This window comes from Anabrus simplex, chromosome 2 (genome assembly GCF_040414725.1).
Source record: "Anabrus simplex isolate iqAnaSimp1 chromosome 2, ASM4041472v1, whole genome shotgun sequence".
NCBI lineage: Eukaryota > Metazoa > Arthropoda > Insecta > Orthoptera > Tettigoniidae > Anabrus > Anabrus simplex.
Window position 1 is genome coordinate 246872400 of NC_090266.1, and position 72089 is coordinate 246944488.

Below are 72089 nucleotides of genomic sequence, written 5' to 3' on the forward strand. Positions count from 1 at the left end.
TTCCGTTATTGTTACTGTACTGTCTGAAATCACCAGCCGTAAGACCTTTTTGGTTCAGTCATATTTTCGTTACTGTACTGCCTGAAATCACCAGCCGTAAGACCTTGCTGCAAAGATTCCTCTGGCTGCTTTGCCAAGGCGAATGACGGCGCGTAGACCGTACGAGTTGGGTAAGCCATGAGGGTCGCTTAGCTGCAAGTTTGCTTTGAGGAGATGGTTGTTTTTGTTTTCTTTAGGTCGCACCGACACAGAGAGGTCTTATGGCGACGATGGGAGAGGGAAGGCCTACGAATGGAAAGGAAGCGGTCGTGGCCTTAATAGGGATGCAGGCAGAGAAAGTTCGCGCCAGATAGCGCTCGTGTACTACTGGGTAAGCGCAAGGCGATCGTCTTATGTTCCTCCCAGTCAGCTGCGAGTGATGTATAGAATGTGACCGACTTTTCTGAGCTAAAGCCGATTGTATCTTCTCTAGTTTTACTACAAGACTATATTAATTAATTGTACAGGTATATCCCCTGGTATATTACGGACGATTTTTAGCGTTTAAGCCTTGAACAGCTGCAAAATGAGCTACGGACCAGAAACGGTAAAACTAGCGGGAGGAAGGAAGAATTAGTACCGGTACAGCGGTAATTAGATAGGAGTCAGCATTGCCTTTTCTTTAAGATAACAATTGCTTGAGTATTGTACATTGATAAATATATAAATATACCTCCACAAGACTTAAATCATAAATAGATATTTAAACATCCATTTGCTCCCCTTGCTTATAGACTTCGATTCGTATATTTTTTAAGGTTGATGGCTTAGATGAAACTGCAGATACAGCCTCTGTACACCACCAAAGGCATGTAAATATTCTTGAGTTTCCCAGTGCCGGTTCCTTTGAATATTTGACCATCAGCCTTAAGGTGAAGATCACTATCACAAATTTCCATCTGATGGATTATTTCGCATTTAGAAAATAGGAAATAGATGGAACACCTGTGTCCAACTACAAATCATTGTGTTATGTTGGATACAGACTTTTCAGTGGAATGTTTGTTTTGTTTATAAAAGGTTGAAATTCTAAAATGCAGTGCTGTGAAATCCGAGTACACAAAACATAAGACCTATGATGTGAAGTTTATTTTAGGATTAACTCGTGATATTATAGGGGGGGAATGTGAACGTTTTGCTGGAGCAGGCCCCAAGGCATGTTGTAAGCATATTGCTGCTGTAAGCTACGCATTAGAGCACTTGTCCAAGACTAGCATTATTCAGTGTTCAGAAACATGCAGCCAAAATGTATAAACTTTTCAGCATCCCCCTACCAAACGGTTGAGGCCAGTTAGCCCTATATAAGTGGAATGTTTGCCCTTGGAACAAGTGCCGGGCTGAGTGGCTCAGACGGTTAAGGCGCTGGCCTTCTAACCCCAACTTGGCAGGTTTGATCCTGGCTCAGTCCGGTGGTATTTCAAGGTGCTCAAATACGACAGCCTCGTGTCGGTAGATTTACTGGCACGTAAAAGAACTCCTGCGGGACTAAATTCCAGCACCTCGGCGTCTCCAAAGACCGTAAAAGTAGTTAGTGGGACGTAAAGCAAATATTATTATTATTATTATTATTACTTGGAACAAGTTTTGCTATGTATAATCTCAATTGCACCAGTTATAACTCTAGTCGAGGGGCATTTCTGTCTAAAAGCAAGGGGGCTGTTTACAAGGATATTTTCTCTATCAGGCCAAATGTTCAACTCTTTAAATTGGCAGTACATGAAATTAATCCATACATTAAAATTCTCCCAACAGTAGTTTTATCGATTCCGAATTTAAGGCCCAGTTCTTTGTCAGATTTGTTGTCCTTAAGCTTCATAACAGTCAAGAGGAAACACAGTCTGGGTTCAGGAGGGATTATCTGTAAATTATATCTGTTTTCTGCCAGAACAGCAAACACCAAATTACGATGTTGGACGTCTACAAACCCTGTATAAAGCAATATGGCATCACGATTACGCATTGCTTGCTCAACAACCAAATTACCTGTAGAAATTTTTGAGTGCTGGTGTCTTTGAAAATGGGAATCACAAATGTAACATTCACTTCTTCAGGTATATTCACGATTTCTTCCCGTACTTCAAGGGAGGTTATTTCTGCATATTCCGATATTGTAGGCTTAGCGTGGTAATCAGGCAAATGTTTGGTGCATGGCCTCTTCACTGTTTTCGTTGTGTTCGTGGTCGACGGAAAAAGCGATGGAACAGCGCCCGGTTTTAATCTTGCTCCCTCGCCTTAAAATTCAAACGCATAAATTCGGTAGTTGTTATCAAAATGCCTAATCAGTTTACCGGTAGAAAATAGGAATTATTCCCCTTCGTAAATCGGACTTGCCCAACAAAATTTTCGTGAAGTCACCGGGTTAAAAATAATGAGAACACCCTTTAATACTTTCGGTCAGATTCTTCTCACCGAAAATTTTCCTTCTAATAGCATGTAACCATTTCTTCCTCATTTCTTTGTTTTGTGGAAACTGGTGAAACGAAAATGGGCTTCCCGGATATTTTCAAAGAGGAACACTGCAACAGCTCGACATAGTCACGAAAATAACAATTTAAGCAACTTAAATTCGTGGATATTTAGTCCGACTCGTTGGCTGAATGGTCAGCGTACTGACCTTCGGTTCAGAGGGTCCCGGGTTCGATTCCCGGCCGGGTAGGGGATTTTAATCGCTTCTGATTAATTCTTCTGGCTCGGGGACTGGATGTTTGTGTCCGTCCCAACACTCTCCTCTTCATATTCACACAACACACTACACTACCAACCCCCACAGATACACGCAATAGTGATTACATCCCTCCATAGAGGGTTGGCGTCAGGAAGGGCATCCGGCCGTAAAACAGGGCCAAATCCACGTGTGCGACACAGATCGCACCCGCGACCCCACAGGTGTGGGAAAAGCGGTAGGAAAAGAAGAAAAGAAGAAGAAGAAATTCGTGGATATTTAGCGGCATGAGTACACAGGAGACAAATGAAGAGCGCACTACTCTCCAATGCCGTAGTTTTTTCGTGTTCCTGTATCGATAAACACCTACCAATGGTCGTGTGACGTTAAACCGCCAGCAAAGGAAGAGAAACGAACTGGCATACGAAAGGATGCTGGTACAATTCTCTGTCTGGAAATCGAGACATTTTGAAATAAGACTCCGACTAACATGAGATTCACCCACATCAGTCAACCCAAATGCAGCTAGTTGTTAAGACTTCTAATATCGTGATCAAGTCTGGTGACCTCCAATATTACATAGAATGCGAACCCCAGGATCGAAACCTTTTATTTCAAAATCCAGCATGTTTTGGCCGTGGCTGGGACCTTGGCAACCTCGACCAGAGACTGGTAGTCGGCTAACAGGCATATGTGTTTGCAATGAAAACGAGTCACCCTTTTCCATTCACTCCTGAGGTTGTGAGAGTGGTAGCAGCCTTCTCCTCTTGCTCCTCCGGGGACATTAACGGATTGTAACGAATGCACCATACGAGTGTGTTACAGCACTTGCTGTACGGCATTTTCTAACGTTGTTCAGGTAACAGATTGCGTACTTTAGAGCGAGTTGTCGAATTAAGAATAAATACTATATATATCGACAGTAGGATAATTAATCAAGCCTTGAATAATACATAAATCATTTCATAATAGTTTATATTTGAACGTAACATGAAATAGATAATGTTCATGTTACGTTTCTATAGTACAGATACTGCATCATATCATCGTAAAGATAAAGATGATGATGATGATGATGATGAGATTATGATTGCTTAAAACGGAATATATCTAGTTCCTCGGTCCTATATTATTATTATTATTATTATTATTATTATTATTATTATTATTATTATTATTATTATTATTATTATTATTATTATCATTAGGTTCTAATCCACTATCTCCCGAATGCAAGCTCACAGCTGCGCGAGCGACTCTAACCGCACGGCCAACTCACTCGGTCCTAAATTAGTTAATGGTAAGTGAAACCAATGGAATTATTGTCCGACACCTCGGCTGGGGGTCAGCGTAGCATCCTTCGGTTCTGAGGGTCCCGAGCTCGATTTCCGGTCTGGCCGAGGATTTTAGCTGCGTATGGTCAATTCCTCTGGTTAGGGGGCTGGGTGTTATTTTTTGTCACAACACTCTCTTGTTCATATTCAGATATTACCACCCACCACAGAAACAAGCAATAGTGATTACATCCGTCCACATGAGAATGACGTTAGGAAGGGCATCCGGCCAGATTCACACATACGGCACAGTTCGCACCAGCGAGCCCACAAGTGTGAGAAAAGCAATTATTTTATTATTATTATTATTATTATTATTATTATTATTATTATTATTATTATTAATATTATTATTATTATAGAGAAGGTACACCAACTCTGTACATTCAAACTTTTTTTTTTTTTTGCTAGTTGCTTTACGTCGCACCGACACAGATAGGTCTTATGGCGACGATGGGACAGGAAAGGGCTAGGAGTGGGAAGGAAGCGGCCGTGGCCGTAATTAAGGTACAGCCCCAGCATTTGCCTGTTGTGAAAATGTGAAACCACGGAAAACCATTTTCAGGGCTGCCGACAGTGGGATTCGAACCTACTATCTCCCGAATACTGGATACTGGCCGCACTTAAGCGACTGCAGCTATCGAGCTCGGTGTAGGCCTACATTCAAACCAAGCGCTTTTTAGAAGGCCATCTATAGTATGAACAGTAAAACTCATTTCGGAAGAAGTTTGAACATTTAACGTCAGATGTCTATACTGTCGACTTATGTACGCCCTCTGGTGCGAAGATAAACAATCAATTTTCAAAGTAATTTTTTTGTGTCAAGGTTTCCTAAATTGAATTGTTTGTAGATTGTTTTGGATATTCTAAGGTTTCTAGCACCTTTATCTCTTGCCGTCGGCTTTAAAAATTAACCAATGAGGAATTTTTGAAATGTATTTAATTTACCAATAAGATGTGTGGGTGTGTCCAGGGCTTCGTCCCAGAGATTTCTGGAATCTTCCTCTCCGCTATAAAAGCTGGGACCTTTGGGATCATATTGCCTTTCGATTGTTCCAGTCCAGCAGTGGAGTGTGTTCGTAGAAGAGGCAGGGGAGCGCTTGCCTCGTCAATCTCTGGGAGGTCCACCAGCTCAAGGTAATGGCAGACATCTTTTAACATTTAATAGTCTCAGAAAGCTAGTTTGAGGGGAATATTTCATAATCTATTCTTAATGTAGCTCTGTCCATGTAAAACTTAAAACACGGTGTAAAGATCTTAGTCTGACTTTGGGAACGGATAGTGGGAACCCTCTTTTATTCCCCTTCAACTTAGTATTGAGGTGAGTATGGTTTCATAAACTTTAAAATTTACCTCTTCCTTTGGTAGTATAGGCTTAGCCTCTGTAACGTCGGGCCATAAGCCCACATACAGTTTTTAATTATGTTCTGGTGAATTTCGAAGGAGTGCAAGTTTTCGCCTCTTAACATTTCGATTTTCGGCCAATAACGTTAACATTTTCTTTGTCTCTAAGGCCATTTAGAATAGGTACTTATTAAACCTGTTAAAATTAACTACTATTATTGTATTTCCTATGTAAATTCGACTGTTGAGCAGATACGTTTTGTAAAAGTTAGGTTATGCCTTGAAGAGGCTTGAAACTTGTAAATTTCGGAGAATAGTCTCCTACTTAAGTATGTGAAGCAAGGACACTCCGTGTAAATGTGGTAAATTGTGGAGCTCAGTCTCCTTGAAGATTTATTGAATGTAGCAGTGGTGCTCTTGTAAAATTTGTAACTTGGGAGCTTCCAGCTCATTTTGTAAATCGTTGTCGTTCTAGAATTTTCTACACACCTCGGCTGAGGGTCAGTGTCGCATCCTTCGGTTCTGACGGTCCCGAGCTCTATTTCCGGTCTGGCCGAGGATTTTAGCCGCGTATGGTCAATTCCTCTGATTAGGTGTCCGGGTGTTATTTTTTCTCACGAGCTAAACTTTGTCCTATTGTTATAGTTTAACAAAGACTCAAACCTGAAAAGGGAGAAAAAGGAAAAAAAACTAAATTCCGAATTTGAATGTGTTCAATTAAAATTTGATCTTTTCTCTATCCATCCATTCATTCTCGTACCTTCTTACACCTCTATGATCCACGGTATCCCTGTAACAATTGCAATTATTATTATTATTATTGGAGCCTCCGTGGCTCAGACGGCAGCGCGTCGGCCTCTCACCACTGGATACCGTGGTTCAAATCCCAGTCACTCCATGAGAGATTTGTGCTGGACAAAGCGGAGGCGGGACAGGTTTTTCTCCGGGGACTCCGGTTTTCCCTGTCAACTTTCATTCCAAGAACACTCTCCATTATCATTTCATAGCATTTATCAGTCATTAATAATCACCTTGGGAGTGGAGAACCCATTGTAATAATAGTCTGTATATGGTTCATTCATTACATACCTGACCCGGTCAAAGACTGGAAAACAGGTTGTAGGTTTTCATTTTTATTATTATTATTATTATTATTATTATTATTATTATTATTATTATTATTATTATTATTTTAAAGAATTTGGCCAATTAAGGACCGCTCAGACCTTGAAAGTATGGTACATTATTTTTCTTTTCTACCTAGAACTTCTTCATAAATTGGCTGATCTCCTGCTTCTGTTCCTTCGATAACAACCTCCGAGGTTTACATCGAATTTGCAAAGCCAAAAACTCACAGAAAGGATCTGTCGCCTGAAGGCCATCCTGTTGTTTATGATGTAATCTGTAATCTTCAGTCTTTGTAGATCCCATCGTATCTCTTCCAGCTAAACGGTGGTGTGTTTTAATTTGGAGATGTAATAAAATAATCTTCTATTATCATTTTACAAGTTGCTTTACGTCGCACCGACACAGATAGGTCTTATGGAGACGATGGGACAGGAAAGGGCTAGGAGTGGTGAAAATTGGAAACCACGGAAAACCATCTTCAGGGCTGCCGACAGTGGGATTTGAACCCAGTACCTCCCGAATACTGGATAATGGCCGCACTTAAGCAACTGCAGCTATCGAGCTCAGTGTATTATTATTATCAGTAGTAGTAGTAGTAGTAGTAGTAGTAGTAGTAGTAGTAGTAGTAGTAGAAAGAAGTATTAGGCTAAAGCCTCCGTGGCTCAGGAGGTAGCGCGCCTGCCCCTCACTGCTGGATACCGTGGTTCAAATTCCGGTCACTCGGTGTGAGGTTTGTGCTGGACAAAGCGGATTCGAGATAGGTTTATCTCCGGGTACTCCAGTTTTCCCTGTCATCTTTCATGCCAGCAACACTCTCCACTATCATTTCATTTCATTTCATTTGTCAGTCATTAGTCATTGCCCAGAGGATTGCGACAGGCATCGGCAGCCGGCACAATTCCTATCCTCGCCGCAAGTTGGGGACTTCGTTCATCCCATCCCTGACCCGGTCATTGACTGGAAAACAGGTTGTAGGTTTTCATTATTATTAAATAAATACAATTCTTATGAGGTAATGAGATGTAAACGTTCAACAAGGATGTTTGACGAAAATTATCAATAAATTAATAATGTTATTTGCTTTACGTCCCACTAACTACTTTTACGGTCGTCGGAAACGCCAAGGTGCCGGAATTTAGCCCGCACTAGTTCTTTTATGTGCCAGTAAATCTACCGACACGAGGCTGTCGTATTTGAGCACCTTCAAATACCACCGGACTGAGCCAGGATCGAACCTGCCAAGTTGGGGTTAGAAGGCCAGCGCCTTAACAGTCTGAGCCCCTCAGCCCGGCACGAAAACTATCAAATTCACCCTTCCGTATATGCAATTGTATCACGTTCCCACGTATAAGGTTCGATACGTTTCGAAATTGGTTAATACGTTATTCCGTTGCAGTCTGGTGTGAAATTCGAGGAATTGTCAAATCTGTGTTGTGTGGTAGTGTCCAAGGAGGGTGTGAGAGGAGAGTAACCAAGTCTGTGCAGTCGTCACGCCTAACGACGCAATTAATGACTTGGGCAAGCAGTGTACTGCTGTAAGGTTAGATTAACGTGGCAAGTCAATATGTCGCCACACTGGCCAGCAATATCCCGCACCAGCCAGTTTATTTCATTCTGCAAACAGCGGCAAGCGTGTCAGGGGCGCTGGGCAAACAGGTGGCGTGGGAACGGAAGTAAATGGTACGGAGTAGCGAACCCGAGGGGGAACAAGTGGCTGGTAGTAACTCGCAGTTAGGCCTAGAAAATGCTTCTAGTGGATAGACCGCGTTATATCCGACATGAAATACAATTCTAAATCAGTAATAATAATAATAATAATAATAATAATAATAATAATAATAATAATAATAATAATAATAATAATAATAATAATACTAATTGAACGTTTCCCTAATCTAACGGTTAGTGTGAATCCATGCTCCTCGTGAGTCTATGCTTGATTCCTGACTGCCACAGAGGTTTGCAAATTTGAAGATTATTTCTTAATCCTGTTTCGAACCTTGTTTATCAAACTGGCGTTTGTGATACTGAAATCGCTTGTATTGGTCCACGATGCTCAGTACAAATCCAAGAATGGTAGCCTAGGGCCTGTAGTACTAGGAGAACGTCTTCTTCTTCTTCTACTAATTCTTCTTATTTAGTGGGGGCATAATTTTCTTCTCCTCAACGGGCAGGTAGTTGCATATGTATGCAAAGGTACCGTAGACCCTTACGTATTTAACGTCTTCCTAATTGTTGAGGAAATTAATAGAAGCCGAAATTCCAGAATTTTAGAACAAAAGACGTCCATTGGCATACGTAATCTTATATTTATGCACGATGAGTGTGGTACTATATTCCCATTAAGGTGACTCTTCCTCGAATCCCAGCAAATATAAGAGTGATTTTCTATTACGGGAAGTCAGTGTTAGGGTCCGGCTGTTCAGCTGAAAGGTTGGTATGGTAGCCTTCGGTTGAGAGGGTCCAGGGTTCGATTCCAGGTCGGGGCGAGGATTTTAGCCATGCATGGTTAATTCCTACGGCTCAGAGACTGTTTTTTTTTTTGTGTTCGTCTTAATACATATTTCTTAGTATATACTCAACACACCACACTGCTAACTACAGCAGTGACACGCAATAGCGAATACTTCCCTCCACATAGGATTAGCGACAGGAAGGGGATCCAAACGTAAAACTGAGCCATATACACATCAATTGTCGACCCAAATAATTGAGGAATGTTAAGATGAAAAGTACGAAGTCAATGATTGCGATTCTGTGTAAAACTGACTGTCCTGTGGCTTTTGACTGATTGGTCACGTAAAACTTACTCTGTCTTTACTTTGTCTTACTGTTACTCTCAGCACTCATAAATGATGGCTGATCACGATTAGACTTCACAGTCATGAACAGAGGAGCAAAATTCCCAACAACTAGGCTAAACGACCGACTTAATAATTAATTTCGTTTGGCTATTTCTAGCCGAGTGCAGCCCTTGTAAGGCAGACCATCCGACGAGGGTGGGCGCCATCTGCCATGTGTAGGTAACTGCGTGTTATTGTGGCGGAGGATAGTGTTATGTGTGGTGTGTGACTTGTAGGGATATTGGGGACAGCACAAACACCCAGCCCCCATGCCACTGGAATTAACCAATGAAGGTTAAAATCCCCTACCTGGCCGGGAATCGAACCCCGCACCCTCTGGACCGAAGGCCAGTACACTATCCATTCAGCCAACGGGTCAGACAAACGACCGACAGAACTCTTGTGATTCCATCTCATGGTTTCCTGTTTCGCTTGTTAAGGTAAGCTTCTTCTATCATACTGGGTAGACTTTCTCATTTAACCCAATACGGTTGATTGCACTCTATGCATACTAGTGGCAGTTGAGGTGGCCAAAACTGCTCTAATCACCACCAAATACATGTAGCCGGTGAAAAGGTGTCCGCATACTGATTGTCGCAGGAGTATCCGTCTACCCACCGTAAACATCAGTCGGTAGTGTAAGGACAGCAAGGAATACCACGTTCCCGTATTTACCAGTATTTTTTTTTCCGAAAATGAGACCGTGGTAACATACAATAATCAAATGAAATGAAATGGCGTATGGCTTTTAGTGCCGGGAGTGTCCTAAGACATGTTCGGCTCGTCAGGTGCTGGTTTTTGGTTTTGACTCCCGTAGGCGACCTGCGCGTCATGATGAGGATGAAATGCTGATGAAGACGACACATACAGCCAGTCCCCGTGCCAGCTAAATCAACCAATGATGGTTAAATTTCTGTCCCTGCCGGGAATCGACCCCGGGACCTCTGCGACCAAAGGCCAGCACGCTAACCATTAAGCCATGGAGCCGGACTATAATCAAATTATAACAAATAAAGTTCAAATGTAGTGATTTTTGTAGCTGTCTGTATCTAAAAGTAGTGTAGCAAAAGTAATCGTCCACTTGCATTTCACAAACACTTCATTCACAAAAGAAATAACACTTTAAAACCCTTTGTCAGCAACGATAGCTTGGAGTTCCTTAGGCGTGGACTACCTTAGTTTTGTGGTAATTTCTAGGCAAATCTCTGCCATTCTTCAATAAATGCTTGTTTCCAACTTTCCTTACTTGTAGTTCTCTCTTGCTATAGATTCCGCTTTAGTTCCGCCTATAAACCCTCACCGGGCCAGTTGCCCAGACAGTTAGGGGCGCGCAGCTGTGAGCTTGCATCCGGGAGATAGTGGGTTCGAACTCGACTGTCGGCAGCCCTAAATATGGTTTTTTGTGGTTTCCCATTTGTCACACCAAGAAAATGGTTGGGTTGTACCTTAATTAATGCCACATCCGCTTCCTTCCCACTCCTAGGCCTTTCCTATCCCATCGTCGCCATAAGACCTATCTGTTTCGGTACGACGTAAAACAAATTGTAAAAAAACTTCTCTATGAAGTATAGGCCTATATCTGGTAATTGGGATGGTATGTGCAGCATACGAGGTGTACTGTAAAGTTACCAGTGCTTAACGACTTGGGCAGTGTGTTTGGGGTCGTTGTCGTGTTGGAAGTAGAATTCACCAGCAATGCCTGATTTTCCAACACTAGAATTCAGGTGAAAGAAAGTTCTCAGACTATTCCCAGTTATTTGACCGGGTCAGGAATGGAATGAATGAAACCCCCATTTAGCGGCGAGGATAGGAATTGTGCCTGCTGCCGAAGCCAGTCACACTTCTCTGGGGCAGTGATTAATGACTGACCGATGAAATGAAATGATACTGGAGAGTGTTGCTGGAATGAAAGATGACAGGGAAAACGGGAGTACGCTGATGAAACCTGTTCCGCCTCTACATTGTCCAGGACAAATCTCACACGGAGTGACCGGGATCTGAATCACGGAACGCAGCGGTGAGAGGCCGGTGCTCTGCCGACTGAGCCACAGAGGTTCCCCATTAATATTCAGATGCTGCTGTAAACTATTCTTTATACATCACCCTATTCATCGTTCTAGGTATGATAGTTTACACCAGCCTCAGATATGCACCCCATAACATGATGGATTCACTACCATGCTTGACTATGGACTGAAGACACTCCTCAACAAGTTCGGAATGCCAGTTAAGGGAAAGGATACATCGAATGAAGCCAAATTTTGTTTTTATACACAATAATTAATTTGTTATGTTAAATGTAGAGAGAGAGCTTGATCTTAACCCAGAGAGTACAAATAAAAGTCAGTTTATTTATGTCACCCGCAACATATTTACGACAATATTCCAAACTTTTGTTGAGATGTATATTTTGCTGTTGTGGTCCTCACATTCTTCATTCACCACACACGGCGGTTTGCAGACGAATCAAACAAGATGAACTTATATTCATCCTTAAATGATATTCGTTTCTGTAATGTAGGTGGCTTGCCAACATATTGTTTGGCAAACTCCAACCTGTTCCGTCTGTTTACCCTATTTATTCAGGTTTCCTTTCGGCTCATACGGCCCGCCATACCAGCTCTGTGTAAGAAATTTCTTACAGTATCAGTGCTGATGTTCGTCCCATTTGAGAGTTCTACATCAGCTGGAAGTACAGGACCACAAACATGAGGATATTGCCGCACGGTACGGAGTATGCGTCTCCCTTCAAATTGTGTTGCGAGCTTCCTTGGGTTTCCTGTTCATGGTTTATTTATCAAGGTCGAAGTGGTTTTCAACCTGTGAATAATGCCTTTTACTGCTGATCGTGAACCTCAGTGGCTCAGGCGGCAGCGCGCCGGCCTCTCACCGCTGCGTTCCATGGTTCAAATCCCGGTCACTCCATGTGAGATTTGTGCTGGACAAAGCGGAGGCGGGACAGGTTTTTCTCCGGGTACTCCGATTTTCCCTGTCATCATTCATTCCAGCAACACTCTTTAATATCGCTCATTTCATCTGCCATTCACTAATCATTGCCCCAGAAGAGTGCGACAGGTTTCGGCAGCCGGCACAATTCATATCCTCGCCGCTAGATGGGGCGTCATTCATTCCATTCCTGACTTGGTCGAATGACTCGAAACAGGCTGTGGATTTTCACTGTTGATCGTGGTATGACTGTCTTCTCGGCAATTTATCGTTGCGTAGGCCTATGCCCTTCTTCATAGAGTTCGACAATTCGCCGCCAGTCAGCAAGTCGTCTTTCTTAGAAGTGAAACTTTCATGATCCGTTAAATGATTTAGTTCGCCGACATTTGTGACACTAGTTGATACCTGTCAGAGTGACAGAAAACCTCGGATCGAGTAGGGGTATTTCAATCACCTTGACCAATAATACTGCAACGTATTCGAAATGTCAGGAAACTGTACGTACGTTAGGTAAATAAACAACACGGTTCAACCAGGAAGATGAACTAAATAACTACAGTATTATTTGATTTGTCTTACTTATTCCAGCTCTGAACGTGGTGTTTAAGTATTACACCGTCAGCATGTAGGCCTACTGTTCTCGCCTACTGACTCGCGTATTTCCCTATGTAATGGTGGCAAACATCACAGGGAAAACACTGGACGAATACTTTTAATAATAATAATGCTTTTTGCTTTACGTGCCACTAACTACTTTTTACGGTCTTCGGAGACGCAGAAGTGCCGGAATTTAGTCCCGCAGGAGTTCTTTTACGTGCCAGTAAATCTACCGACATGAGGCTGTCGTATTTGAGCACCTTCAAATACCACCGGACTGAGCCAGGATCGAACCTGCCAAGTTGGGGTTAAAATGCCAGCGCCTTAACCGTCTGAGCCACTCAGCCCGGCACGAATACTTTTGTGTTACCTTTTATTACAGTACGTTTGACCATTAGTCATTTATTAACAGAAACGGAGGCACACGTAGCAAATTACGTTACCAGTACGTACTGCGTTAATGTTGCTTTGCAAGGTACTTTCTTCGGGACATCGTGAAGACATTTCGATGCCCTATTATCACAATGCGTCTCATGCCTGCAGGTGGACGGTTACTTTTTTGACCATCTATATTTTACTTCGAGGGAGTTAAAATCTGGTCTGAACCTAGGCGATTAAAAGGCCCATCACTCAATAATTGACACTATGAGATAGCCTCGCTTACTGAGTCTTCATAAGAAAATAGGCTACTCTCAGAGGAGAACTTCGTCCATTACATGGCGAACCGTAGGCTAATCCGTACATCTACAGCTGTGACAAGAAGAAGGGCAAGCTGCTTACTACGTACAGCACCAGCATTTACCTGGTGTGCAAATGGGAAACCGTGGAAAAGCATCTTCGGTGCTGCCGACAGTGGGGTTCGAACTTACGATCTCCCGGATGCAAGCTCACAGTTGTGCGCTCCTAACCGTTCGACCAACTCGCCCGATATTATTATTATTATTATTATTATTATTATTATTATTATTATTATTATTATTATTATTATTATTATTATTATTTCTGTCACTTCAATGCTTGTTACATTCAAAGTGGACAAAGAACATATTTAATATTTTGGGTAAATATTGTATATATAAATATTAGGAGGATTTTTAGATCAAACTAAACTTGTAGGTCACTTTTCGGTATTTTTTAATCGAAATGCGGGCTCTGGTCTATTATCACTAAGCTCATGATGTCTGTATTGATCAACGTACCAAGTTCAATTGCAATAGGTCTGGTCCAAGACAGACAGTACCCTCGTGAGCTACACATTCCGTCACGATTTGTGTATTCACAAATGATTCAATCAGCATATAACAAGTTATATCCTCATGTGAATAAACAAAGCTTAAACCGGGTGCAGGCAGCTACTGTAGACGGTGAGAATGTGGGCGTGGCCGGTACTGCTTAAGCACCTTGGCTCGCTTTTCACTTGTCAGCCCGACCTGCCACCGTTTAACGGGAACACTACACTTGTCATCTGGGGCCATAACAACCTAAAGGGCTGCAACAAAGGAAAAGGATACAAATGAAAAATTACTAGTTGTAAAACTGTCACCCAATCATTCCGAGATAAACACCAGTACAAGTGATGAATCCTCCGCTTATGGTTTTTAAAATCACCTCGCCCCCGTTCACAACATTCCACTGGTCCATGTTTACAATGCTTTTGTGTGGGAGGACTTCACCACATGATTTATAGCGTGTGGTTAAACCAGTAGCTTGTGTGTTGGGGTGGCGTTTAGTGTAACCACATTACATTCGCACCAGTTCATATATCTTGTACGTTAAGATGTCGGTCATCCGAGTTGCAGCAACATGACGGAAAATATTACGGCTAGATTTCGCCTTCACCTTCATGTAAATTCTTTGCTTAATTAGCACTGAATGGAGAACAATATATCACCTTAGTGGACATTAATTGTTAATTTATTTGCCAAATGTTGCGAGGAACAATCATATTGCACACCTCCACAGCGTCGGCCAAAACATAAATACCGGCATTCAGAATGACAATTTTTTTCTATTCATTTTACGTCACATCGGCACATGCAGGTTTTATGTCAACGATAGGTTAGAAAACGGCTAGGGATGGGAAGAGAGCGACCGTGATCTTAATTACGGTAAAGCTCCAGCATTTTTCCAAGTGTTGAAACCGGAAACCATGGAAACCTATCTTCTGAGCTGCGACGTTCGAACCCATTATCTCCATAACACAAGCTGACAGAACAGAAATTCTGTTTATAAAATAGTTACCACCATAATTTTCCAACAACGTATGTCTATAAAAAATGAAATTAAAATAAATAGTGATTTCATTAAGGAATCACGACAGCAGTTCAGTCTTGACGCTGAGTTATTTCTTCCGGGCAACCTATGTATGTCTTGTCATGAATAGCGTTTTACTTGGTTACTGTGTTCCTGCCTAACATACGATTTATTCACACTTTACTATTGTGTTCTCTCTCCTTGAGGCTCTTCCACTTCCTGAAATCGGCAATAATTTGACGATTGTCACATACTCTTTTCCTCCAAAACGAACTTATGACATTTTCGCTGTCGTGCACTGTTGATGACAGATTCATATCCAGGCTAATTGCAGTGTTCCGGAAATGAGGTTTATTATACTATTTTCAGAGCCAAATTAGAACTAGCCTTGGGAAAGGAGATGACTCCGATAGTTCACTCAGTAGCCCCGTGGTTAATATAAGAAAGACGTGGGAAAGTAGACTATTTCAGCTTAATTTAAAAATGTGTATAAAAGCAAAAAGAAAATCCGGTAGGCTACGGTATAGCATTTTATTGTTGTAGTTAATAATAATAATAATAATAATAATAATAATAATAATAATAATAATAATAATAATAATAATAATAATAATAATAATGACGTCATTGCTTTAACGTCCCACTAACTACGTTTACGGTTTTCGAAGACGCCGAGGTGCCAGAATCTTAGTCACGCAAGTGTTTTCTTAGATGCCAGTAAATCTACCGACACGAGGCTGACATATTTGAGCAACTTCAAATACCGCCGGACTGTGCCACGATCGAACCTGCCAGGTTTGGTTCAGAAGGCTAGCGCCTCAACCGCCTGAGCCACTCAGCTCGGCAGCATTTTATTCTACATCTAACAAAAAAGATATTGGCGGCAATAACTTGTAAGTGGTTTTCTATTGTTAATAAATTCATAACAATCATCATACCTAGCCAAGTTCAATGAAATACCTCAGATATAGGCCTATGCAATTAGATGTAAGAGTTCAGATAAAATATTCATTCACTTTCTAGGGGAATGGTTTATGTTCTAGGTGACATTTCATTGCATATGAATAGTATTGTCCGATACCGTAATTAAATGACAGGTGTAAAATCACAAATAATGAAATTTAGAAGCCTACATCTCCAGGTTGTCATTCAGTTGTCCACAGACCTCTTAGGCCTTTAGGGTATCGAATACGTTGTAATCGTATTATCGTATTTCGAAGGAATGGCCAACATTAACAGATGTGAATTAATCGTATCATTGGTTTTCACACTATTGTTCTCTTGTTGGTAAACATATCATCATCATCATCATCTGTTTACCCTCCAGGTTCGGTTTTTCCCTCGGACTTAGCGAGGGATCCCACCCCTATCGCCTCAAGGGCAGTGTCCTGGAGCTTCAGACTCTTGGTCGGGGGATACAACTGGGGAGTATGACCAGTACCTCGCCCAGGCGGCCTCACCTGCTATGCTGAACAGGGGCCTTGTGGAGGGATGGGAAGATTGGAGGGGACAGGCAAGGAAGAGGGAAGGAAGCGGCCGTGGCCTTAAGTTAGGTACCATCCCGGCATTCGCCTGGAGGAGAAGTGGGAAACCACGGAAAACCACTTCCAGGATGGCTGAGGTGGGAATCGAACCCACCTCTACTCAGTTGACCTCCCGAGGCTGAGTGGACCATGTTCCAGCCCTCGTACCACTTTTCAAATTTCGTGGCAGAGCCGGGAATCGAACCAGGGCCTCCGGGGGTGGCAGCTAATCACGCTAACCACTACACCACAGGGGCGGACTGGTAAACATATGATGTTGTAAATATACCGTTACAAACTACGAGGTTCTGGCTATTTTGTTTGACCATATGGGCTATTTTCAAATTCATGGAATTAAACAAATTAATATTTTTTAGCATTCTCGACAGAAAAAATGTAAACAAGCAATGGCGTCAACTGGTAAGCTACGAGAGGGGGAAATACCGATTTATTTGTGAGAATCTAATTAAAATGTATGGATTTTTGTGCCGGGATGTGTCCGAGGACATCGGCTCGCCATGGGCAGGTCATTTCATTTGACTTCCGTAGGCGACCTGCACGTCGTGATGAGGATGAAATGGTGATGAAGACGGCACATACACCCAGTCCCAGTGCCAGGGGAATTAACCAGTTATGGATAAAATTCCCGACCCTGCCGGGAATCGAACCCTGGACCCTTGTGGCCAAAGGCCAGCACGCTAACCACTTAGCCATGGAGCGGACAGAATAAAATTAAAATATACATAATAGGTACTTATGGCCCTGAAATTTAAAAATAACTTACACATTTTGACCATTTATTCTCTTTAAAACGTTTGTTATTTCAAAAGTACTTCAATGCTTTTCATTTTTGTATAATAGACTAATTATACAGATGGAACATAAAAGGAGAACAGATACCAAAAGTATTTTTGAGGGATAGTACATGAAGTTGGTGATATGATAATTGAATACTTTTAATAATCGAATAACCTTCATCCGATTATTTAAATAATCGAATGCGTTTCAAATATCATTCAGTTGTAGTGATGAAATCGAATACTTTTAATATTCGAATAACCACCATCGGATTATTTAAATAATCGAATAAATAATCGAATGAGTTTCAAATATCATTCAGTTGTATCGCATAGAATAATCGGATGCGTCATGATACATGTTTCGGTCTAAATGTGTCGGATGGATAATCGATTGTAATGAACGAATACATGAACTCTTTTGAGAAATAGAAATATGCCTTTTCTCCAAACGTATCTCCGATTGTTGAAAGTAAATGAGTGCAATAGCTGTCTTAATAACATCTCCAAAGTACAGTTCATTTTTTAAGTAAATGCCGTCTTCGTCGTCCATGAACCCTCGTCTGGTGATCATCCTTTGAATGTCGTTCTGTAGTATTAGATACGATCGTTCATTGCTCATGATATGCTCATATTTCCTAGCCACCTTGGTCTCATGGTGTTAAGTAAGCTTTTCTTTATTACTTTGACTTAATACTTTTCGGTTAGTCACGTGATGAACCCATGATTCAAATGTTTCGACTTTTTCTTCAGATTCCTTGGTCACTGTCCAGGACTCAAGTTCAAAAGAATAATATAAGGCACACCTAGCATATAACACTTTAAAAATACACTGACTGACAGAGCAAATGCAACACCAAGAAGGAGTGGTTCGAAAGGGATGAAAGTTGGGGAAAAAAACAGAGACGGCACGGACGAATAATTGATGTTTATTTCAAACCGATATGCAGGTTACATAATGCGCACGGCACCGACTCAGTAGGATGTAGGACCACCGCAAGCGGCGATGTACGCAGAAACACGTCGAGGTACAGAGTCAATAAGAGTGCGGATGGTGTCCTGAGGGATGGTTCTCCATTCTCTGTCAACCATTTGCCACAGTTGGTCGTCCGTACGAGGCTGGGGAAGAGTTTGCAAATGGCGTCCAATGAGATCCCACACGTGTTCGATTGGTGAGAGATCCGGAGAGTACGCTGGCAACGGAAGCATCTGTACACCTCGTAGAGCCTGTTGGGAGATGCGAGCAGTGTGTGGTGCCTTGAATACGCACTAGAGGTGACGTGGAATCATACGCAATAGCGCCCCAAACCATGATGCCGCGTTGTCTAGCGGTAGGGCGCTCCACAGTTACTGCCGGATTTGACCTTTCTCCACGCCGACGCCACACTCGTCTGCGGTGACTATCACTGACAGAACAGAAGCGTGACTCATCGGAGAACACGACGTTCCGCCATTCCCTCATCCAAGTCGCTCTAGCCCGGCACCATGCCAGGCGTGCACGTCTATGCTGTGGAGTCAATGGTAGTCTTCTGAGCGGACGCCGGGAGTGCAGGCCTCCTTCAACCAATCGACGGGAAATTGTTCTGGTCGATATTGGAACAGCCAGGGTGTCATGCACATGCTGAAGAATGGCGGTTGACGTGGCGTGCGGGGCTGCCACCGCTTGGCGGCGGATGCGCCGATCCTCGCGTGCTGACGTCACTCGGGCTGCGCCTGGACCCCTCGCACGTGCCACATGTCCCTGCGCCAACCATCTTCGCCACAGGCGCTGCACCGTGGACACATCCCTATGGGTATCGGCTGCGATTTGACGAAGCGACCAACCTGCCCTTCTCAGCCCGATCACCATACCCCTCGTAAAGTCGTCTGTCTGCTGGAAATGCCTCCGTTGACGGCGGCCTGGCATTCTTAGCTATACACGTGTCCTGTGGCACACGACAACACGTTCTACAATGACTGTCGGCTGAGAAATCACGGTACGAAGTGGGCCATTCGCCAACGCCGTGTCCCATTTATCGTTCGCTACGTGCGCAGCACAGCGGCGCATTTCACATCATGAGCATACCTCAGTGACGTCAGTCTACCCTGCAATTGGCATAAAGTTCTGACCACTCCTTCTTGGTGTTGCATTTGCTCTGTCAGTCAGTGTATATCAAGAGTTAGGTACCTACACCAAAGCAAATGCCTCATTTTTGTAAAGCTGGGCCTTGTTTTACCTGTTCTCATTATAACCTCGGTTTCTTAGTCCCAATATTCACTTCGATTGCTTAGCATTATCAAACGCCATTTAACTTTGATAGTATCCATTATTCGGGAGATAGTGGGTTCGAACCCCACTGTTGGCAGCCCTGAAGATGGTTTTCCATGGTTTCCCATTTTCACACCAGGCAAATGCTGGGGCTGTACCTTAATTAAGGCCACGGCCGCGCTTCCTTCCAGATCCTAGCCCTTTCCTGCCCATTAGACATAACTGTGTCGGTGCGACGTAAAGCCAATACCAAAAAAAAGGTAACTTTGATAAGGCTCAATTTTGCTCCCTTGAACATAGGACGCCAGTACTATAGGTATTATTAGGATTAAGAGGATTGTCAGTAGCGTCTACAGTAGCCTACATTCCTTCGAATGTACACAAGATGGCACAAGGATGTTTAATCTACTGATGTTGCGAGGGAGATGCGCGTCTGCCCCCAAAGAGATTTATTTGCTCCAAAGGTAATTATCATAATAGAGAACTCAGTAATACCGAGCTCGATAGCTGCAGTCCCTTAAGTGCGGCCAGTATCCAGTATCGGAAGATAGTAGGTTCGAACCCCACTCTCGGCAGCCCTGAAAATGGTTTTCCGTGGTTTCACATTTTCACACCAGGCAAATGCTGGGGCTGTACCTTAATTAAGGCCACGGCCGCTTCCTTCCCACTCCTAGCCCTTCCCTGTCCCATCGTCGCCATAAGACCTATCTGTGTCGGAGCGACGTAAAGCAACTAGCAAAAAAAAAAACAAAAAAAAAAAACAACTCAGTCATCGGGACTGTTCGAGCCACGTGGGCTTAAAACTGAGGCCTAAACATGTTTTTGAATATACAGCAATCCAGATATAGCACTTTGTAATCTTTAAATAATCATGGACCTTTATATCTTACGACAAACTGCTAGCTGTTGTACAGTAGCCTATATTTTCCTACAACTGCAAAGCTAAAATGTCGCCCATATAGCGAATACCGTGAATAATAACGGATAACGGGCGTGTTTAAAATATGTTTGGTTTTTCTGTATTGCCCTACTGGAGCAGATCGTTAGTTGCTTGTGCTCTGTTCCCAAGGAAGCAGGTTCAATTGCGGGTTCAATGCTATACGAACGTGCTTGAATGCGATAGCTCTGTGTTATTGGATTTCACCCCATTAAAGTAGCCTACTATTACGAGAGAAATATCCCCACTCTCTCTACTGTTAAGACCGCTAACACTCCCATATTATTATTATTATTATTATTATTATTATTATTATTATTATTATTATTATTATTATTATTATTAATATTAAGCCTCTGTGGGTCAGGTGGAAGCGGGCCGACCTACCACCGCTGGGTTCCGTGGTTCAAATCCCGGTTACTTCATGTGAGATTTGTGCTGGGAAAAGCGGAGGGGGGACAGGTTTTTCTCAGGGTACTCCGGTTTTCCCTGTCATATTTCATTCCAGCAACACTTTTCAATATCATTTCATTTCGTCTGTCATTCATTTATCATTGCCCCAGAGGAGTGCGACAGGCTTTGGCAGCCGGGAAAATTCCAATCCTCGCCGCTAGATGGGGTCATCATTCATTCATTCCATTCCTGACCTGGTCGAATGACTGGACACAGGCTGTGGCTTTTCGTATTATTATTAGAAAGGAAATTAAAATCCACAGTCTGTTTCCAGTCATTCGACCGGGTCGAGAATGGAATGAATGAAGCCGCCAACTAGCGGCGAGGCTATGAAATGTGCCGGCTGCCGAAGCCTGTCACACTCCTCTAGGGCAATGATTAATGAAAAGAAAAGATATTGGAGATTGTTTCTGGAATGAAAGGTGACAGGGAAAACCGGAGTATCGGAGAAAAACCTGTCCTCCCTCCGCGTCGTCCAGCACAAATCTCACATGGAGTGACCGGGATTTGAACCACGGTATCCAGCGGTGGGAGGCCGGCGTGCTGCCGCCTGAGCCACGGAGGCTCCTATTATTATTATTATTATTATTATTATTATTATTATTATTATTAGTAGTAGTAGTAGTAGTAGTAGTAGTAGTAGTAGTAGTAGTAGTAGTAGTAGTAGTTCAACCTTTTTGTCTCGATATACCGTTTACCTCTGAGGAAGCAAGAAACACCATCCAAAAGCTCAAAGTAGAAACATTTGCTGGTTTAGATGGTATTAGGAATGAACAAATCAAGAATTTTGGTGCAAAGGCCTTAGAATGGCTAATTAGTTTCTTCAATAGTATACAGGAACAACTAACTTAATACCACAAGCCGCATCCTAAGAAAACACAGGTTACACTTGTCCATCTACGTAATCGTGCTACAAATCACAAATTTAACATCAGTTGGGAAGGAAGGCAACTTGAGCTCACTCCCGTTGTCAAATACCTTGGACTTGAACTTCATCGGCCTCTTACTTTTAGAGAACAATGCCATTCTGTCAGTATGAAGGTCAGAGCCAGGAATAGTTTACTACGCATGCTAACAGGGTCAAGCTGGAAAGCACATCCAGACACTGTTTGAATCTTGGAACTTTCTTTCTCAACAGCCAAGTGGTTCAATTCTGCCCATACCTAAAAACACGATAGGTGCCGTGCAATTTCTGTCTGCCTCAAACCAACGAAAGTCGTAAATCTATACCATACTTGTGATATAGCCCCACTGTTAAATGGATTGGACGGCAGTAAGCAGCTCAAACTGAGAAGCTTAAAGCGGCATCCTCACTATGGTCATGAAAGAGTAAAGCACCGTCTTAGGTCACGGAGAAGTTTTTAATTAATAACAACAGGGCAGTTCCATTCACATCAAGCGTTCTTATTAATCAATTCTGGCAGAAAAATTCCACACTATCAGAATGGAACGGGTCTACAAAAGGAACCCCAGCACATACTTCGAAATTTTGACCTGTCTGGAAGACTATTAGTAGGATAACTGGGAAGCCTATAACCAAGGCTGGTCTCTAAATATGGGGTTATTCGTAGAGTGCTGATTGCGATTGGGGTTCAATTGAAGATCATAAACATCTATTTGATTATCCAAACTGTCATGTGGAAATCTAATTTTTAAGTCTTCATTACAGTCAGTGATTGTGGCTGTTTCACACTGGAGCGCTTTCAGCATTTGAGGATACTCGGATACTATCATCGTCATTGATTGATTGATTGATTGATTGATTGATTGATTGATTGATTGATTGATTGATTGATTGATTGATTGATTGATTGATTGATGAAAATGAAATGGCGTAGGGCGTATGGCTTTTAGTGCCGGGAGTGTCCGAGGACAAGTTCGGCTCGCCAGGTGCAGGTCTGTTGATTTGACTCCCGTAGGCGACCTGCGCGTCTTTATGGGGATGAAATGATGATGAAGACGACACATACAGTACACCCAGCCCCCGTGCCAGCAAAATTAACCAATTATGGTTAAAATTCCCGACCCCGCCGGGAATCGAACCCGGGACCCCTGTGACCAAAGGGACATTGATTTATTTATTTATTTATTTATTTATTTATTTATTTATTTATTTATTGATTTACTTACCGAGCGGCCTGGCCATGCCATTAGGGGGCGTAGGTGTGACCTTGCATTCGGGAGGTAGTGGGTTCGAACCCCTCTGCCGTCAGCCCTGAATATGGTGCAGAACGTCCTGGTTCGCGCCGTCACGACGCTCGGGAGCTTCACCGCCCAAGTAGGTCCCTATAGCACAAGGCTTCTTGAGAGTCAGGAGGCGTGGGTCTGTGCTCACCTGCTTATAACTTTGCCTCCTAGCAGTCGGAGTGGCGGCGGTGGACGTCGCTTTCTCCCCCGGCGGCGTCTGGGTAGCTGCCTCCTGCCCATCGCCGTCCTCTGGCCTGGTTCCCCAACCGAGAAGTCGGGTGGTCTGGAAGTACCCGGCCCAGGTTCCTCTCGTAGAATTTGAATCAGCTTTGGCTCTCGGGGCGCAAGATGATCATTAGAAAGGGGAACGCCTCCGTGAGTTCCACCTGATCCTGGGCATCAAGATCCCTGGAGTACCTGAGGAGGTGGTAAAAGATATCACACCTTTCCCAGTTCATGTCCGTGCCCTCTCGGTCATGCACCAGCTGGGGCAGTAGGGCCGGGTCAGCGTGCCCACTCACCGTGAAGCCTCTGGAGCCAGGCATCCAAGTGGTGGCCGTAATCCGTTGTCTTCTTCCATCCTCCCTGAAATGAAAGTCTGCAAGGGAAGAAATAGCACTAAGAAATGCTGCTTCGGCTAGACAATGGTCTCTTAGGGCACTTAAAATTGCACAGGTCAGACAAATATTGCTCTTGGCTGTACTGACAAGTACAGGTTGCCTGGCTTGTACGGATAAGCCTGACGAGGAAAGTGACAAAGCTTGAAGCATGTAGGCCTACGTCCCTCCGCTATCGCTCCCAGCTTCCTCCTCGGTGTATGCAGGTGAATTTTTTTTAAATTCAAATAGTTGTTTCATTCTCCCCGTGGGGGAAGCGGGCCACCAGTCCAACAAAGGGACTCTTTGGCCGATTACATGTACAATAATTTGTTGTGAAATGTTTTATATGAGTGCGTGCTCATAGCACACGTTTTGCGAAAGTCAAAAAAAGTCTTCTTTTGTAGAACGCATCAGCAGAAATGAAAGTCTGTTTCTTGAAGTACGAAGCACTACAAACTTAACATAAGAACAGTGAGCATTGTTTTCTTGAAGTGAAAGAATATGGAATGAAATGAATTGATAAATAAGATCGGAATTTAGATGTACAAACAATGACATAATATTATTAACCAATTCTTGTCCAAGTGAAAAAGCCAAGTCGTCATAAGTTCTGAGAGGTCACACATACAGCGATCACAAACGTAATCAGAGATGGCGGTGGTATCGCCATTAATTCCACTAAATGTGTAAGGTGGCAATGGAAAAATAACCGGAATAAGAACCTCAGTCAGAATTATGCGATCTGCAGTGGTCCATAACTTTATATGTGTTTAGCTTTAGCTGTGGGCTGAGGTCGATGGTGGGAAGAGGTGTTTGATAAGAGGTGTTGGTTGGTTTATAAGGATTGCGGTGGCGAGAGGAGAAAGGCTAATTGCTTCTAAAGGTTCAGATGAGCTGCGGAAAACAGCATTCTGTAAATAGCGAAGACGAATAGAATGTAGATGGGAAAGGATTGTTGGAAATGTATAAAGGTTATTTACTACTTCGAGTCTAGTTTGTGGTCTGAGGCGATAAGCCAGTCGGATGGCGTGACGGTCTAGTTTTAATATGTCGAGGTATTGGAGAAGGGAGGCGGAGATCCAGGATAAGGAGGCGTACGTGATAACAGGTCGAACAAAAGCTTTGTACGTAATAAACATTTGTGTTGCTTTTAATCCCCAAGTTTGACCTAACAACCAGCGGAGGAGGTGAAACCTGCGGGATGCCGTTTTGTAAATCTGGTCCAGATGTATATTCCATTTTAAATTATTTTGAAAAGAGATGGCTAGATAGGTTAGAGCGGTGGTTTCGGTAAGAGGTTGATCATGTCAGGATAGGAAAATTTGGTTAATAGGACGGCATCTACGTTTACGATTGCGGAAAATTATAAATTGTGTTTTGCTTACATTGATTTTGATGTGCCAAAGATTCAGCCATTGTTCGAGGTCATTTAAGTAGGGTTGTAATCGGGATTGTAAGGATCGGTTATTAGTTCCTAGAGCCAGTATTGCTATGTCATCAGCAAATTGGTGTAATCTGAGTGGGGGAATGGGTTGGGGAATATCGATGCAAAACAAGATATACAAAAGCGGTGACAATGGACTACCTTGTAGGACTCCTGCTTTAATAGGAAAGGTGTAGGATAATGAATTATGGATATTGATTTGGGCCGTGTGGGATTTAAGAAAGTTGGCGAGGAAACGGATGATCGTCATAGGTAGCGGGAGGTGACGAAGTTTAAATATCATTCCGTCGATCCATACCTTGACAAAGGCTTTCTCAACGTCTAGACTGATAAGGGCTACGCGGTTTTTGGGAGGTAAATATTTTGTGAGGCATGCAGAGTTATGTAAGAGGTGATCATGTGTGGAGTGCTGAGGACGGAAACCGGCTTGCGATTTAGGTATGAGATGGAGGGAGTTGAGATAGGAATATATACGGCGTGCGACGATGGTTTCTAAGATTTTAGAATACGCTGTTAAAAGGATGGTAGGGCGATATGAATTTAGGAAGGATGGCAGTTTTTTAGGTTTTAAAAATAACAAAATAATAGCATGTCCCCAATTGGCAGGAAATAATCTAGTATGGAGAATGATAGTATTTACTGCACTTAGGAGTTGTAGGAAGGGATGTGGAGCTTCTTTGATGTGTCGGTAAGTAATCTGATCTAGACCAGGGGCAGTGTTCTTTTTGATCCTGAGTACGTCTTTTATGTCTTGTACTGTAATAGGAGCATTTAGGGGATGCTGGTAATCAGGGGCGGAAGGAGGTTCAAAGCTAGGTCGAAGAAGAGGTTGAGTGATATCCGCATATTCGGTTATCGCAGCGTGGTCAGGATGGTAGAAATGGGGGTCGGAAGACGAAGAGACAATTACTCTATAATGATCTGCAGAAATGTCGGCCATTACTTTAGGATCACTGGGTGCGGATTTGTTATGTATTATTGGATAATGGGGGTAGGATTTCTTTATGTGTGTCAGTTGTTTTAATTTGGTCCAATATTTGCGAGTATCAGTCGTGTTTAATAATTCAGTACAAGTATTTGCCCAGGCTTTTCTTTCCATAGCCTTGATGAATGAACGAGCATGTCTAAGATTTAAATAGCTGGAGTGCTTTAGGTGGGAGGGGAGGTTTGGAGGGATGGTAGGTGTTGTGAGGAATATGGAGTCGGTCGGCAGTAATTAGTGCTAATTCTAATGTCTTAATTACGTCATGTAATTCATGCGGTGATGTAGGTGGGTCAGTATTGCGTATTATGTCTGTTATTGTTTGCCTATATGCTACCCAATCGGTTCGATTATACTGTCTGATTGGTGGAGGACGTCGGGTATGTTGGTATGGATTGGTTAGGACATTTGTGACGGTTAGGGCAGGAAAATGGTCACTGGCGATTGAAGGTAGCATAGTGATGTCACAGTTCGTTGCTAGGTGAGAGGTGAGGATTAGAATGTCAGGGGTTGTTTGTGATATAGGGCGGATGGGGGAGGGGAAGGGTAAGTCAACACCCCGGATATCATGTAATAGTTGGTCGTAGATGGTTTGTTGTTGCTGCGTATATGACGTAATGTTCAAATCTGCGATAATAATGTGCGTACTGTATTTACGATCGAAGTATTCCACAAATTTGGTTGGTGGGGAAGAACCTGGAGTTATATAAATTGTTGCTAGAGCTATTATTTGATTTCCAATCGTGATTTCTATAATTAAGTTTTCAGATGGATATTCATTTAGATAATGATAATGTTGTTGTGAGAGAATGGATTGATGAATACTAATAGCTACCCCTCCGCGGCCTCTGGTGGGGCGATCGGAGCGGTAGAAAGTATGGTTTTTAAATTTTGGGCTTTGTTTCCTTGTTAAAAAATTTCATAAAAAATTATGATATCCGGTTTGTGTTGATCTATCTGCGGATCCAGCAGCGGGCGCTTGGCCGTCAAAGAACATACATTATCATAATAAATTTTCATTTACTACAATAGTGGACTCGGATCAAGGGGAAAGAATGCACAGTGCATTCTTGTCCCAGAGAACGTTGCGTCCAAGTGAGTTCGAAAGAACAATCGCGCCGCTAACTGGACCTGATACAGAATATTGGGACGTTGGAAGGGGAGAACATTCTGGAGCAGCATAGTGATGAATCGCAGAATGTTCTCAGTGGAGGGAGGGGGAAGAGTGGAAGAGGAAGGCGGGGTAGGAAGGTCAATGGGAGTGATAGGTAGTACGGTTTCTGGTTGAGTAAGGGAGGGTTGAGGTTTACCCTTGCATTTAACTGAAAATGTTGGATGAGGTTCGCCGCAACTGCTGCATTTGCGTGATCCCTTATTCATGCAAGCATGTGAGGCGTGTTGACCACTACAAATCGCACATACCTGATCGAGAAAGCACGGTGCAGAAGTAGAATGATCGTAGGATTGACAGAGATCGCAGCGCCTGCGCTGTGGTGGAGATGAGCGGGAGGCCTCCACACGATGTCGCTTCGCGTAGATCAGCACACCATCCGTCAGTATCTGGTCCAATGTTGCAGTATCCCGGGACATGATACGAATCAGCGGGGTTGGTCCGTTGGCATTCCGGATACGAATGACCCGGAAGATTTGATGTCCCTGCTGCTGAAGTTGGGCAGCGACCCCGTCCTCAGTGTAAAAGCGATCGACCCCGTATGCCACCACTGACAAGGTGGGGGCTGGACGCGAAGGTGGTTGGTTTCTCCGTGGTTGTTGAGTCATTTTTAAATGAGATTCTAAAGACCAATTTTTACATTTGTTAACTTTTAAAGTTTTGAGATATAGATACACTCATTTTAAAATTTCACCCCCTTTTCACACCCTTAGCGAAGGGATATCCAAAAATTCTCTTTTAGCGAGCACCGACATTGTACTATAAATGTATTCTCAAAATTTCCTTTCATTATATCCAATAGTTTTGGCTCGGTGATGATGAATCAGTCAGTCGGGACAAGTTATTTTATATATATAGATGTAAACTAGCAAGATACCCGTGCTTCGCTACGGTATTATACTGAAATTTATAATTGAATGCTTAACGTTTTATATATAATTCACCGAAATTTCGCTATCTGGCTCGTTTTCTGAGAGAATCCGCAAAATTTCGCGATCTGACTCGTTTTCTGAAAGATTACGGCAAAGTTCCTCCAATTTTTCAATCTTTCTTTCCAGCAATCGATTTCGTTCTTCCCGGGATAGGTACAGGTATTCCACCCGGTCAGTTGGGTCCCTAAATCTTTGCCATCTTTTCCTATAAGCATTTCTAAAATGGATCAAATCCTTGAGGAGATCCGGCGTGGTGTCGTCTTCGGTGCCTTGGCGGAGCTAAACCCACGGCCGGACTGTATTCGTAGTCATTACCCGGCCAGGACCCGTTGCCAACGCGCTACGCACATTTTGACGGCGGTCCAGAATATTATTATTATTATTATTATTATTATTATTATTATTATTATTATTATTATTATCATCATTGATGTTCAGGACCCCACAGCAAGATGCAAGACCGCTACTTGGCGGTATATTACATCAGCTGCCATTGTCATTGCTGACTATGTGACCAGCAGCATTGCCACGCGAGTGTAAGCACGAGGGATTTCTGGCGATACGAATGATATACTGAACCCATAATTCTACGGTGAGAAAAAAAATAATAATTAAAATATTTATTTCAGCTACAAAAACTTTTTGAGAGTAGCCATGTTTTATTTCATGAGCCTCTCTGGCTCGTGGGAACGAACTCTCCGTGACAAGCGAGGCGCAAGCTCGTGAAATGCCGGGATACTTCGGTGGACATCGAGTAATGAATAATTTGTCAATTTCGAGAAACCCTTCATAACGAGAGATTCTGGCGACATGGTGTATCTAGGAATAAAGGAATTAAATTATTTATAAACCGTATGTGAAGATAGAATCCCCAGGGTATATATAAATGCACTTAAGCCCGGAGGAGAGTGCGCCCTGCTCGCGTATTCTGGGACAATTGGCAAGGTCAATTTCCTGAAGAAAAAGCCGCAAAACTCCGTGGCAGAAATAATTCATTTTGCCCGTTGCAAGTATGGGAAAAATATGACATTAACACCATAATGAATTGTAAGTCTGTCCGAAGTTATGGAATAAATTTCAAGAAAATTGGTCCAGTGGATGTGGAATTAGCAGATTGCATAACTGAGCCTCGTGGAGAGGGTGGCGTCCGTCCCAGAGGGTATAAAAGAAACTTCCCTCCGCCTATTTTACACACTCTGTCTGATTGTCTGAACGGCGAAGCCCACGTCATTCGTCTGCAAGAAAGTGCGGGGTTTTGTTCTCAAAGTAACTTGTTACATATTCGTGTCAATTGTTCAAGTAGAATATTAAAGTAGAAGGTGATAGAAATTTTCCTGAACTGCCGCCGATGAAAACTTTGAAGCTTTTATTTGGTACAAATACGTAGCTGAGTTTCTCTCTTATCACAATTATGTGCGTTTAATATTTGTCAAAAGGGGAAGTGTGGAGGCTGGATGTGAGGTCTGATTTTCTTATCTGTTTGGAACACCTGGCTAACAGTAGTGTGAACGACAGCAGGGTCCTGGGAATACTGTGGCAGTCGCCATTTGGGAAGCGTGCTCGTCGCAAGTTAAACGCGAAGTAAGTGCGGTATTTGCGGTGTTAATCGACACCGAGGGTAAAATCTGTTTAACTTAAGTAATACATATAAGGAGATGATGTCAAATGTAGCCATGGAAGGCTAAGCACGATGGATTGCTTGCCACGTGTTATTCACATTCAATTTCACGTTTATTAACAAGATAGGGACTTAGTTGCATTTCCCGAATTGCGTTCATTCTGTGGCAAGATTTGTTTCATTGTGTGCTATTAGTTTCGACATTGGTTTCCAGCTAAAATATCTAAGAGTGTGTTTGAAGTTAAGATTTCTTCTGACATTCTTGAGGAAGCGTAGACAACCCACTTTCCGCTCAACAACAGATTTAGGATATCACATGATATCCTAGGAGTATATTGATGATAAGACGTCCTAGTTCACGCTCGACGATAGGTTTAGGAAGGTGTGTGTATGTACACAGATGTTAGTGTTAGGGTGTGCAGACATTATGTAGGCCGGACGATAGGTTTAGGGTGTCGGCCGTATTTACTCAAGTCTTAGATTAGATGTTTTTGCGAACGCACAGTTCTGCTTGGACCAGCGTGCGTGCAAGTCAGGGCAGCTAGTGAGCTCTCGAACTGAGTGTACGGTCTAACGAGTCTGTTTTTACTTGTGTATAAGTGACTATCTGATAAACTCTTGACAGTGGTGACAGATAGGGTGGTTCAAGATATCTATGTGTTCATAGTTAAAAGAGCATCATGATAGTGGAAAGGAAGAATACGATTGTGATCAACTTCACCGACAGAGACACGCCCCGACCAGCCCCATACGAAGTGCATGACTGGATTTTTGACACCTTGCACCTAGAAGAAAGTGACATCGAGATGATCCAGCTGAATGGTATATCGCGGCAAGTGTACATAAAATGCAAGAAGCAGGAAACAACTGAAAAACTGCTACAGGATTATGCAGGTGAGCACTCCTTCTTACACAGTAATGGGTTCCGTAGCAAAGTGACTATTGATTCTGCGGGACTAGGTACAAAGTTGGTGAGAATCTTTAATCTTCCGATGGAGGTACCTCATAGAATAATTGTGGAACAAATTAGTAAATATGGGACAATTTTTTCGATTCAGGATGAAACGTGGAGCTCAGGTTTCCGGTACAAGGTTCATAATGGTGTACGAGCAATTCGACTAATGTTAAAGCAACATATACCGTCTTACTTAGATATTGGTGGGCATAAAGCCCTGATCAGTTACGAAAATCAGCCTACTACGTGCTCGTCTTGTAATGCAGTGGGACACTTACGGGGTCAATGCCCACGACGTAAACAACCTGTCCAGCTAAGCGAACAGCCTGCTAGTCCCACCTGGGCGACCTTGGCCAGTGGGAAACTGCCGACACAGCGCAGTCCGCTGCAAGCTACGCAGTTGACTCCTGAAGACAACTTACACAGTTCATCACCTAGTGACTTACATGAAGCTACACAGGAAACACAACATGATCACCAGAACACTATGCCGGCCACTTCTGTGACTCACAGGGAGACAGAGTTATTAGGTCAACAGGTGGGGGATCAGATAAATGAGAACGACAATTCTGATAATAGTCATCAAATACCGCAACCGGAGAGGCTAACTACGCTCGAGTCAGATGCCGTACGGCCAGCACAGCTACCCCAAGAAACAAATCATAACCAGTTACCCCCTCCAATAACTCCGGATATGGACACAGAGGGCGGAGATGTATTGACACCGCCAACATCCGTCAAAGACAGTAATATGCCAAGTAGGGAAGAGCTTACTATATCACCGACCTTCGAACATGAGGGACCCCCGTCGGTGGAAGAAATGGAAATTACGGAAACAAAACTACCTCCAGTTAGCCAACGGGATCCTAGGTTAAAGCGGCCGGTAGATGACACTGGCAAAAAGAAAGTCACTAAAATTATCAAACATGTTCCGAATAAATAACTTCAGCACTCGTCTCCATCTTCAAACACATCATTATGATTGGCGCTGTGTTCTTTTCCTTTAGCATTCTACTTCTTCATACCGTAGCATCACTTAATGTAAATTGCCTGAGAAGTCGCAGCAAACAGGTCCTCTTACAAGAATTTATTAGAGATTATGACATCGATATCCTCTTCCTACAAGAAGTTAACGTCTTTACTTTGCCTTACCTGGGGAATAATTACCAGTATATTGCCAATCCTGGGGAAGACTCGAGAGGTACTGCAATTATATACCGATCTGGATTACACATTAAACTTTGTGAAACACACCCTAGTGGGAGGATCACGTCGATATTACCAGAAGATAACACACTGTACATAAACATCTACCTGCACTCTGGAACACATCGTCGTCACGAGCGAGAGGAATTTCTGACCACACACTTACCATTCTATTTACGACATAACTACAAAGACTTAATTTTCGGTGGGGATTTTAATTGTGTTTTACACGCCAAAGACCAGAGAGGAGAATTCAACCCTTCTCCTGCACTTGAAAGGATATGTCAGGCCTTAGAGCTTCGTGATGGATGGGAAAGTAAACATGGCAATTTCGTACAATTTACATTTTTCCGAGGAACAGCGGCTTCTAGAATTGATAGATTTTACGTTAACAGAGACCTAGCACAGCATGTACATGACATCAGTGTTAAAATATTACCCTTCAGTGATCATCACGCTGTCCTACTGAAGATTCGTACCACTAGGAGAATATCTGTTATCGGGAAGGGATATTGGAAACTAAATAATGCGTTGCTTGATGACGAGCAAGTGAAAGAGAGCTTTCAACAGATGTGGTCAAATATGCTCAGTCGTCTCACCCAACAGGGACCGTTAACTGTACACAAGTGGTTGCATAAGGTTAAACCGGCGATTCAATCCTTCTTTAAGAAACATGGAGCAGAAAAAGCACGTAACAGACGGAAAACTCTGCACTCTTACTACACTATACTAACTGACCTTCTGGAGCGTCAACAGGCAGGTTACAACGTAAACAGTCACATAGCCGCAGTTAAACGAAGAATAACAGCTATTCAGGAGAACATCCTACAGGGTTCCTTAGTTCGTTCGTGTTCTAATTCACCCTTAGCAGAAGAAAAAGCTCAGCTTTATCATGTAGCCCATGAAAAAAGGAACGGGAAGAGCAAAGTAATATCTACTCTTCATACAGATGACAACAGACGACTCTTATCTACTAAAGACTGTCTAAATGAAACTGAGAAATACTTCCGCGAAACGTTCCGGGACTGTGGGAATTCCCCGCTAGATCAAACGAATATTCTGTCTTTCGTCGATCAACAACTCAATGATAATGATAGGCAACAGCTCCTCCGTCCAATTGAAGAACGTGAACTATTCGAGGCCCTACGATCGGCCAGTAAGAGATCAGCTCCCGGCCCTGATGGTCTGACTTACCTTTTCTACAAAAAGTACTGGGACATCCTGAAAACAACCCTTTTAACACTAATGCAACTATTGTTCGCCAATCTACCAGATTGCACAGGCGTTAATGAAGGCATTATAATCCTTATACCCAAAGTCGCCGCACCACGAACTGTATCGGATTTCCGCCCGATAACACTCCTCAACACCGATTACAAAATCTTCATGAAAATACTGGCGAAAAGAATACGTCCCTACCTTAATAACATCATCAAAGAAGGGCAAACATGTGCTATACCCGAAAGGAAAATTACCCACATCCTACAGGCAGTAAGGAATGCAGTGTTACACTTTGAAGCAGAACCAACTGAAATGGGCGCGATTCTAAACCTGGACTTCCGAAAAGCTTTCGACAGAGTGCACCATGGGTACTTGTTAGCAGTGCTGCAACGCTTGGGTCTCCCAACCGCAATATGCAATCTTATTCGAACCCTGTATAGTTCGGCGCATTCTCGAATCCTTCTTAATGGACTCTTCTCCAGACCACTTCCAATTAAAACATCGGTACGACAAGGATGTCCCCTCTCAATGACTCTTTTTGCTTTAAGTATCGAGCCCTTTATTCGGGCAGTCCACTTTGTACTGTGCACGATTCCCAACCCCCAGAGCCTGTTCACGGTTGCAGCCTATGCTGACGACGTCACCATATTACTGCAGACACCAACCGTTACCCCACAGTTGAAGAGTATAATAACAACTTACGAGAAAGCCTCTAATGCCCAAGTCAGTTATCAAAAATCCGAGATACTACCGCTTGGTAGCTGGTCACAAGAGATGACACTTGCGTCCATACCACTTAAAGATAGAATTAAGATTTTGGGATTAGTGTTTACCCCTAATATGTCCCAAAATATTGACATAAACTGGTCAACCATAGTTTCAAGGGTACGCGCCACATTGTCAATCAGTTTGAGTCGAAACCTGAACATCATCCAAAAGGTGTGGCATATAAACTTGTATGCCTTGTCTAAATTGTGGTATGTGGCACAAATTCTACCCATGCCGGTAAAAATAAGCCAGCGAGTTGAACTCTGTATTAGTTATTATTTGTGGCGCGGATATATGTTTCGTGTAGCAAGGTCACAAGTGAGAAAATCCGTAGCGCAAGGAGGACTGGGTCTCATAGCAGTCGGCGAAAAATGCCAAGCGCTTTTAATGCGAGAGATAATGATTGCGAAGACGGGAGTAGGAGCTGCTCATAATACTTACTTTTGGAATACACATCAGCAAAACCCGAAGTATTTAGTGCCGACACGATGTTTTAGAAGAGCGCTGCAAGCGATAGATACGGTACGAGTGACAGGAAACAACGTTCCTCCTACACGAGTAATATACAATCATCTATTACAGAAGAACGAAACACAACCCCAGATCACGGAGAAGTACCCAAATCGGAAATGGAATGAAATCTGGAGAAATTTCAAAGATCCTCTTATACCAACTGACTGGAAAGTAGCCGCATATAAAGCTATAAACGAAATTATTCCCACAGAAGATAAAAAATTCCGTCACAACATCACCCAATCCCCACTCTGTAAAAAATGTCTGGAGGTGGACACACAGAGGCATAAACTTACTACCTGTGGAAATGTCAAAGTTATCTGGAAATGGTTTTGTTCTGTGCTAAGACAGATGACAGGATCGACGAATCCTAATGCAGCTTACAGAGCAGCCTTAGAGCTCGATTTCGGTACGCAGCACTTGAAATTTGCGCAAACATGGCTTGTCATGGGGTATCTTTATTTTGTCCAGACAAACGAACAGTGCTCCCTTAACACGTTCATTCGTCTTCTAAAAGATGCCAAACGAACATTACTGAAATGTGTGCCATCGAGAGAGAAACATCAAGTTAAGGAACTCGAGAGTGTTTCCTTATAACAGTTGAATGGTCGTGCAGTGGATAGTGCAGTGTTTTTCACGCGATGTGTTTTGTGCCAATGGCTTTTTTTATTTTTTTATTATTATTATTTTTTATTATTTATATTTTTTTTTTCCTCTCAGTTGAAATGACTACTCTCTAGAACAATCAGGACAGAAGGACTTGTGACTAGTGCACATTATACTGTCATAAGAGATTCCGTGCTTTGCTTGTTGTGTTACTTTTGTATGTTGACACTGTATCCTGTTATTTGTGAGAAATAAATGACAAAAAAAAAAACCTAGGTCACTTTGTTAAGAAGCCATTTATTGTGCACTCAGCTATCACGGCCCCCACGAAAATCCGTCGAACGTTACTAATGAACACTGAAGACGTTGTGGGTAGATGTATCAGAATTGAAGAGATGCTGAATTCAGCTGGTGAGAACTAGAATGTGTAAAATTTCTGGCAAGAGCATGAATATACTGAAGAGATTATAGGAAATATTCACTGCAACTCAGACACAGAGTTAAACAGTACTAACATGGTATCTGCAACATCAAATTATTCTACGAACTTATGACCTAAACGTATTTAAATATCATTCTATCTGAGATTCATCATGTTTGCATGAGCAGGTATTAAAATTATACATCATTTATATCATTGTTTTATATAACTAATGAATTAATTTACATTAATTTAATCTCTCTGACATTTGCACAGAAAATAAAATCACATAAAGCTGAAAACAAACAGCAATGTGATGCATTTCCAATCATATTCGATGCTGTGAAAACACAACTATTACGCTTTCGTACATTTACATGGTTTTGTGGAAATAAAGTTGTTTTATATTCCATGTAGCATTTATAAAAAAAAAAAATCAAAAAAAAAAAAGTGACTTGAGCGATGGTAGTGTCTGCAGTAGCATATGCAATGCGAAGAGTGTTAGCTAAGTAATAGTGAGGTCATGTCTTGGCACAGCCCTTACTCGCTGGAAGGTGTTTACCTAAGATTATGGAACCACTAGTGGCACGAACGTGAGGGTTGTCCAATATTGGGTACTGAGCTAACGGTGATTGAATATTTATTGCAGTGTGCCACGCGTGTTTGAGTTCTTTGAACTTCAGTATTTTATTTTAGTTACGGACATAATTGTTTTGTCGTTCTGACGTTCGTTTGCTTCGCTAGTGTGCGTGTTGACACTCAGCTTATTTGTGTGAGACTTGAGTTATGAATGCGAGTTCGATTCGTCAGCCGGGAATATATTTTATTTTTCAATTTTTGTCGTTCTTTCATTTTTATAATGCGTAGTTGATTGTGGTCGATCAATAACATTGTAGTTAGTTTGTTGGGACAAACAATAAATAGATGGATCTGTAATGGTAGTCGTTGTCGTACAGGAAGGAATTCCTAAATTTTTGATTTCATTTTACCATGTGCACTTGTAATTTTATTAAGCGTAATAACCGTTTATAACATGAAAGTTGGTTTTGTAATAATTTGTTTCAAGTGATTTACCACTTTTTTATTTAACTTCAGTGTTTGGCATATCTTCTAAATGCGTGATGAATAAGTGTTTCCTGCATTTCGCAGTTTTGTTCCTTCAGAACGACGTAACGTAAGATCCTCTCGGATCGTGTTGTTGTTGGTTCCTTCTGAACAGCTGTTTGGGGGATGCACGCTTTAGCATCGGGATTATTTTATAACTTAAGGGAGTCATGAGATGACAATACATGGTGGAATTTTGTTTTCAATTGTGAATGCTGCTGTTAACTTGTAGTAAACACCATGCTTTCCAGTAATATTTCGCATCCTATCCAAAGCAACTGATAGTCGATTTGGTTCGATTAAGGGTCCATTGGGCGGGTGTTTCCATATCCAACAGGGTATTTGACTGGTGGATAACCTTAATTAAGAGTAAATCTGGAACTCTATTTGTTGAACATCAGATTTTCCACGGATCGTGTGGATTAATTCTCAGTTATCGTTTGGATCAATAGGTGTCCGATTTTCAGGGTACTTTCCATTTTTCTAGTTTTCGCTGTCCACTAATCTGTGATATTTCTACTTTTATCTGAGAAAATTCTTCGATACTGTTACTAATAAATCTAACGCCATGCAATGTGACTGCGTATGAAACATTAAACAATTCATTTTTTCTTGATCAAGGATTTTATAACAATACATCTTTTGTGCAGTTAATTTATTCAATAAAAGTTAGTAAGCACATATTTGCTCCTCATTTCAAGTAGTTAGGCTCTGTTCTGAACTCCATAATTTGGTTAATATCGTGACGGAATTATTCCCGCTACGACCCCAAGATTTAAGAGTTTGATATTGCTCTACTGCAGCAACTGTGGCCGACCAACGATGGAATGGTAAGTCAAGGGTTCAATAATTCCGTGCATTATTGACCTTATTAGAGAGGTGAACAATTGCACCGTCAATATCATTCCTAGCGTTTATTTCAAATGTGTTTAAATTTTATTTATTTGCCAGGAGAATCTACTGTAATCTAAGAACGTTCTCCAAAGGAAAAGGTGGCTCTTGGAAACGAAGGAGAGATTAAAAATGATCGTTTTATGATCTGAATAAGTACACTGAAAATCCACAGCCTGTTTAGAGTCATCCGACCGGGTCAGGAATCGAATGAATGAAGCCCCATCTAGCAGCAGGGATAGGAATTGTGCAGGCTGCCGAAGCCTGTCGCACTCCTCTGTGTCAATGATTAATAAATGACAAATGAAATGATACTGCAGAGTGTTGCTGGAATGAATGATGACAGGGAAAACTGGAGTACCCGGAGAGAAAGCTCTCCCGCCTCCACTTTGTCCAGCTCAAATCTTACATGGAGATACCGGGATTTGAACCACGGAATCCAGCGGTAAGAGGCCGGTGCGCTGCTGCCAGAGCCACGAAGGCTAAGAACATTATGAACAGTAAAATAAATTTGTCTTAACTCATTTCTACCCCGCCGCCGTTAAGTTGATTCCCCCCTCCCCTCAAATAAAGGAGGCGTGTTTCTTTATGCTTAAAGGAGATTCCAGATACCAATGTTAACGTCTGTTACCTTCAGTTTTTTAGATGTAAGTAAAAAGTTCACTCTTTTCACTCCTTTTCTCAATCTGCCCCCCCCCCCCCCGAAAGTGAACCTTCCGGCAAAAAATACTTGTTTCTTTAAAGGCAGAGGATCTTCTAAATACCAATTATCACGACCCCAGCATCTTCAGTTTCTTTAGATATGTTGTACCGTTCCCGTCTAAAATACAGTCTTCCGGCGCCTTCGGAGAGCTGCGTGTTCGGTTCGAAAAAATATGATCAGGGCAAAAATACTTTAAATATCTCAGGATAAAAGTATACCATGGGTATGTGAATGGGAAGCAGTAACATAATTCCGAAATGAAATTCAAAATAAAGGGTAAGATAGATTTATTTTCTAAGAAAACATTATTGAAAATCGAAAATAAAAAAATAAATATGAAAACGATAAAAAATATGGCTCAAATAAATGCCAGAAATTCGATATGTGCCGTGCGCATAATTAGCACAAAGATTATTATAAAAAGATGGGCAATGTCCCGTTTTTTAAAATAAAAATATTTACAAAATAAAAACAACAACCTGGGGAATAAATCCACACTTCGCCTCGAGTTAACGCAGTAAGTTCATCTTATAGAATCCTGACGGATATCATTCAATTTACGGTTATAGGACATGCTGCGACAAAATAAAATCATGCTAAATCCGATCCATAATTAAAAATTTTATATACAACACTTATCAACAAATCAATGTTCCAGGGTCTTAACATATAGCTACACTGAATTTACTAACAGACCGCTCAGTTACAAATTGGATGGCTTGAAAGCCTACTTCCCAAATAAAATGAGCTCCGGCCTCATATTTAAGAACAAGTCTTTATCAACGATGACAATGACATAATCAGCAATAATACATGTATCACAATTCAATATAAACAAAACACTTCAAAGAAACCTGTAAAATTCATGCAAATAAAATAAACAAAACATCTGTGTGTTCGTAATCTGAAATAGAAGCAATAAGATGTTAAACTCCTTCATATTAAAAAGAACACGGAACTCCTGGCTCAGCTGTCCATGTGTTGGTTTTTCTCTTGACACGCCGTATTATAACCCAAGTGTCACTTCTAATAACCTAGCTATGAAGCATCCTGCCTCGCAAAAAAAAATGATACTAACTAATTGGATTGGTAATTCCTGCCTGAGAGATTCTAATATATCTGGAAACATAAACTAACGCTGCCATTCTCTTCTCTGTTCATTAAACTAACACAAGTCCTCGAACTCAAATTAAGGCATCACAATACACATTCATATGGCCTTAAATACATATTCCAATTTAACACGGCTATGATACGACATACGGCACATCTGGCCTAACACTTCGGAGTCCATGAGTTCGACTCTTATAGTATTAATGAACTTTCAAGGCAAATCAAGCCTCTCTCGCTTAACATGCAGCTAACACCATTATATTTCCCTCTTTTTTATATACCAGGCACCCACGTCCTGTATTAACACACATTGTAATCTCAGTATCAGGCTAATCTTGCCTTTTGCTCGTAAATTCATAACACAATACCAATTAGCTAGTCTTCTTTGTCGATCTAAAAGTTACTAGTTCTACGGTGCACTTTCACGCTGGTTACAACTGCCATCCACTCCTGTAGACACACTAGATGCTTAAAAATATTCCCTACTGAAATTTATCCCAAAACAAGCTTTAGGTTGTGCAGCCTTCTTAATAAAAGAGTCTAGATCTTACTACAAAAGAATGAAATACACAGTTACCTCTTGACATACATATCCTCATCTACACCTAATCATTTCCCTCTTTCCCATCTAATAAAATGGAAATAAAATAATATATATGAAACAGGGTTTAAACATACATCTTCCCCGAAACATGACATTAATCTATAATAAGAAAACATAGCTTAGCCACAGAAGGACTGACATTTATAGCTGAACTACTATAGGATCGAATTAGCCTAGTTTCTCCTATCTAAGCATGCCTAGAATTTTTTAAGATGAAACTACCTGGTGTTGTCTCAGCTTTTTCATGGTTACAGGCCGCTTCATCTGCAACATTACGCCATTATAGCAACAAACTGCATGGCGTTACCAAATACACAGCAGATCCTTTCTTCTTCCATCATCTTTGGAATGTGATGCTTCGCACACACCATTAAATTGAACCGAAACGATAACGACGATTCGCACACGTTCTTCGCATTACCCGACGCGTACCGATCACAATATTTGCACTACACAGATGCAAATTACATATACGGGTTTGGAAATATCGATAGTAACTATCGTCTCAGTTATTGTCAAATCCCGTGCCACAACCGCACTCTGGCATACTGCATCATCATACGCGATCTTATATGTATGTAGCAAAGGTAATTGCTTTGTTACTGTACAATACACTTTCGTAATTACTTTATAATCACTTGCATTTAGGTAATGTATTCTCATGAAATAACGTTTCAGCTTTCACAAAAATATGTATACTTGTTTGATTAAAAATATTGAAATATTACATTATATTACATTATTACATGTAATGATTAAAAATAGTCACTGTAAAAGTTACTTTCATACTGAACCCATAATTCTACGAGGAGAATTTTTTTTTTTAATTTTCTCAATATTTATATCAAATAAAAGTTAATTGTTTGAGAGCGGCCATGTTTGCATTTCGTAAGTCTGGCTGTCTCGTAGGAACGAACTCTCCGTGTCGAGCCGAGCCGCAAGCTCGTGAAACACTGGGACACTTCGGTGGACTTCGAATATTCAACAATTTTTCAAATTCAAGGAATTCTTCGTAACGAGAGATTTTGGAAACACAGTAAGTCCAGAAATAAAGAATCTAAATTATTCTTAAACCCTATGGGAAGACAGAACCCCCAGGGTAAAACTAAATGCAGTTAAGCCTAGAGATAAATCCGCGTCCGACACGCGGACTACCGACACGTGCCAAGGTCGATGAATGAAGAAAACCCGCGAAACGCCCGGGCAGGAATAATTTATTTCGCCTGTTGCGAGTATGGGAAAATTATGAAATTAACACAGAAATAAATCGTAAGTCTGTCCGAAGTTATGGAACAAATTTCAGGAAAATCGGTGTATTGGATGCGGAATTAACATATTGCACAAACAAGCTTCATGGTGTGAGTAGCGTCATCCCATAGAGTATAAAAGAAATCTCCCTCCGTATATTTCACAGTGTCTGTCTGGTTTCTGGAGCGGCGGAGCCCACGTCCCTCGTCGGCAGAAAAGTGTGAAAATATGGTCTCCAAATAACTTGTTACATGTTCGTGGCTATGGTTCAAATACACTGTTAGAAATGGAAGATAATAGAAATTTTCTGAGCTGCGCTAATGGAAACTTTGAAGGATTAGAAGTAATTGAATTTCTCTCGGTATTCAGTGTGTGTTTGTTAAAGAGGAGTTTGAAGTTCGCTACTGCGTCTGGATTCTTATCTGTTGGAACACCTAGACCTTTTAGTAGGGTAAAGGAGGCAGCAGTCTTGTGAACGCAGAAGATGTGGTCATTTGAGCAGAGTGTTCGTCGCTTGCTAAACGTTTGAAAGTGCGTTGGAAAGTGTTGTGTAATTTAAGTTGTATGTATGAGAAGATGATGATAAATTTAGCCATGGAAGGCTAAAATAAACGAGGTTTGCTGGTTAAATGCAGCCAGAATCCAGGACGATGGCTACGATTGCAGGTCTGTGAATATTTTGTATCAATGTTGTGGTTAGATTATTGTTTGTCCCTACCAAATTTCATTGCGTGTGTTGGCTTGATATTTTGTAATGATCAGGAAAAGATATTATATTTCTGGTCAGCGTGTGAAAATCTTTAGTGTTGTTAAATTCACATTAAGAAACTATAAAATGCGAACTTCATATCTTGTGTTAATATTCTTTGAGATATTGTCCTAATTGAGAAAAATTAGGAAGGTGATCATGATAAAGTAGTCGTGGCGAGTGTCTTAATTTCGAATATCGTTCGAAGTCAGAATTTTTTGTCAAAATAATAATAATAATAATAATAATGTCCACCGCGGGATAAAATTTTCCTATATTAAAAAGTGGATTTAACACGCATTTTCTACAAGGTTTGCGGGTGTCTAGAAAATTCCAGTGAAATCCGATAAAGTTATGTTTTATTCATGGGAAGTAAAATTTTGTGACATCGTGTATGTCGTTGATAGGGAATATCACGGTGTGTTATTGTATTCACGAGGTCCGAAAGTTGTAGTAACAGTAAAATAAAAAGGTGTATTTTTATAAAAGTTGTTTTTCACGAGAGGGAGGTTTGAAAAATTCTTGAAATATAAGAAAATGGATTGAGAGCGAAGAATTTATATATGTGGAGATAAGAGTTGTAGAAATGTTGAAGGCCGAGAAGCCTGTATGTTTCATATAATACCGCCCTGAAAAGGCGATGAGAATGAATTTTTGAGACAGGGTATATTTGCCGAGGAAGAGTTTTTGAGACAGGCTATAGTTGCAGAGGAAGAGTTTTTGAGACAGGCTGTATATTAAATGTGAGATTTATGTGGCAGGCTGTAGTATATTCCGCTAACAATCCGAAAGCTGGGACCTAGAGAAGGTCGGTTCAAGATAATTATTGTGTGAAGCACAGTAAACTTCAAGTAATATCCCAAGTGAAAAACGACTATGGTGAAGATTGTAAATCTTGGTAGTAAAAATTCAAGTGACTAGTTACGTAAGTCAATATAATGAATATTAGAATAATATGACCTCAAGGATAGAAGAGCATTTCAAATACACGGTTGGTGTTGTTTGACTGTGATGACAAGTTTCCAATCAGTAAAGTTCATTAATTACAAGGCGGTAATTTATCATTAAATCGGAAAATTTGTGGGATGAGATATTGGACGTTTTAAAGCGATATATTTGGCTGTGTAGATTCACTAGGTTTTGTTTCACTGGATAGTCATGGATATGAATATTTGGAAAAATGACGGTAGGCGCTATGAGGGCTTATTGTTCTTGCTTATTATTGTTTTTTGACGACATCCACTCAATGTTAAACGGGTGCTGGAAGTCAATATTATTCTTTCCTAAACTTCAGTGCGCATGCTGAGATCGTGTTTGAATTGTGGATTGTTTGCCACGCGATATTTATGTTCAAGTTCACGTTTTTTTGTAACAAGATAGAGACTTATTGCATTTTCCGACTTGCGTTCGTTCTGTGGCAAGAGTTGTTTCGTTGTGTGTTATTAGTTTCGACCAGATTTACAGTTTAAAATATCAGAGTATGTTTGAAGTTACGAGTTCGCCTGATATGCTAGGGGAAGCGTATACGACCCAATTTCCGCCCGACAATAGATTTAGGACGTCACATGTTATCGTAGGAGTATACTGATGATGAGACGTCCTAGTTCACGCTCAACGATAGAATTAGGAAGGTATGTGTACATATGAGGTTAGTGTTAAGGTGTACAGACGTTAAGTAAGCCCGACGATAGGTCTGGGAGGTCAGCTGTACATACTCAAATCTTAGATTAGATGTTTTTGCGAAGTAACCTGGTCAATGGTAGTGTCTGTAGAGGACACGCAATGTGAAGAGTGTTAGATCGGTAATAACGAGGCCAAGCTTGTGCGCATCCCTCAACAGCTGGAAGGTGTTTACTGAAGGTTATGGGATCACTGACGGCATGCAAAATGAGGGTTGTCCAATATTGGATACTGAGCTAACGGTGATTGAATATTTTACTGCAGTTCTCCATGCGTGTTTGAGTTTAATTAACTTCAGTATTGTATTTTATTTTACGGGCGTAATTGTTTTGTCGTTCTGATGTCCGTTTCGTTTTGATAGTGTGCATGTTGATACTCAAAGTATTAGTGTGAGACTTGAGTTACGAATGCGGATTCGATTCGTCAGCCAGTAATATATTTTATTTTCAATCTTTGTCGTTCTTTCATTTTTATTCGTAGTGGAGTTCGATCAATTGATGACTTGTAGGTAGTGTGTTGGGACAAACAATAAGTAGATGGATCTGTGATGGTAGTCATTGTTAGGTAGGAAAGAATTCAGTATGTTTGTTTATTTTTTTCCATGTGGACTTGTAATTTATTAAGTGTAATGTAACCATTCATAACCTGAAAGTCGGTTTTATAATAATATTTTTCAAGTGATTTACCACTTTTTAATTAACTTCAGTGTTTGGCATTACTACTAAATGCGTGATGAATAAGTGTTTCCTGCATTTCGCAGTTTTGTTCCTTCAGAACTACGTAACGTAAGATCCTCACGGATCGTGTTGTTGTTGGTTACTTCTGAACAGCTGTTTGGGTGATGCACGTTTAGCATCGGGTTTATTTTATCACGTAAGGTTGTCATGAATGACAAATACATGGTAGAATTTTGTTTCAATTTTGAATGCTGCTGGTAACTTGTAGCGAACACCATGCTTTCCAATAATATTTCGCAACCTATCCGAAGCAACTGATAGTCAATTTGGTTCGATTAAGGGTCCATTCGGCGTGTGTTCCGTATCCGAAAGGGTATTCGACTGGTGGATAACCTTAATTAAGAGTAAATCAGGCGTTCTACTTGCTGAAGGTCAGATTTTCCACGGATCGTGTGTATTAATTCTCAGTTATCGTTTAGATTAATAGGTGCCCGAGTTTTCAGGTTTTCCTTTCTTTTTTTCAGTTTCGCTGTCCACTAATTTATGAGATTCCTACTTTCTCCGAAGTAAACTCTTCGATATTGTAAGAAATGGATCAACGCTACGCATTGTGACTGCGTTTGAAACATTTAATAATTAATAATTAAATTTTTTGTCAAGGAAATATATAAATAATTTTTTTTGTGCCATTAAGAATTTAATAAAAGTTAGTAAGCACATATTTGCTCCTCATTTCAAGTAGTTAGGCTCTCTTCTGAACCCCATCGTTTGGTTAAGATAGTGACCGAAACATTCCTTCAACGACCCCAAGATTTAAGAGTTCGATATTGCTCTGCTGTAGCAGCTGTGGCCGACGAACGATGGAATGGTAAGTCAAAGGTTCAATAAAACACTGACTGAATATAAGGAACACCGACCCGCACGGTTATCAACTTCACGACAGAGTGAACTTCCCATCTCCAGAAGCTGCTACGTTCAACAAAACTTCCGGTATTAGTAATATCATCGGGGATTTCACTGATGTGATTACGCCATGGCTCGGCCGCATGCTTGGCAAAAGCGCTGATTCAATAGAAATATATTTATTACTTTATTAGATCAGAATTAAGTACTGTCACTCTCTACATGTAGTTTTTAACGTCTAACTTACTTCTATTTCATATCAAAAACGTGGAGTATGGCTTTATAACAGATTGCCTAATAAAATCAAGAGTAGTACAGCACTGTAAATCTAGAAGTTGGTAAGTCTGACTTTATTTGGTCTGTAGATCCCTTCATTCCGCAATATCGCTTCCAGGGCTGTGATTGGTCCTTTTTTCAATCGGCCGCTGTCAAACACTCTCGCAAATTCCCCGATTGAATCATACGGAATACCCGAGATGCTCGCTGTTGCTATGAAAAAAAGAAGTTATTTCTGAAGCCGAGCGCAGCCCAGATACTGCATTACGCAACTTCTATATTTCACCATGACTCCTTCTTGTATTAAATACCCAATATTACACCATATTACCTAATTACTATTGGGGCATATATGATATGGCACAATGTCTCCTCATAAAAGTAATTAAACTCCTTTTCACACTCACCCCCCAAGAGGATTTCCCTCCAAAACGCGTTTTTCTTTGTTTTTAAAGGAGATCCAATTACCAATTTTCACGTCTGTAACAACTTTAGTTTTTATTGGATGCAAGTATTCTCATACAATTAATATTTCAATTCTTTCACCGCCCCCCTCCCCCCAATTCATTGGATTTTCCGAGAATACGTGTTTCTTTACTTTTAAGGCAGATTCCAAATACCAAATTTCAAGTCTGTAACATCTTCAGTTTTTGAGATAACAGTATCTTGATTAAAAGAATTCATCCCCCCCCCCCACGCGCCCATCCCAAGTGGTTCTACCGAAAACAACAATAAGCGTTATTTTATTTTTAATAGAGATAAAAATACCATTTTTCACTCCTGTAACATGTTAAGTTTTTGAGATACACTGTATTTCACCCCCTTTTTAGTTCCCCTTAATTGGAGTGTCCGAAAAAACACCTATGTTTGTTTACTTTTACAGGACATTCCAAATACCAAATTTTACGTCTGCAAAATTTTACGTTTATGAGATATACTGTAGAAATAGTCTTTCTACAAATTCACCGCAATTTGTCACTCGTGTTTAACCCCATTAATTGGATTTTCCAAAAAAACAAAAAAATTACGTGTTTCTTTATATTTGAAGGGGATCCCAAATACCAATTTTCACGTCTATAATATCTTCAGTTTCTGAGATATAAGAATCCTCATTAAAGGCATTCAACCATTTTTTCACCCCTTTAAACCCCTCCGACTCGGATTTTCCGAAAACAAAAAATACGTGTTTCTTTATTTTTAAAAGGAGGTTATAAATACGATTTTTTTCATCTGTACACTGTTAATGTTTTGAGATACAGATAGGCCTACACTCATTTTAAAAATTAAACCCCCTTTTCCCATCATTATTTGGATTTTCCAAAAAAAAGTATGTGATTCTTTATTTTTAAGGGAGATCCCAAACACTAATTTTCAGGTCTGTAATATCTTCAGTTTCTGAAATATAAGTAGCCTCATTAAAGGCATTCAACCCTTTTTTCACCCTTTTTCACTCCTCCTATATGGATTTTCTGAGAACAAAAAATACGTGTTTCTTTATTTTCAAAGGAGATTCTAAATACCAATTTTTACATCTGTAAAGTTTTAAGTTCTGAGGTATAGATACACTCGTTTGAAAAATTAACCCCCCTTTTCACCCCCTTAGTGACGGAATATCCAAAAATCCGCCCTCAGCGAGCACATACATTATAATATAAACGTATCCTCAAAATTTCATTTCTTTATGTCCAGTAGTATTGGCTCGGCGATGATGAATCCGTCAGTCAGTCAGTCAGTCAGTCAGTCAGGGCATGTTCTGTTATATATATATATATATAGATATGAGGTAAACAATTGATAGGGAATTTGCAACCTAGGCGGCCGCACTAAATGCAGATCACTGATGATTGATGCCCCTCGGATGGTACTGATGAGACAGCCCTCCTCTAATTGGAGTGATCCGGACACATGGCGTCTATCCACGGATGGCCGGGGAAATAATTAGGGACTACCAACTAATACCATAACGTTTCCAAATTTAGAAAGGTAAAGCCCTCTATGTGTTGCTGGAGAAAAGTTGACATCGCTAGTTCTGTCCTAGGGGGCACAGTAGCAGGAAATCCACAGGTAGATAATAAATATCAGTACCAATATAAATTAGTTTTACAACATAGAAATTAAATATCAATCACGATAACAACCATTCTAATTCGTCTCCTTATACCGCTTTTCACATACCTTGGTGGGGTCACAGTTGTGAACTGTGCCGTAGGCCTACATTCGGACTTGGCACTGTTCTTCGATAGCATGTCCTTCCTGACGCCAACTCTCTGAGGTGTGTATTCACTATTCCGTATTTCTCTTGCGGTTGGTGTTTTGTTGCGTTGTGTTGTGTTGTGTTGTTTTGTTTTGTGTTGTGTATGAAGAGGAATGTATTGGGATAAACATAAACACCCATTCCCCGAACCAGGGGAGTATACTTGCCCAGTAGAACTTCTTAAAAACAATAGTCATCATCACCACCACCATCCGACTTTGGGCAATTAACCAGACGCGACTAAAATCTCCAAGTCAGCCGGGAATCGAAGGGGTACACTCTGAATGGAAGGCCTCGGCAATGACCAATAAGACAAGGAGCCGGACCGAAATAATAACGATAATATTAATAATAATAATAATAATAATAATAATAATAATAATAATAATAATCCTGAAGATGGTTCTCTGTGTTTTCCTACTTCCACACCAGGAAAATTCTGAGGCTGTTCTCTACTACCTCACAAGTCCTAGGGGAAAATTTCTACGAGTTAGTGAGATCTTTAACCGCTGACAAGAAGGCATAATGAAAATGGAATCTGAGCATTCTACCGCAAAGAAAAGCCATCTACGTACAGGAGACGCTTGGAAGAGGGGAATGAAGGACGGAGTGGTTAGTTCTATACCCGGCCACCTTTGCCCTCGAGAATTAACGTGGCATTCGTTTATGGTTTGGGCTGAGTGAACCTTAGGGCCATGAGCCTCTCTCCTCTTCTTCCTGGACTTTTCCCTGTTTACTGGGGTCCGCAACTAAAGAGGATTTAGCCCAGTTTTACGGACGGATGCCCTTGCTGACGTTGAGGGATGTGTTCAATCTTGTGGTGGTTTGTGGTACAGTGTGGTGTATTTAAACGAATGAAGTATATTAAAAAGAACACAAACACCCAGTTTCCCCCGGCCCAGCCAATAAACGAACCCAATACAGTGACCATTCAGCCAAGAAACCAGACAGTCATGTGACTCTCCAGAAGCAGAAATCTGGTTCTTAAATGTTTCGACATCCTGAGGAGGAATCGAACCCGCGACCTTGGAGGTGAACAGCGGACGGTTCTACCCACCTTGCCTAGGCAGCCCCTAAAGCAAAGTCATATCCGTACAGAGCATGCAGCCCCTTGGAGGAGTGGAAGTTGAAGATTTCCACTATTTCCAACCTCGTCGCTCAGAAGTTAGCTCTATGCCCAGCAAAATTATATTCTAAAAATAATTAAAACTATCAAATTAATATAGTAGGAAGAAAAGGTTTCTAATATTATTAACAGATGATGATTCCTGTTCATCCAGTGACTTACGCCGCATTTCGATCCTCTCCTCTCGTGCTGATAATAGGCTGTGACTTGGATTTAAATCTCAGTAATTACAAGAGGAGCTGGTATCGACAAAGACGGTCGCGTTATAAATCAGAGTGGCTGGTGGAGCGGCGCGGGAGATGTATGTTCCCTTGAATGCGATACTAACCAGAAGCAGTGCAACTTCTTGATGTATGCTCGCGTTTGGATTCGCCGCGAGTGTGGGGGTCTTAACCCCGAAATGAAGACGCATTAGCACATAAATCTACAGAGACTTGGTGTAGGCGCGGTGTTAAACACCTGACACAATTTATGGCCGCCAGAAGTTAACGTTACAATTAGTGTACACTGTTGCTTGCTTTATAAAGTTTTAAACCAAATATACAAACATGGCAACTGTTTAGAGTCTGTTTGCCTTGAGAGGGTGTGTATGTGAGTGTGGCGTTGTGACATCCAGCGCTTGCTCTGGCTCCAGTTCCCGAGGTAAAAGTGGTCATTAATTCATAGTTAGAGATGTGCTAGCGGATTTCACATCCGACTGTGGAAAGGACCAAAATATTCACTGAGCAGCCCACGTTATCTCTCACTAATTAAAACGTATTTGCAACTTGGCTGAATAAACATAACGTAATTTTATAGTTGCCAAATATTTAAAGTAAGAAGAAAGTCTATTTTTGTGATGACACATATAAATTTAGCCAGATGCAGATGATAATAATAATAATAATTAACAAAAGCACTTGTCGGGCTGAGTGGTTCAGACGATTTAGGCGCTAGCCTTCTGACCCCAAGTTAGCAGGTTCCATCCTCGCTCAGTCCCGTGGTATTTAGAGGTGGTCGAATATGTCAGCCTCGTGCCGGGTAGATTTACTGACACGTAAAAGACCTCCTGCGGGACTAAATTCAGGCACTTCGGCGTCTGCGAAAACCGTAAATGTAGTTCGCAGGAGGTAAAAACAATATCTTTGTTATTATTATTATTATTATTATTATTATTATTATTATTATTATTATTATTATTATTATTATTATTATTATTATTATTATTATTATTAAAAACGCATGATAGCCAAGTGGCATTCGTTGCTGACTTTTCACTTATGTGGCCGTTGGTCGATCAATGCACGTAGTACGTAAATCTACAAACTTGCTTACTTCCCTTTAATAATAATTGATAAGGTCTTACCTAGTTAACAGAAAACAATATGTGTGTTATAAAGGATATTCATATCACAACTTCATTGCCAATTCAGGTATACCACAGGGCTCAAATCTAGGACCTTTACTGTTTCTAATTTATGTTCATGATGTTGTAGATTTCGTGTCTAAGTCTGAAATGTTACCCTTTGCCGATGATCTGAAGGTATTTTCTGCAATTAAATCCACTGATGACTGTAGGAATTTACAAAATGATCTAAATTCTATATCATTGTGGAATAAAGAAAATAAATTACCATTCAATGTAAATAAATGTGTTAAAATGTCTTTCACAAGATGTCGCCAGCATATCGGGTATACTTACAACATCAACGGTTCCGTCTTGAAGGAAGTCAAACAAAAGATGGATTTAGGTATTCAGTTCAATATAGATTTGAAATTTGGAAGTCATATTGAATATATAGTTAATAAAGCCTATATAAATATGGGTTTCATATTTCGAAATTCCTTAAATTTTCAACGTACAACGTTATTTATTTTATACAACTCATTAATAAGACCGAAACTAGAATATGGTTCTATTATCTGGAGTCCTTCAGACACAAAGTACATCAAATTAATTGATAAAGTACAAAAGCAATTCTTAAAGTATGTGTACTGGAAACAGTCACACGAGTACCCGACATTTCTGTCCTACTCCACAATGTTATCACACTTTGGTGTTAAAACTTTGGAACAAAGACGTAAAAAGTCCATGATGTTATTTTTGTATAAAACATTGAATAGTAAAATTTATGATGAAGAGTTACTTCGAAGGATACCATTTTACGTTCCTCGGAAGTCTGGCAGGTTCAAGAATTTGTTTTACATTAAGAAATGCCGCACAGAAGCCCATAAGAATTCTCCTCTTAGTAAAATTCTGAAACTTTATAATACATTAAATACATATCATTTGGATATCTTTTTCATGAATCGAATCAACTTTGAATTGGCGTGTGATACTTTCCTATAATGCACATACAGTTGAATAATATCTCTGTTTTCTGTATACGTTTTATTTCATTCTTGTAGTTGTTCTTTTATTTCTCTCCTATTTGAATTCACAGTTTTCAAATGACCTATAAATTAAACACTTTATTTCTCTTTTTAGAATATTATTTTGCATAATGTGTCATGTGTCATGTTTAAGACTAAGACTGTATAATTTAACTTATAACTGAATGTGTTACTTTGTGTTAGGCACCACTGTAAAATAATTATTAATGTAGTAACTGTATATTTTTATTGTATTATCAACTTTGTATTGTTTGGGTAGTTCATTGTATTATTTGTATTGTCTTTTTTTCATTTAATGTTTAGTAGTGTAACTATTAATTGTACTGTATATTGTGAACATTGTAATTGGGCAAAGAGCCTGTTATGTTCATGACTGAATAAATAAATAAATAAATAAATAAATAAATAAATAAATAAATAAATTAATTAATAATAATAGTAATAATAATCTCTTTTCAACAGACATACATTTCTGTTTTGTTTCTGCTTGTGGTTTAACATCGCACTAATACAGGGACAACGTGCTTTCGGAAGAGGTGTTCTTGGAAATTTATTTAGCTGAAAACTGAAAATTCGCGAATTGTTGTATTTTTTCCCAGTACATTAATTTACATAATGTTTGTAAACTATTTGGGGTCCAAGCCTTTAATTAAGGAATAACCTCAACATTTGCCCGGTATGAAAATGGGAAACCACGGAAAAAGATCTTCAGGATTGCCGGCGTTGGGGTTCGAATCTGCTATCTCCCAAATGTGAGATCTCAACTATGTGACGTGAGCAGCACAGCTAACTCCCTCCGTTCTACATACCAATGATGGGCTATCACTCGCTGACGAGTATGGTTGACTTCTTCAAAAGTCAGTTTTTGGGTACTTAGATAGCTGTAGAGCCCAATCTACGAGCCGCAGATTCTACCGCATTGATGACATATATTTGGTCTGGTGAGGGCTGGCTGTGTAGTATTATTGTGGTCTTTAATTCACATTGGGAATTAATATTGATATTCTTTTGTTCTTCATGATTCACTTCATCACCACTTTTTAACCTGCCCGTACAAAAAACTAACCGTGGTACTAAGAGCCTGCCAAGACTATTGTTATCGAGTCACATGACTTCTACATATTGGAGTGTCACGTGGTCTGTTTTGCGACATGCTTAGCCGTGTTGCTTGGATTTTTCAACAGAGCCTCCACTCTCTCTGGTATCGAATAGCTCCCCAGTTTGTCTCACGAAACTGATTGAACCCTGTCACTGTCCTCAGTTCTGATTTAAAATCCCTGGAAGACCTGGAATGGAACGCGGGTCCTCCGGACAGTAGACAGGCATATTACCTCTACATAAAGAGGCTGAATAATAATAATAATAATAATAATAATAATAATAATAATAATAATAATAATAATAATAATAATAATATGTTTAACATTTTAAATGTATTTATAAACGTATCTAAAATTCATTTGCAAATGTGTGGTAGGAGATTATAGATTATCTTTGCAATTATTTACACCTGAAAAGCACTTAATATTCTTATCAGCCGATGAAATTGTTTCATATTTTTAAACATTGTTGCAATCCTTGCTGTTTACAACATTAATAAGTTTTGTAGATTTACATTGGCATAATTATCATGATCATTTTTCCTGTGGTGTTGGTTTTTATCAATCCTTGAAAGTATCATTCAAAATAGATAAGTCTGTGGTACATTTTTGATTCGTGAGCAAATATTTAAACTGCAATTTGATTTTCTATATTCCATAGTTTCACCTGTTTACTTAAATGATACTTCGTAATCAAGTGTGTCAATTCTGAGGGCAACTTGTTCAAAAATTTAGAAACTACAACTTGTAGTGTTCTGGATCCATATTTGTTGCAGTGCCTGATGATCTGAAAATAATTTATATGCCTCAGTCTTTTTCCATGCGTATGTACATTTACAATTCTATACTGTAGCTTTCAGTAATTTTAATTATGTTGTACATATAAATCTGTTTAACTCTCAAGAACATTTCCTTTTGGTACATCCCTGTTAACGTATCCTCACTTAGCTAAGTATTTCTCTGTTTTCGTACCAAAAGAATGTCTTGCAATACGATGTTGTAACATTTGTACCATGTTTATCTATGTAACAGAAGCTGGACCCCATACACTTACACACTCCGACCAACCAGACGAAGTGGACCGAGGAAAGTAGTCTATCTATCAGCCTACAGTGCCGTACTATAGGAATAAATACGAACAGGACAATGTAGAAGTGAGGGGTCTCATGATCGTTGCGAGAGGGACAGTCCCTAAGAAGACGATAGAGCTGATGAAGGTCTTCAACATCAGTACCAAGCAGTTCATCGAATGGGGGCTGAAAGCACTCAGGGGTTCTCTTTTGATACTCAGATACCACTTGTATTCGCCAGACTGAGATATTAATTACTTATTTTTTATATTTTTTGAATTAAATTGTATGTGTATTCTTTGTCTTAGGCAGCCTCCGAGTGGAGGAAGATTTTGAAAATAAAAATAAGTGACTCAACAAGTGAATGATAAACTATACCATCATAAGGTATTACATACTTAACCACTTATATTTTGAACAAGCTTGGCCTCAGTCTTTCACATAACTTCCTAATATGTTGCTTCCATGAAAACATCTATCTATTATTATTGTACCTAGATATTTCATGTTATCAATTTCATCTATTACATAGTCACAACTGCATGATTTTCGTTCACCATCATGAACATACTGAACTGAATGGCCTGTTATTCTAATCTTTTCTCTCTGCATTTTCTGGGTACTAATGTGCACGACTTTTGTTTTTGAAGTGTTAATTATTAGACACTTCACGCCACCATTCTTGAAAACAGTCGTACTCCATTTGTAATTGCTTCTCTGCCACTTTTGGTTTTTTTCTGGTCTACTAATACAATTAGTATATCTTCTGCATATATGAAATATTTACGGCTTTTAAAACATGAGCTTATATCATTGACAAAAGTAATATACAAAATGGGTCCAAGGATACTTCCTTGCGGAATACCTCTTTTGTAGAGGTTATTTCTCCATATATATTATCAATTTTTATCCTGAACGTTCAGTCTGTCAAATAACATTCAAAAACTTTTAATGGTGTTCCTCTTACCCGAATTTTGCTTAAGGCTGCTATAATTTTAACATGGAAAATTGAATCAGATGCCTTTGCGAAATCAATAATCATAGGTAAAATGTGCGTACCTTGATTTAGCTTCCCATTGATCAGGTTAGAAAATTCCTTTAGAAGATTACTTGTAATGTTATGTTTTTGATGTGCAAATTGTTGTTCATCAATAAATTTAAATTTTTCTGGATACGACATTAGGTGATCAGCAATGTATCCTTCAATTCCATTTCCTATTGTTTGAAGAATAGACATCTGTCTATAGTTTCATGTTGTAAATGTGAACCTTGCTTGTAAATAAGTCTCACTATGGCAGTCTTCAGATCCTTTGAATCTTTCATCTTGTTAGTTGCTTTGTTAAGTGGATTTCAAATATTCATGTATATATCGTCTGAACTAATATTTTCATTTATTCCTCTTCCTATAATTTCTATTTCTATTATTTACATGGATTTTCTCTGTTATTTTATTGATTAGCTTCTGTGTTATTGGTGTTATTATGTGTATATTAGTTTTCAGAAGTTTAACTGTTAATTCACCCATGCCTGGTTATTTAGTTTTGTCCACGCCTTCAATTATGTTTGCTATAAATGCTGTATTTGCTAGTGGTAGGTAAAATGATGAAAGTCTCTCTCTGTATTAGATAATGGTCATATTTGTACCCTACATTCCTGCGCTACTTTCTCCAACTATTCTGAAAGTATTTTATGAAAAGTTATCAACTATATTTTTTAGGGAGTCTTACCTTCCTAAATAATGACTTACGGTTTCTTCTGTTGTCAATTTCTTTTTAGTCTTTAGCACATCATTTAATACTTCCCAAGTTTTCTTCATGTCCATTCTACAATTTTACAATTGCAATCTGTAATCATTTCCTTTTTCTTTATTAATATCAGCTATTATATAATTTCTCTTATTTTTATATAAACTTCTTAAATATTCCTTATTTTCTGGATTTAAATTAGGTGCATTTTTCCATCTTTTGAAAAGTCTGTCCCATTCTTATTTTTGTCTATTATAGCACCCGTCAGCGACGGTTGAGTGCCTTTCCTCTGCTTCTGCATTTTTGAATCTTTCACCTTGCTATTTGCCCTGTTAACTGTATTGCAAATCTTCATTTATATATCATCTGAACCCATATTTTCTCTTATTTATTTTCCTATAATTTCTATTTCTGTTCTTAACGTGGATTTACTTACTCTTTCCTGTACTTTATGTACAAATTATCCACTTGGGACATTTTTATTACACCTAGTGTCACGTGAAAATTGTACAGTTATTATACAATGATCAGAAACTTTTGTCTGAATTACAGCAGAATCTTTTACAATTTTCCCATTCCTAACCAATGGATGGTCGATACAGGACTGAGTTAGTTTTTCATTTACATACTTTTACCTTGTGTACCTGTTAATGCAGTGAACTAACTGATGTTCTTCTACTGCATTATTGTACAAAGATGTGACCCCACCGTCTTTCAGAATATCTATGTTCATGGCCCCAAAAATTATTTTCTGGCTTTCATATTTTATCAATGAAGATCTAGTTAATCTACAAAATCATTTGGAATATAGTCAGGTGTTCTGTACACTGCCATAATGATCTCATATAGTGTTCCATGAATCCAAACTTGCCTCGATAAATTTTCAAACTGATGTGTCATAATTTTCTTTCCTTTAAATGTGAAAACTTCCTTGACAAGAATTACTATTCCTCCACCCCTAGAAACATTTCTTATTGAATAATGCATACGATATCCTTCTAACTCATAGTGCGCAATTTCCATTTACATTTATTTCACTGAATTTCAGCACATCTACCAGTGCCCAGCTATGTCTTATTATCATATCCATCTGATCCCAATATTTTCTGATAATAATAATAATAATAATAATAATAATAATAATAATAATAATAATAATAATAATAATGTTGGTTTTACATTCCAATTAATTTTACGATTTTCGGAGGCGATAAAATGCTGGGATATTGTTCCGCAGGAGTTCTTATAAGTGCCCATAAATCTACCAATACGAGGCTGACGTATTTGAGAACCTTCAATGACCACCGGATTGAGGCGGGACTTAACCTACCATCCTGAGCTTAGAAAGCCAACACACTACTGCCTGAGCTTCTCAATCGTCTTAGTGAGTCTGTTACACTATTGCTGCTCTTACTGCTACTACTACTACTACTGGTTTCTTGTCACACTATTTAAACATTTGACGGTTTGCAGACATGTCGAAGTTCCATAATTTTGTCCGGCAGTAGTTCTTTCACGTGCGGTAAATGTATCGACATGAATCTGGCGTATATGACCACCTTTAAATACCACCCGACTTATCCGGGACAGACCCCGAGGATTTGGGCTCAATCAGCACGAAAGTAATAATAGACAATAAGGAGGAGGAGAAGAAGAAGAACCGGTAGCTTCACCAATACTACATGAGTTACCGTACTTTAATACCTCTACAGTACTTCAATAATATCAGACTTACCCTACAATATTCAATATTATTATTTTACAGGGTCTCTCGTATAAAACAATACCGGACGCACGGTTTTTGTAATCTACTCTACGGCAGCTGTCGCAGCCGAACTTACGTCGCGCGCAGCCGCCCTGCTTTAAGCGTGTATACAATCTTGTATGAAACTTACCATATTAAAGATGCTGGAAGTGCCGTCCTTCCTGGGTTATACAGGCATTGTATCTGTTAACCATATTCTTGCTTACGCGATTGAGTTTTGACACTCTAATGTTTCTGATTTCATTCGTAATGTTTTCTTTCAGTTCCTCCAATGTGTGAGGATTTCTTCGACACACTTTTCCTTTCAGTTTACCCCTCACTAAAAATGACACACTGTTAGATCTTGAGAACGGGGGGGAAATAGACCAGCACTGATCATTCTGTCTGCAAACACTTCTGAGTTTGTGAGATTCTGCTGTATGAACAGGGGCTGAATTTTGTTGAAACCAACCACGGGATTTATCTTTTTCCGATAAGTGATGGAAGAACGGTGTCAAAATGTCATCTTGGTACCTCTCTGCATTTACTGTCGTCTGAAAAAATTAGGCCCAATTATTCGTGTTGCACTAACAGTACACAAAACATCAATCTTCCTACCATAATGAGGGATTTCATAAACACTATTAGGATTTTATGTACACCAATAGCGAGAGTTACAGTACCGGTCAAAAGTTTAGGACCATATTACAAAATCACGAATTTCCATCTAGAACCTAAAATTACGCTACTAGACCTCTGTATTTTTCTTCCTAATCTGTCGCATCTAATATGATATACGTCGCCTGATTTCAGTGATTTACGGCAAGTATTCTATAAGTGATACATTTTTAACTGTTGGAAAGTCACATCAGAAAGTCAACATTTTTGGAAATATTATGTACTATATACTCTAATTGGTTTCAAGTATCACCACCAAGATTCTTTTATAGACTTAGCAATAGTTGGGGGTCATTTTGGTATCAAGAGAAAAATTCCGAAAAAGTGCGGCACCGATTTTTGTGCTTTTATTTTTTATTTCAAATCAGCTCTAAAATGGTCAATTTTTCCTTGTTCTTGTCATAGGTCTCGGTGTGAGCTATCGTCATCAGAAATGTGTTCTTGGATGTCATCCGCAGAGTGCAAATGAAACTATTAGGGCAGATAATTTTGATGCCGATAGCTCACACTGAGACCTTGGGCCATGCTTGACAAAGGCAAAGAAATATCAACCATTTGGCCCTGGTTCGAAAAAAATAAAACTCGCAAAAAACCGGTGCCGCCTATTTTTGGCATTTTTATATTTATACTAAAGTGGCCCCCACCTATTGCTAAGTCTACAAAAATCTTGTTGGTGATACTTGCAACCAATTAGAATCTATGGTACACTGTATTACCAAAATGTTTGAACTTTTGGTGTGAACTTCCAAGAGTTAAAATTTTACAACTTCCACAGTATCTGCAATAACTCAATGAAATCAGGCGACATATATTCTATCAGATGTAAAAACTCTGAAAGAAAATTACAGAGGCCTCATGGCACAATTTTAGGTTCTAGATGACATTTCGTGATTTCTTTACGTGGTCCTAAACTTTTGACCGGTACTGTATGACTCTTCACATTACCATTAAAATTAAACCAGAACTTTTACATACGAAAATACGCTGTTTGAATGATAACTCTCTCACCATGTTAAAGGCTTAGATTCAGACTGGCGACTCATCCTTGCCAGCTCAAACACGTGCAGGCTGCTTGCAAGGTCAAGTACTATGCGCGCGCCTCCCATCCTGCAGTTGCTGTAGCCCAGAGTATAATCACCATGCGTTCGTTCTGCATTTATATGAGAGACCCTGTATTCGTTTAAGGCCATTTCAGACTACGCTAAACAATACACATTGCTGGAAGCCTTCTTTGCAGCCCAAAATCTTTGCATCTCTCGCTATTAACTGCAAGGGATGAGTCAGACTGGGAAGCAACCAGCTGGTCTGAAGGCAAGTGACGGCCTCTGTTTATATTGTGCTTTTCGTCTGGTATCTCCGTGGATTTTCCTGGAGGCGAAGTTAGAATCTTCCCTTTCTGACTGCACCGCGAATGTACTAGATATTTATCACAAGATATATAAAAGCAGGTTAGCCGGGAACAAGTTGCTGTCGTTGAAGAGTATTGAAGAGTAGTGTTGGTTAGTTGTTGTTAGTCGTGTTTGGTATTAGTTAAACTGGTGCTTTGTCATTAACGAGTGATACATGTTGAGTTGTTCGGTGTGTGGAGCAGGCACGTGAGTTGAATGTGTGAGTTATTGGTCTTTCCGTAGTCGAGGGAAGTATACAGTAGTGACAACCAACACTCGTGCGTTCGAACGTGTCTGCATTGGAACTGCTGAGTGAAGTGATTGGTGCATGTGAAGTGAAAGGTGAGACATGTAAAGAAGATTATGCAAGGATCGCACGTTCCAGGTAAACACTAGCCGGGAGGAGATCCGCTGCCAGGACAGGAAAAATTTTTAATTAGCCACTAATTAGTGGAGTGCAGTAATAATACATAATTTCATGTGGCTATTTCTAGCCGGGTGCAGCCCTTGTAAGACAGACCCTCCGATGAGGGTGGGCGGCATCTGCCATGTGTACGTAACTGCGTGTTATTGTGGTGGAGGATAGTGTTATGTGTGGTGTGTGAGTTGCAGGAATGTTGGGGACAGCACAAACTCCCAGCCCCCGAACCATTGGAATTAAACAATGAAGGTTAAAATACCCGATCCGCCCGGGAATCGAAACCGGGACCCTCTGAACCGAAGGCCAGTACGCTGACCATTCAGCCAACGAGTCGGACAGTGGAGGGCAGTCATTCTCAGTCAACGATGGAAGTATCAGAAATAACAGGTCAAAACATGCCTTGATAATTTTTTAAAAATCTTTGTACTATAAGAGAACAACGTGCGGGAAGAAATCATCCAGATTTAATTGCAAGTCTCCGAAATGATGTGGTGAATCTCTCATACTGATCAATGGGATTTCGTACTAGTAGACCTACTGTAAATGTACATGTTGGCTGGAGTGGACATCCCTGGAGGCCGACGTACCCAATGTCAGTGTTAAGTAGAGCCGCACGCGCTAGTCATCTGTGGGGTGTTTTCACTTTATCCACTAGTAACGTGACGGTTTTGATGGTTATATTACAAGAAGCAAGACAGTGAAGATGAGTCGCCTTTCTCTCAAGTCTTCCCAGCCCAAACTTTGCAACATTTTTGTAACGTAGCGGAGTTTGTAATGAGTTATTTCTGCGAAAAGGTATTTTTGTTTTCGGGAAAAATTACCTGCAATGAGAAGGAAATGGGACAATATCTGATTGATTCGATGGAAAATGATCGTAGAGGAGTGAAACGTATTGAGGAGGTTTCTCCATAATGGAGACAGTGAAAGCGACTGATGTGATTCCTTTTGTCAAACCTTCTGCTGATCGCAAGCGAAGATCCAGGTCCCAGTTCGAAACTAGAATACGACACTTTGGAATCTAGTGATGCTCCGAGTCCACTGCCATACAAATCTTCCAGTTCTAGTTATGTTCCTAGTCACGTAAAAAGTGTACAAGAAAACATCAGACCGAGCTCGATGGCTGCAGCCGTTTACGTGCGGCCAGTATCAAGTATTCGGGAGATAGTGGGTTCGAGCCCCACTGTCGGTAGCTCTGAAGATGGTTTTCCGTGGTTTCCTATTTACACACCAGGAAAATGCTGGGGCTGTACCTCAAATAAAGCCACGGACTCTCCCTTCCCACTTCTAGCCCTTTCCTGTCCCACCGTCGCCATAAGACCTAACTGTGTCGGTGCGACGTAAAGCAACTTGCAAAAATGAAAAAACATCAGAATGGAGTAAATGAAGAGGGCTGTAAAATTCAGGCTTAAGGAAGGTGGTAAAAAGCGATTATCACTTTCACACGTCCACAGATATTTTAGTTTAGTGAAGTCAGAGCAATATCTTTAGTTCTGGAGGAAGCAGTTTGAAAACACGGGTATGTCAGCAAGTCCGAATGAACATAAAAAGTATGCACTCTATTCCTGTTTCCAGGAGGCAAGTAATGAAGATTTTATGACTATGGGCATGGAAATTGAACGTGAACTACCTGTCGAAAAAATTAAATTCTCCACCTCTCATGCCTGGATCAGCCGATACAAGAAACAACAATAGGAAAATTAAGAAATGTGTATCCCGTTCGCATATTCTGGACGAAAAACTAAAGAATGAGGCTGCAGAAGAATTTCTGGAGACGGCTCGAGAAAGATTCTCCATTACGCCCCGTCCTCTATTTAAAACACTGATCAACTGCGATCGAAAGGGGCTGTATTTTGTAGGTGAAAAACATACGCACACGATAGCCCAATCGGTTAGTTCACTCATAATTCATACACCATAATGCCAACAATCTATATGGACAGTTCTTTGTTCCCTAAATTATTTACTGTACTGCAGGAGCCATCTCTGGATTCAAAAAAAATGTTTAAAGCAGGTAACATCGTTGTCATTGTCATGAAACTAGGAAAATTTGGGAAAACAGGACTAAAAATATGGTTTCTAAACCATTCTCTGAAGACAACTGTGCCCTGCTTTTCGATAAGTGGACCACATACCGTGATACAACTTGTCATGAATACATACCTCCATGTAAAACAACCGATCTTCTTGAGATTCCTCCGGGTACCTCGGGCATAATTCAACCGTTAGACAAATTCTTCTTCCGGCAGTGGAAAGCTTTTTACCGCCGATTAACAGAAATTCTAACCTCTCTTTATCGTTGTGATTCACCACAGAGATGCAATCCTTCAACTGCAGTCCTTTATATATTTTCAATTTTCATCCCCACAATTTCGGGGTGTGATAAAATGTTCATCGTTTGCAATGACTTACACAAGAAAGCGACCTCCCGAGTTCGTAGTACCAGCTAAATAATGTTTGAAGAAGAAGAAAGAACCGTGTGAAGAACAGTGCGACAATTCGTTGTGCTTGGTGTACAAAATGTTATGTTACCATTACGCTATTTATAGCAGTCATTTCTGCTAGACTTTTGCGCGTGACTGACAAGTGAGTTAGACAATACAGCTTCAGAGCGGGTCGAGACACTGCATGCATATACGTCCCTACACACAACTCCGAGCTGGCTGGATGTCCATCTTCGCCACCCGTCATGCTTGCGTACCAGAATTCCAGGTAAGATTTCGGAGCCTTGTAGTAAAATCTGGAGGCCGAATCTCCGCACGCTATCCTCTTACACTGCAACGATTGTGTCAGAAAAAATCAAGGTAGGTTTCGACCTGTCTTACCTGATAATTCTCTTGCAAGTATAATTGCATTTGTGTGTACTAACTGGTTCTTCCTAGATGAAATTATTTTAATGAAACAGTGTGTTATTCGTAACAATGTTGAAAAACAGAAGACCCACTTATACGAGATATACCCGAGATTTACTTTTCTCTCTTAATGCCATAAAAAAAATTAGGGTGTATATGCGATGGCGGAATATAACGAGTAAATACGGTAATCCCAACCGCACCGTCCTAGAGCAAAAAGGTGATACCTGTAAGTAGAGAAAGAAGGAACCTAACTACGTACACCGTGTTGTGTTCTAAGGTGAAACAGAGATGGTAAGAGGAAATCCATTCACTAAGTGTATGTATTATATTTAATTTATTGCTTAGAAAGCGCGTATCACTTAACATGGTATTCATCATAAGCTGGATAAATAAGAACAAATGAAGTGTGAAAATAGAAAATGGTCAAAGTGCCACAATGGTGCGAATTGTAGTTAGAGGACCATACGGCGTACCATGCTGAGTTCATATTGTGCGTCTCCAGACTTCCAGCCTTCAGCATGTTGTGCAGTACGATCCCTTTCAGCCAATTCCAAGCAAAAAACGGCAATTCAATATAGTGGCACTTGCATCCTTTTCCTTTTTCACTCTTCATCATACCGAGAGGATCAACACTCCAGTCCCTGTCCTGCGGCAGGTGCAACGTAGTCCACGAGGAATACATCAATGGACCAAGTCCATTGGAGGCCTGCTGTAAGAGGATGGCTTAGCAAATATTTTGGTTTAGGTTCCAGTACAGTTTAAAAAAAATTAAAATTACTATATATTCTTCTTACCTCCATAATTCATGGCGAGGTGTATTGTAAACAGCAGCTGCTTAGATAATTACTTTCTAATTGCTGGTCTATTCTGGACGAATTCGTTACAAAACCGTACCTAGGTACGTTGCTTCCTCGCGTACAAGCAGTACATTAACGCTTTTCTACGATACCATATTTATTTATTTATTTATTTATTTATTTATTTATTTATTTATTTATTTATTTATTTATTTATTTATTTATTTATTTATTTATTTACTTATTTATTTATTTATAAAGTGGTGAAATTAGGGCTCTTGGTTCACTCTTACATTTAACCACGTACATTTTTTGTATTTTTACAGCATTTATTTAAAATATCATGATAATCAATTACAGTACTAGGCCTATAACAGACTGCTATCGATGGCAAAAAGTATAGGATAAATAGGGAATAGAGAAAAACAGAAACACATCAAATTATTTCTTACTGGCATACTACGGATGCATAAGCACTGTTCTCTTTCCTCAAATAACCCTTTGTTACCTGGCGGTACTTTAAAGTACTATCTCATATTTTATGGCTTTGCAATTATTCAGTAAATCCTACCCTTATATTTTCTTCATGGTACTTTCAAGTACCTAATTCTTGAAGCAGAGATATTTCATTTCTGAGGTTGGTATTGATGAAAAACGCGGGAGATCATTTTAATCTTAGGAGTGTAGTCATAGTGTTACCACTGTAAACAAATGGCATTTTGATTGATTATTTCTTAACTCCTATTCTTACATTCGACCGGCAAGTGATCTCAGTACATGTAAGTATGCTTCTGTAATGCAATAAAATGCTCAAATTGATGCAATTTGCAATTGGTGTGGATATATAGCTAGTAAATGGCGTGGTACTTAGAAGCACCGTCAGGCCATATGGAGGGTCTCATGTTAGTCATATCCAAAACCGAAAGTAATGCTTTACTAATGCAAAATATTTGGCATTTATGAAGTTTTCTTCAATAATTCAGGAACATTTTGTAACGTTCCAGACGTTACAGTGTAATTATGTTAATTTTATTATGTGTAATTAATTCAGAAATTTAACGTCATGATATTTATTTTGGTATGTAATTGTATTATAATTCATGTTTAATCATTTGCTCACTATCATTTCATTACTTTGTAACTACGACTTGTAAACGAGGGCTGAATATTCTAATATTCACTTAGATTCTTGCGACATTTGTTTAAAATTAACTTGCAGTAGATTTCCGCTATATTGCCACATCACCGAGGAAGGAGAAAGGACAGATATAGACATCGAGTTCTGGGAAAGCAAGCACGTGTTCACGCGTCCTCACGAAAGCTACCGTATTTCGACCAGAATTATTCAAACGGATCAACGTCTATATTTTGAAAGGAGCGTCATGTTGCCATGGATAATGAGTGAATGGACCAATAGAAGAACAGTTAATATCAGAGTTAAGAACCGTCAACTCTAATATCTGGAGTGGGGAGAGACATGTCATCTGATTGGACCACGTGTTGCGACCTGTAATTAGCACCAGTAAAGGTTATAAAAGGGCATGCTGGAGCTCTTGGCCTCATCTTGAGATCTTGCATCTCTTCTACTTATATCTTGATCTCTACTACTGGACTCGGCTGCATTCTACTTGATCTTCTTCGTTTGATTCTACGTTAGTATTTTACTTCATTACCACGACGTGGTACTTAGAAATTCCGAATGAGGGGTGTATAGCCACTCTCATCAGGAAGTACGTACAGCTCGGCTAAAAGACCGGTTTGAACCAGTCTAAATCAATAGGTAGTATTAATCTAGATAGAAATGAAACTTCAGAGAACATTTTCAGTAAAATTGGAAGGATTCTTAATTGAGTATCCTCTCCAAATAACCCAAAGTGGTTCTGCTAACTATGACTTAGGGCTTATCTCCAATATACGGGATAAAGCATAATAGGGAGTGGTAGTTTTGAAGTCATCTTCCAATTAGTGGTGGGTGCAATTTGCAAGGCAGGAATGGTACTTCGCTGCAGATGAAGAGATATCAAAGACGACCGATGATGTTCCAGCTACAAGGAGGGAAGCCTTCCAAGGACCAGCAGAAACAAGACGACATGGTGAGCAAGCGAGTTAAAGATATTGCAAGTTTTCGCGAAGTAGAGTCATTCAATTTTTTTATTAAATTCATTTTCTATTTTAAATTCAGTTCTCGTTAAACCGTCGTCATTTATATTAAATATAATAAATAGTATTTTTCTAGTTTACCTTAATCAATCTGCCTTAATTAGCCTTTTAATTTCTAATTCTCCTGCTTAATGATTAGTGCACTATCACCTCACCCCTGTGATAAGAGTCTGTCCAAGCTTGATTATAAATTTTATCTTTAAGTCCTCAACTTAAAGATTGGCGCCCTTTGCTTGCTTGGTTGCATTTCTCATTTGATGATTGTTCTCCGAGAGGGGAAGTCACATAAATGCCGCTCCAACGTGTGGCGAGAAAATCATTAAGTACGGAGCAGTTAATAACAGTAACAATATCAGAATTCGTATTATGGGCACAATTTGGATATCCACGTTTCATTAAGAGTGTTTGATTGTGGGAAGGGTCATGGCTGATCAGACGAAAGAGGAGAGGATGTTGCGCAGTGGACGGGCGATAAAAGGCAATAATGTATTGAGTTCAGAGGAAGAGTTGTGTAGTCTTGTAGAGGAAATTGAAGATAGAAGTGTAAGTAGTATGGAGAGTGAAGGCAAGCAGAAAGAAGTCAGTATGGAGTCAGATGATAGTAGGATGGGGGGCGAAGCGGAAGTAAACACTAACAATGAAAGTAATAATAATGATCAGTTAATGGGAATGATGCAGTTAATGTTAAGTAAGATAGAGGACAGTAAATCTGAAATAAAAAATGAATTAGAACAAATTAAAACAAATGTAGAACAAACTAAATCTGAGCTTAAAAGTGAATTAGAACAAACTAAATCTGAACTTAAAGAACAGTTAGAACAAACTAAAGCTGAATTAAGCAGGGAGATGAGGGAAAATAAGGAGGAAGCGAATCGGAGAATGGACGAACACAGTAGGCAGTTACGCGATCTGGTGGTAAAAAATGAACATTTTAGTAAGCGATTAGAGGACCAGGAAAGTGAATATGTACGGCAAGGGAAAAAGGTAGAAGAAAAGTTTGCGGAACAGAGAAGTGAATTCCTGGAATTAATGGGGAAGGAAAACAACTCTACTAGGGAGGAAGTAATTGAGGCACGTCACTAGTATTGATAAGAGAGTTGAGACTCAAAGAGGGGAAATACGGGTATTTAAAGACCACGTCCAACAAGAGATTGACACGGTAAAGCTTAGAATAGAAGATGAGACCCGGGCAAGGGAAGAAAGGTTTGCGATAGCTGAAGAGAATAAGATTGGAATTAGGACATTATGGAGCTAATAAAGTTCTGTATGAGATCCGACAGAATTTTATATGGGACAAGATGGGAAGAGATATAAGAAAAATTCTTTCCACTTGCGATCTGTGTCAGCGTAGCAAAGTTCCTAACCGCTATTTAGAAGGACCTCGTCAGGCAGTAATCTCAGAAAGACCTGGTGACTTGGTGTGTACTGATTTATTTGGACCTGTGGTAAAGGGACAGTTCGGCTTCCAATATATTTTAGTCATTATTGATGCCTTCTCGAAATTGGTCAGATTATACGGTATGAGAAAAGCCACTGGAAAATCTTGTAGTCGTATAATCAAAGAGAAGTATATCCCTGAATTAGGTACTCCTCTTAGAATATTATCAGACAGTGGACCACAATTTATTTCGAGAAAATGGAAGTCCATAATTAGAGAGCTAGGTATTACACAGGTTCATTCATCCATTAGATACCCTCAGGGTAATATGTGTGAGCGCGTTATGAAAGAGTTATCTCGCATGTTTAGATGCTTAGTGTTCGATAAGCATACAGCCTGGGTGGCTCATTTATCCCGCATAGAGACATGGATCAATGCAGTTCAACATGAAAGCACTAGATTGACGCCGTCACAAGTTCATTTTGGTTGTAAGCCTCAGAATGAACTAGTGAGAGTGTTAGGTTTGCCTGAAGAACCACCTCGTAATGATGAATTTTATGTCCGACTGGCACGGGAGAACCTGATTAAATCTGGAGATAAACGTAAAAGGCAACAGAAACGTAAGGTACTTGATAACTTTGAGGTAGGTGAGATGGTTTTGGTGAGAGTTCCCATGTTGTCAAATAGTGAGGATAAAGTAACTAAGAAATTTTTTCTTTTATATCAAGGCCCTTATAAAGTACATCGTAAACTTGGACCCTGTGCTTACAAGTTAGCGGATGGCGAGAGCGTAATGAATGGTTCATATAACATTAGTAGCCTACGGAGATACCTGTCGTGTGAGGTGGCTGAACCGGATTGTGAGATATAGGTCAGTAACTCGGGGAAGTTGCTACTTGTTATGTCAGACTACGAGTGGATAAGTTTACGTCTCTATTGTGGTGGTATTTCCTAGTTGTGTTTGTAAACAAGGGAGGTGTTTGTGTAGCGGTAGAATTACGCTCGTTCATTGACGATCGATTATCTGTTTTCCGTATGTGAGGCCATGAAATTTGTATATATTTGTTTTCTGAGATGTTACAGAAGGCTAATTAAAGCTGACGACGGCAAATAATTAATTTTCCCGTATGTGCATTTCTAACTTGCAATAATTTTACCGTGAGCTTAAATCACGTGTGTATTCGAGTGAAGTGTATTACATCCTGCTTCAAGATAAGTTTGAAACATTCGAAAGAGTGATAAAAGTGTAAATTGTTTGTATCATTTGTTTTCCATGTTTCTAATGTAAAAGATTGGAAGAGAACGTGTTATTGCTATCTAGCAAAGAATGTCGGAGAGATGGGGAGTAAAAGGACAGATAGACACTCGGCAGAGTCTGTAATCTGAATTGTATATATATTATGTTATATTTTCTAGAATAATCTTGTTTTTTTACAAAAATGAAAAGGTGCTTGTGTTGGGCATAATTTTGTAGCTATACCTCAAGATGAACTGAAATAACAGACAGTCGCAATGGTAAGCAATCTAAGAGAGATATGATGGAAAGAGTGAGATATAATTAATTGTATGTAAATAATGTCGATCGTTATGGGCAAGTAATAGAGGTATTTCAAGTCAATGTGGGAGTAAGTGTGTGAGTTCTCAACTCATATGATATTTGTTAAGAACTCATGGGGGCGTATGTAACGTTCCAGACGTTACAGTGTAATTATGTTAATTTTATTATGTGTAATTAATTCAGAAATTTAACGTCATGATATTTATTTTGGTATGTAATTGTATTATAATTCATGTTTAATCATTTGCTCACTATCATTTCATTACTTTGTAACTACGACTTGTAAACGAGGGCTGAATATTCTAATATTCACTTAGATTCTTGCGACATTTGTTTAAAATTAACTTGCAGTAGATTTCCGCTATATTGCCACATCACCGAGGAAGGAGAAAGGACAGATATAGACATCGAGTTCTGGGAAAGCAAGCACGTGTTCACGCGTCCTCACGAAAGCTACCGTATTTCGACCAGAATTATTCAAACGGATCAACGTCTATATTTTGAAAGGAGCGTCATGTTGCCATGGATAATGAGTGAATGGACCAATAGAAGAACAGTTAATATCAGAGTTAAGAACCGTCAACTCTAATATCTGGAGTGGGGAGAGACATGTCATCTGATTGGACCACGTGTTGCGACCTGTAATTAGCACCAGTAAAGGTTATAAAAGGGCATGCTGGAGCTCTTGGCCTCATCTTGAGATCTTGCATCTCTTCTACTTATATCTTGATCTCTACTACTGGACTCGGCTGCATTCTACTTGATCTTCTTCGTTTGATTCTACGTTAGTATTTTACTTCATTACCACGACGTGGTACTTAGAAATTCCGAATGAGGGGTGTATAGCCACTCTCATCAGGAAGTACGTACAGCTCGGCTAAAAGACCGGTTTGAACCAGTCTAAATCAATAGGTAGTATTAATCTAGATAGAAATGAAACTTCAGAGAACATTTTCAGTAAAATTGGAAGGATTCTTAATTGAGTATCCTCTCCAAATAACCCAAAGTGGTTCTGCTAACTATGACTTAGGGCTTATCTCCAATATACGGGATAAAGCATAATAGGGAGTGGTAGTTTTGAAGTCATCTTCCAATTAGTGGTGGGTGCAATTTGCAAGGCAGGAATGGTACTTCGCTGCAGATGAAGAGATATCAAAGACGACCGATGATGTTCCAGCTACAAGGAGGGAAGCCTTCCAAGGACCAGCAGAACAAGACGACATGGTGAGCAAGCGAGTTAAAGATATTGCAAGTTTTCGCGAAGTAGAGTCATTCAATTTTTTTATTAAATTCATTTTCTATTTTAAATTCAGTTCTCGTTAAACCGTCGTCATTTATATTAAATATAATAAATAGTATTTTTCTAGTTTACCTTAATCAATCTGCCTTAATTAGCCTTTTAATTTCTAATTCTCCTGCTTAATGATTAGTGCACTATCACCTCACCCCTGTGATAAGAGTCTGTCCAAGCTTGATTATAAATTTTATCTTTAAGTCCTCAACTTAAAGATTGGCGCCCTTTGCTTGCTTGGTTGCATTTCTCATTTGATGATTGTTCTCCGAGAGGGGAAGTCACAATTTCTCCAAATATTAAGATATACCGCATCTGAAATAAAAGTACTAGTATCTATCACATTACAGGTTTGCAATATGTGTGACAAAGCAGCCAGGTTGACTGATGATGATATCTGTAAGGTAATAATAGAGGACTAGCCAGAAGATGATTCGGAAAATACTGATAGAGGAGGAAGAAGATGATGCGTGTGCAGTTACGACCAATTGTTCTGCTTTATTTGATGTCATTTTTGATAATGAAATGGATGCAATAACTCGTGAAGCTGAGGACGGAAATGCTGGGAACTTCCGCCGAGAATCGGACGTAGATGTGGATCCAGTCGCGTCTACCTCAAAAGCCTCTCCGATAATTAATATTTATTTATTTATTTATTTGGGAAACCAAAACAGCGAGAAGCCGAATTACAGAGTTCCGCAATGAAATACATATTTACAATAGAGTAGCACAAGGCAAAGAAATGGAGAAAACGAGATTTGGAAACCAGAAGTCCACAGTAAAGTATGAATGAATGTTTGTACATTATTGTGAACTACCAATGAACTGTATTGTTACCTACTGTTGCTTGTATGCTAATAATACGTCTTTCTTACCCCAGAGTAAGTATTTTCTTCATGTGAAACAGCAGCGGTTAATTGAAAATATGATGCTTCAGAGTAATTTGTATGCAACACAGAAGGGTAAGACCCTAAACCTAAAAAAAGAGGAACTATTAGAATTTTGGGCATTAATTTCTTTATGGGTTATTATAAGCTTCCTTCATGGAAAAACTACTGGTCAACAAGTGAAGACTTAGGTATCCCCCTAATTAGAAGAACAATGAGCCGTGACATGTTTGACAACATACTCACCATATTACACATCAATGACATTTCTAAAATTCCAGAAAATAACACGGACAAGCTTTACAAAGTTAGGCCATTGGTAACAGCATTCAATGGTCATTTTCGAGACATTTACAAGGGAACAAGGGAACTTAGCATCGATGAGTCAATGATTTTGTTCAAGGGAAGGAGTAGTATCAAGCAGTACAATCCCATGAAACTAATAAAAACAGGTATAAACTGTTGTGCATTGCAGATCAGAAGGATACATTCTGAAATTTGACATCTATCAAGGGAAGAATCAGGCCCTAGAACAATAATTCCAGAATTATGGGATTGGGGAAAGAGTTGTGCTGAGCCTATCAAAGCCATTCTGGGGACAACTCAGAAAATTGTACTTTGATAACTATTTTACTTCTCTCCCACTTCTTGAAAGGTTGAAAGAGGAAAATACTCAAGCATGTGGAACCATTAGAATGACTAGAAAGGGAATCCCACAGAATTTTATGCCTGAAGAAGAAATGAAAACGGGGTGTTCTGACCATAGAATGTCTTCGATGGACATCAGTGTTTTTCTATGGAAAGACAGTAAAGGTATGTGCTTAGCATCTAATTTCCATGGAACAGAAGCCACAACTGTTTCTAAGAAATAGAAGGATGGAAGTAATGTCACTGTTGATTGCCCGGTTGTTGTGCAAGACTGCAATGCACACATGGGTGGAGTGGACCATGCTGACAGACTTCGGGGCGTATATGGTTCAGACCGTCGATACAAGAAATGGTAGGTAAGGGTTATTCTGCCCGAAGGCAGGTCCGAACCTCCGCAGAGGTGTTCCTGAGCCGGAGTTTTACGTGCGGTAGGGTGGCCAGTTCCTTTCCGCTCCTCCATTCCCTTACCCCCCACCAACAGCGCGTGGCAACCCATCCAACTCCTGACCACGCCCAATGTTGCTTAACTTCGGAGATCTCACGGTATCCGGTGTTTCAACACGGCTACGGCCGTTGGCACCAAAAAATGGTGGCATAGATTATTTTGGGGAATTATTGAGATAGCATTTGTCAATGCCTACATCATGTACTATAATCTGCATTAAAAAGTCCCTCTAATGGCATTCCGGCGTAATATGGCCCTAGGACTGATGAACCAGAAATAAATTCATCTTCCAGGAAAACTTTCACGTGATATGAGGTCACAAAAGTCACCAGAGCAAACCTCTGTACCAGAAAGGTGGAAAACAGAATATTCTGTGCCCAGTGATGTCAGACTAAGTAATCGTGGAAATCAATTTGTTGTTTTTGTAAAAAACCGAGGTCGATGTGAGGTGTGTTCGAGAAAGGAGATGCAGTCAAGACCGCATTCAAAGTGTACTACAT